This window comes from Suncus etruscus, chromosome 1, assembly GCF_024139225.1.
Source record: "Suncus etruscus isolate mSunEtr1 chromosome 1, mSunEtr1.pri.cur, whole genome shotgun sequence".
NCBI classification, from domain to species: Eukaryota; Metazoa; Chordata; class Mammalia; order Eulipotyphla; family Soricidae; genus Suncus; species Suncus etruscus.
Window position 1 is genome coordinate 201,761,542 of NC_064848.1, and position 72,089 is coordinate 201,833,630.

General features: G+C 42.1%; 1 long non-coding RNA gene across 1 annotated transcript; it reads right to left on the reverse strand.

Moving 5' to 3' along the window:
* Positions 1-35,945: 35,945 nt before the first annotated feature.
* Positions 35,946-38,672, reverse strand: LOC126003681 (uncharacterized). The gene is made up of 3 exons (XR_007493825.1): positions 38,636-38,672; positions 36,598-36,778; positions 35,946-35,998 (listed from the first exon to the last, which is right to left on the reverse strand). It is a non-coding gene; the product is annotated as an uncharacterized LOC126003681 (long non-coding RNA).
* Positions 38,673-72,089: the final 33,417 nt, after the last annotated feature.

A 72,089-nucleotide genomic window follows, 5' to 3' on the forward strand; every position in this document is an offset into this window, starting at 1 on the left:
GATAAAGACCAGCTCAGCAAAGAAAGAAATGCAAGAGCCACTCCCCCCAGCTAAGCTGAAGCCCCCCAAGGGGTGAGGGGTGTGTCATTGGCTTCAAGCAGGCCTGTCTCCTAGGAGACTTTCCAGAACTCTGGGAAGCCTGGAGCTGCCAATCATGGTTTATCAGCATATGAGAGTTTGCTGCTGCCCAGCTCAGACCTTGGTGGTTCTCTAAGATCCCAGTGACTATGTGAGACTCCAACAGACACCCTGCTCACTCTATTCAGCAACTTGGGGCGGGAGGGGCATTGCTGTTTTCTTCACAACAAACTCATTTTGTACCTACCAACTGGATGAGCCCTAGAGAACAGGAAGATCTAGGAATAAGCAGCCTCTCCCATCTCAGAAAGCAAATAGATATACTAGTGATGGGAAGCAAAAATCACAGATAGAAATCAGATGTGGTTGTCCTCGGCTAGAGGTCAACAAGTGTTTCTGGTCTCCAATGGACAAAGACCCTTTTAGGAAGATGAAGAAAATTTGAGAGAAGGATTGTGGGTGGTAATGGTGGAAATGCCAAGTGAATGTATTGAAAGCATGGAAAAATGGCGAAATGTGTCTGGTGAAGATAATGCAGTGGGCTGAACACATGCTTTGCTGGGATTCAATCTCTGGCACTGCATAAGGTCACCAAAACACCACCGGGAAATGACTTTGAGTTGGGGAATAACCTCTGAGAAACTGCCAGTTGTGACCCCAAGAACAAATTTAGGGGCCAGAGCCAACAGCTAATGGGAAACTTGACTAGCATGTGGTTGACCTCAAGTTAGATTCCCCAGCGTGCCATACGGTACCCCAAGCACCACCAGAAGTAATTCCTGAGTGCAAAGCCTGGAGTAAGCCCTTAGTACAAAGTTAAGGATGGTCCCAAAGGGAAAAAGAAAAACAACAAAAGCAAATGTTTAATTGGTAAGGTCTTGGCTATGTGTTTGCTTTGTTCAGTGTTACCACCCTTTTAAAGGATGATATAAGTAATAAAGTGACTGGGGATAATTCTAGTGGTGATTCAAAATTTGTATTCAAAGTAGTATTTCAGGGCAAGAATACTAGAGAATGCACTGTGCATGGAGGATACCTAGATTTAATCCCTGGCACCACCTCTCCCCCGCACTAGCCGGGAGCACTTTCCAAGTACAGAGGCAAGAGTAATCCCTGAGCCCCATCTCTGGGTGAGGCACAAAACAATAGCAACAACAATAAAAAATTGTAAGGTCTGCAATGTGTTTCCAGGTAAAAAAAGTAAGCTAGTGACTATAAATAAAATGTGTTTTCCAAGGCTATTGAGCTGAGAGTTGGGCTTCTATATTTTCAAATATTCTTGGACAGGGTTGTTATAAGCTTGTTGAGAAGCTCAATTTGTGTTGACAGGAATTTCCTCAGTTCCTCAGGCAATTGCCAACCCCACCTTACACAGTAACTGGAAAGGGCCAGAGTGATACACAGTGGGTAAGGCTTTTGCCTTGCACACAGTTCATTCAGGTTCAATTCCCGGCATCTCATGTGGTCCCCTGAACCTGCCAGGAGTAATTTCTGACTGCAGAGCCAGAAGTAACCCCTGAGGTGCTGCCAGGTGTGACCCCAAAACATAACCAGGTGTTCCTGTTATTGATGGCCTGCATATTTGGCAATGTCCTTTTTGAGGGTTCCACTGTTTTATTTTCAGCAGGACCTTGATTCACAACTACCAGAAGAAGACAGGATTGCCTCTTGGTTGGCTTGTATGTGGTAGCTCTGTTTTTGGTAAGCCTGAAATGTCTACACTTGGCTTGGCCTCTCATAGCAGCATTGAGAAGGAAAGGAAACAAGAATAGAGCTCTAGAAGTTTCCCGGTCATAGATGAGTTTCAGGCCTTCCAATGACCTGTGGCAGCACCCCACTGATTCCTGGGTCTCCACGTTGAGAAATATCCTTAAAGTTAATGTATGTGTGTGTGTATCACCTCCAGAGACAAGGCTCACAAATAAACACAAGAAATTAAATGCTGTCTTTCATTTTATAATGAAAAAAAAACACATTTAATTTGTTATAAAGATAGCATAGTTATTACTGGATTCATGTTAATGCTTGACGTGTACAAAGTTAATTCAGTACCAAGATATCAAGGACTCTCTACCACCATCCTTCTGTTATTTCTTGTAAGTTACTTCCCTCTTCCTTCCAACTCCCTTCTTCCTCACTTGGTGCCCTCAGTCTTGCTGTCAACATCTAAAGTTTTTGTTGTGACCTGTCTGATCCTTTGCTTTCTCCCTCTATAAACATGCAGGATATCACTTGGTATTTGCCTCTCCCTCTGACTTATTTCACTGAATATGATTCCCCCCCATGCCTTTTGTTTCCAATTAGCTGCAACAACAAGAAAGATATCATGCTTTTGAATTGCTGAGTAGTATTCCACTACCATGTCTGGGAGTGAGAAGTAACAATTTTTGCATCCACTCTTCCATTATTGAACCCTAGATTGCCTCCAGATGAGGCATTCTTGTTTGTTCCCAATGTAACAGTCCCAAGGGAATGCATGTTAGCAGTAAAATATACATGTAAAACAGAAATCAATATGCTATAAAACATAATAGGAAAGTTGAGCACCAGTTATCATCAATGGCCAATGTCTGTGATGGTGAAATCTTTTTTTGCTTGGTTTGGTTTGGTTTAAGCCACACCCCACAGTGTTCAGGGCCTACTCCCAGTTAAGATCTCGGAGGTCACTTCCAGTTGTATTTATGCAATCATGCAGCACTAGGGATCAAATCAGGACCTCCTATATATGAAACATGTGCTTTTATGGCCTGCTAAACTATCTCTCCAGCCCTTGTGACATTAAAAGTCTTGCCTCAATGGTTGTGTCCAGTCATTTAATAATACAAAATTCTGAACTCCTCTTCTGTCCTCTCCGTACCCTGCTGATGTTTCCCTAAACATGTCTTCTGATAGAATGACTTCAGACAAATATTCCCAAATCACAGACTCACTAAGCCAGAAAGAGCCCAAAAGCAGACCTCTGTAGGGCTATTCTTAATCACTTCCAGACAAAGGAGATAGAGTTTCAAAAGATCTTCAGGAAATGCAAATCCCTCCCTAGATGGGTGACCTGTTTGGAAGCTTTGCTCAAAGGATCAGAAAAAAACCTTCATTATTACTCCCAAGTTCAACCTGCTGCAATGGAACCTTCTAGTGGAAAGACAGAAAGGGGAGGAGGAAGTAGCATTGTCCAACTTGACCTGAACTTCGCCAACACACAAAATGAACTTTGGAAAGAGATGGAGGTGTAGTAGGTGATTTCCAAAATAATATCCAGCATCTACCAAAGGCCAGAGCACAAGAAGTCATAATAATGACTCATCCTAATGCACTGAATGTCTGTATTAGGATCTTTGTAATAACCGATGATTCACAGAGACATACTGAGTGGAGATCACAGAGCTCGCTCTTAGGAATATATGTAGATGATGCTTTTCTGGCATCTCTCTCATCTGATTGTCCTTGTTGCATGCTTGCATAAATGGGTAACATTTCCTAGATATAACCACATCCACTGGACTTGGGCTGGTCTGTATGCATTTGCATCAGCCCATGAATGAGACCATTTCGAGCACATGGACGTGTCTGTGCATGGGTAGAAAGATAAGCTTGGCAATTGTGTGATTTGTTTCTGCTTAGGCAGTAAGTTACTAATCTCCTGATTTGAACCAGATTTGTATGAATTAGGAGTTGAAATTGGAACAGTCACTGCTGTGTGCAGGATGTAAGTGAATAAAATGAATGGGGTATTAACCTTCAACCACTGAATATTAATCAGCTTTTCATAAGAAAGAAAACACAGAGCTTGCCACACTAAATATTTTCAGCGCTTATTGACAGGATATGATTTCTTTTCTCCCTTCGCCCTGGTACTTCCAGTCAAGGACCTGAACACCGGACGATAGTCAACTTGACCCAGACGGACGTCGGATTTGAAAAACTCCAGGTACCCCGAGTGGGTTGGATTTGGTAAGAATGTGGGAGTGAATGAAATGATAGACCTTTATCTCAAGCCAGACAGTCCTCTAGTCACTTCTGCCAACAAGATCCCACAATGCCCAAAGAGACATCACAGAAGGTGCCCTAGGCAAGCAACCGGAATGACCACAAAATGAACATGGAAAGGGGAACATGTCCCATGGCCCCAGAAATAACTGTTAACTGGGGTGGGGTAAAAATGCAGGGGATTTGACTTTGAATATTTAGATAAGCTCTACATCTGTCCCAAGGGAGATTTAAAAAAAAAGAAAGTCAAGTCATGTAAGAATGAAATCTGAATTGAAAAAAATATATAATAGCCCATTTTTGCCTTATGCAATACTAGGATTACTTTTGTTCTAGGATATAAAGCTTGGGTTTAGATTTCTAGATGTAGTTGTATGTAAATTTCTGTAATTATTCCTAGTAAGGACAAAGGTGGTCACATATAGGATAGCTAAACATATGTTATGTTATCCAAAAAGGCCCTAGGGGCTGGAAAAATATTACAGAAGTTAAGGCACTTGACTTGCACTCTGCCAACCCCAGTTCAATGGCCAATACCACCTCTGGACCTCTGAGCCCCACCAGGAGTGATCCCTAAGTGTCCAGTAAGTTAAGAGTATTCAGCTGAGTACTGTCAGCTATGACCCAAGAATCAAGAGGGGGGAGAGAGCCTATTTTTCCCAAAAGATATTTAGAAATAACTTACACTATTATATGTAAACATAGATATCAATGTGTAAAAGTCTTCTCATATATAAGCACATAATAATCCTACCTAGAAAAGAATATATTTTGGGGTCAGAGATATTACAGCAGACAATATACTTGTGCCCTGCACATGGCTAACTCAAATTCTATCCCCAGCCTTGTATATGATCCCCATCCTTGAGCACAGTGCCAGGAGTAAATCCTGAACTCTGCCAGGTGTGGCCCCCAAAATAGATATACACATCAATGTGCATATACATGTATATGTATGAGCATATATGTATGTACATATTTGATCTCTTATTATCTAAAGATGTAAATTGTATGGTATAGATATGGATTTGGGTTAAGTTCATGCTCTGCACATATTTAGCAGTTCATGATGCTCCGAATACCTCTATAACAAAATTAATGAACATCTATATCAAAATATTAGGTACTTTTAACTATTTAAAAACATACTAATTTTGTGTGAATAGACTTCAGGGGCTCTAGACTTAATTTTCAACTGAAGGAAAGGACTAAAGGGATAGTCAAGGGGTTAAAGTGCTTGCCTTGTACCAAACCAAATTTTATTTGATTCAGCACTACATATTGTCCCCTTAGTACTATCCGAAGTACAACTAGGTGTGGCCCCCCAAAACTAACACAAAAAATTAATGAAGAAAAGTCTAAAGAGGAAGGAAGCTTCCAGAGTCAGCTTATGCAAACCTCTTCAAATATTTTCTTAAATACTCAATATGTCTATATTTATTTTCAGAGCAACACTTCAAGGAAGAGCAACGTCCATGTCTATAATTGTATTATTTATAAATTATCCTCCTGCTGATCAAAGTAGTGTTAAAGAAGTGACTTCACCTGTGGATTTTTCCTTTTGAGGGTTTCCCATTAGCAACCTTTTCCCAATATATCTCATATTTCCCATATATCCCTATTGTCCTCAGATACTCACGGCCAGTTGTTTAAAAATCACCCCCCCTCCTTCCCCTTGTTATTATTGTGATAACAATTGGCTACACACACACACACACACACACACACACACACACACATAGTTGTGAATCTCACATATACTGATTATATGGTAAGTCTGAGAGTTCACACAGGTAAGGAGTGAGGGGTCATGGGAGAGCACTACGTGCTCACACACATGTTTGCCAGTGGCTACACTCTTACCTGAATTGTTCCCAGAGCTATTAGCTATGATGCTCACCTGGGCTCACTCTTTAGGTGCTCACATTCCCCCGACTGTACTAGTACTGAGGTCCCACGGAGTATAACTGGAGAAACTGTGCTTGGTCTATGTAGAAAACACCAGGACCCCAACTGGACACACCTATAAGCAAGGCAGAAATTTTTGCTCCTGATCCATCCATGCCCAAGCCCTCTCTTTTCCATCACCATATTTTTTTAATTTAAGGTTACACCTGGCAGTGTTCAGGGAATAGTTCTGGCTCTATCTATACTCAGGACTCACACCTAGAAATGCTTGGAGGAACAAAATGTGGTGCCAGGAATAAAACTGGGATAAGTTGTGTGCAAGGCAAGTGCCTTACCTCCTGTACTATCTCTCAGTCCTGGCCAAATACAAACAAACAAACAAACAAACAAATACCAATTTTCAAGGCCTTGCTGACCCTTATTAGATTTTGTAAGCCCATGGTCTCCCAAATATCTTTAGATACAGTCTGAGAGAACCTGAATTCTACCATCCCAAGTGTCTCCGATACCTAAAAATCCCAAACAACACTGCATCCCCAGGGCCTCCCATTGAACCACAACCCAGATGATTGAGAATTGCCTGGATTCCTGCTATGGAAATCTATAAGATGAAAAAGGAAAGGAGGCATGGGTTCAGGAGTGCTGAGAACCTCCCTGTTTATAGCCAGCAAAGAAACAGGGACCTCCATTCTACAGCTGCAGGGAACTGACTTAAACAACAGTCACATGAGAAGGAATAAGACTCTTCTCCAGAGTCTCCTGGAAGAGACACAGTGTCCTGAAAACACCTGAATAGAGACCAGTTTGAACTCTTGTCTTGATAAATGATGTTGTACAACTGGTGATTCATTTGTATTTTAGGCCATTAAATGCATGAGGATTTGTTATGACGGTAACAGAAAAACTATACAGACAAATACCAAACACTTTATATGTTTGATCCAGAGGATCAAATATTAAGGGAAGTGAGCCATGAAAGAGTCTGAAAAGAGTCAGTCAGTGAAAGAGAGGAAGAAAGAGAGAGAGAGGGAAAGAGAGAAAAGAACTAAAGAGACTGTGTCTCTGAATTTTACTGCTCAGCTATCTATTTTTATAATTACTTTTGAAGACAACCTGACTCCAATGCGGCTTAAGTCATAAAGCACAAGCCTAGCAGAAGTAAGACCCTAGATTTTATATATCATATTGTGGTACCCTTCATACTCCCTACTCCCAAGAACCACTTAATGTAGCCTCCTCACAATATATATATATACATATATATATATATATATAGAGTGACATAATATATATATACTGGTTTTTGGTCCACACCCAGTGACGCTCAAGGGTTACTCCTGGCTAAACGCTCAGAAATCTCCTGATTTGGGAGGCCATCTGGGACACTGGGGGATTGAACCAAGGTCTGTCCTAGATTTGGCTGCGTGCAAGGCAAATGCCCTACCATAGCACCACTGCTCCAGCCTCCTCAGCAATATATTTTTAAAAAAAGAAGAAACCATAATTCCTCATCTCAATTTACATGTAAAGTGCTAAACCTCTGTTATTGAATGCTGACTCAAAGAGCACTAGGCAAGAGTGACACAGGGACTAGAAATCATTGGCACTTCCCATTGACTTTTCTCCATGCTTGGTGATAGCATCTGAGCCAGTTCCATTCCCAGGAAAGATCTCTGACCCACAAGGGAATTAAGTGGTTTTGCTAAGATCCTAACAGCTGGTTGGTATTAAATTCGAAACTCGAGTTCGAGTCCTCGGATGTCTTATCCTGAGGTTTTCATCTCATTTCCTTAGCTCCCTGCTTGGAATGAAAACTGGCTTCAGTGAAAAGAGAACACACTTATTAAGCAGGCCACAAGAAAGCATGTTGTGTTAATGCATGTAAAAGAAGAGAAGGCTTTTACCTGGATCATTAGTAGCCTCAGTTATGTCATTGAAAAGTCATGCTGATGGTCTGACTCATTGATAATTCAGACCAAGGGAGGGGGTAAGGGGAAGGAGCTGAAATATCCAACACTTAGGGCAAAGTTTCAGTTGAGCTTACTTGCCCCGTTGAAATTAATGCTTCAAAATATTCCAGGTTACTTCTCTAAGCTCTTGTGGCCCCTTCTTAACATTCTGTGTCCCAAATACTAACAAGCCTGGAACTGCCTTAGTAGATAAAAATCAATTTGTAATCCTGGAAGAAAAATTGAGAAGCCCTCACAAGAAAATAGAATGACTCAGCATGTGTGTTAAGATTGGAATCCAGACATTAAAAGTGCAAATACCCAGCTACTTAATGTGACCTTATTCAAAGGATCTCTTCCCCACCCACCCAAATGCCATTGGCCTTGCTAGCTTCTACCAGTTGGTCCAGAAGTTTTCTCATATTGTACTTATCTACTGTCAGTAGCAGAACATCTCATTAACCCCAGGATCCTTAGGCAAAGAACTCTTGTACTTAGCTGAGTTTTGGGATTAGGTCATAGATCTATCCCTAATCCAAGTCACTCTATCATAATACCCAGTACTTGAAGAAGTGAGGATTTGCTCCTCAGTAAAAATATGAACTAAACTGGTTTCTACATCTTTACTGAGAAAATAAATAAGCAGATTGCTCCTCCTTTTCATCTTAGGAGAACCTTAAAGATGTACAACCATCTGGAAAGCATCCTTCAAATACAAGTGGAATAATTACCCACTGTGATCACTTCTGTTAATGTGTTAACCTTGGTCTAAGAGTTGCACCCAGTCTAGAAGAGCTCTTAGATCTCTGGTTGAACTTAAGAAAAAATTTTAAGGTTGGAAAAGATTTCTAGACACACAACATACATACCAGTCCATTGATGTAATAAAAACATCATGGCAGTAGAAATGATCTAAGTCATGTATTGGATTTACTGATTTGTAAGAAACAAATCATCTATCTGGGGCTGGAGCAGTGGCACAAATAGTAAGGTGTCTGCCTTGCATGTGATAGCCTTGGATGGACGGCAGTTTGATCCCCTGGCATTCCACATGGTCCCCTAAGGTAGGAGAGATTTCTGAGCGCATAGCCAGGAGTAACTCCAGGTGTGCCTCCCCCCAAATCATCTATTCTTAGTAAGAAAGTATTAAAGAAAATATGATGGACGATTATTCCTCTTCCCTGAAAACAGGGCTTAAAGGTTTAGGTTTCATCTTTATGTTTCATTACTGGCATATCAATGGGATGTATAATAAAAATGAAGCAGCTAAAATTTTATAAGCTAAGTTGGCATTGTTCCTTCACTTCATACTGTCCTAATTGTGGTAGATATCTTGAGGTCAGTCACCCAGCTCAAAAGGACTTTCTCAAAACTTTCCTCATATATACCCACTTATGGATGACAATGTAAAGAAATTTTGGTTTCTGACCCAAGTTAACCCATGGACTTTTCTCTCTCAGGAATTTGAGATTGATAATAAAGGATTTTATAGGAGATATCTATATTGTCAATTCAGTAGCATATCAATACTTTAGTTTAAATTACTTAAAGTTTACATTCCTAGTCCTGCTAGGATACATAGCAAACACTTATCGCTAGATGGTTAGTGGCAACCATGTTGCACAAAACAGCACTTTATAATTATATATATTTTTAAAAAATATGGAACGCTTTACAAATTTGCATATAATTATATTTTAATCTCAAATTGTTACAAGAAGGCCGCATTTTATAGGACTTCTTGATTGAAAAGATGTTCACTGAAGATTTGATAAAGATACATTTTCCTTGAAGAATGTCATGGGTATCTTTAGAGGGATCACATTAAATCTGTACAATGCTTGGGAAGTATTGCCATTTTAATGATGTTAATTCTGCCAGTCCATGAGCAGGGTGTTTCCATTTCCATGTGTCCTCTCTTATTTCCTGTAGCAGAGTTTTATAGTTTTCTTTCTATAGGTCCTTCACATTTTTAGTCAAGTTGATTCCAAGATATTTGAGTTTGTGTGGCACTATTGTGAATGGGGTTCTTTTCTTAATGTCCATTTCTTCCCTAATATTATTGGTGTATAGAAAGGCTATTGGTTTTTGTGTGATAATTTTGTAACCTGTCACATTGCTATATGAGTTTTTTATTTCTAGAAGTTTTTTGGTAGAGTCTTTAGGGTTTTCTAAGTATAGTATTATACAAATACTACAAATAGCAAGAGCTTGACTTCTTCCTTTCCTATCTGGATTCCCTTGATATCTTTTTCTTGCCTAATCACTATAGCAAGGACTTCCAGTGCTATGTTGAATAGGAGTGGTGAGAGAGTACAGCCTTGTCTTGTGCCAGAATTTAGAGGAAAGGCTTTTAGTTGTTCTCCATTGAGGACAATATTTGCCTCTGGCTTGTGGTAGATGACCTTAACTATATTGAGAAAGGTTCCTTCCATTCCCATCTTGCTGAGAGTTTTGATCAAGAATGGGTATTATCAAATGCTTTCTCTGCATCTATTGATATGATTATGTGATTTTTATTTTTCTGTTGTTGATGTGTATTATGTTGATAGATTCATGGATGTTAAACCAGCCTTGCATTCCTGGGATGAAACCTACTTGATCATAGTGGATGATCTTCTTAATGAGACATTGAATCCTATTTGCCAGGATTTTGTTGAGAATCTTTGCATCTGTGTTCATCAGTGATATTGGTCTGTAATTTTCTTTCTTTTTTTTTTTTTGTAGCATCTCTGTCTGGTTTAGGTATCAAGGTGATGTTGGCTTCATAAAAGCTATTTGGAAGTGTTCTGTTTTTTCGATTTCATGAAAGAGTCTTGCCAGGATTGGTAGTAGTTCCTCTTGAAAGGTTTAAAAGAATTCATTAGTGAATCCATCTGGGCCTGGGCTTTTGTTTTTGGGCAGACAGTTGATTACTGTCTTAATTTTCTCAATGGTGATGGGGAGGATCAGGCACTTTTGAAATTCATTTGGAACAATAAACACCCTAGAATAGCTAAAGCAATCATTGAGAAAAAGAATATGGGAGGAATTACTTTCCCCAACTTTAAACTGTACTACAAAGCAATAGTTATCAAAACAGCATGGTATTGGAATAAAGACAGGACCTCAGATCAGTGGAATACTCAGAGAATGTTCTCTAGACATACAATCACCTAATTTTTGATAAAGGAGCAAGAAATCCTAAATGGAGCAAAGAAAGCCTCTTCAACAAGTGGTGTTGGCACAACTGCTAGCCACTTGCAAAAAATTGAACTTAGAACCCCAGTTAACATCATGTACAAAGGTAAAATCCAAATGGATTAAAGACCTCGATATCAGACCTGAAACTATAAGATATATAGAACAACACATAGGCAAAACACTCCAGGACATTGAGACTACAGGCATCTTCAACGAGGAAACTGCACTCTCCAAGCAAGTGAAAGCAGAGATTAACAGATGGGAATATATTAAGCTGAGAAGCTTCTGCACCTCAAAGGAAATAGTGCCCAGGATACAAGAGAACCCCACTGAGTGGGAGAAACTATTCACCCAATACCCATCAGATAAGGAGCTAATCTCCAAAATATACAAGGCACTGACAGAAATTTACAAGAAAAAAAATCTAATTCCATCAAAAAATGGGGAGAAGTAATGGACAGACACTTTGACAAAGAAGAAATACAAATGGCCAAAAGACACATGAAAAAATGTTCCACATCACTAATCATCAGGGAGATGCAAATCAAAACAACTATGAGGTACCACCTCACACCACAGAGATTGGCACACATCACAAAGAATGAGAACAAGCAGTGTTGGCTGGGATGTGGAGAGAAAGGAACTCTTACCCACTGCTGGTGGGAATGCCATCTAGTTCAACCTTTATGGAAAGCAATATGGAGATTCCTCCAAAAACTGGAAATCGAGCTCCCATATGATCCAGCTATACCACTCCTAGGAATATACCCTAGGAACACAAAAATACAATACAAAAATCCCCTCCTTACACCTATATTCATTGCAGCACTATTTACCATAGCGAGACTCTGGAAACAGCCAAGATACCCTTCAACAGATGAATGGCTAAAGAAACTGTGGTACATATACACGACGGAATATTATGCAGACATCAGGAGAGATGAAGTCATGAAATTTTCCTATACATGGATGTATGTGGAATCTAATATGCTGAGTGAAATAAGTCAGAGAGAGAGAGAGAGAGAGAGAAAGATGCAGAATTGTCTCACTCTGTTTATGGGTTTTAAGAAAAATGAAAGACATTCTTGCAACAATAATTTTCAGACACAAAAGAGAGGAGGGCTGAAAGTTACAGCCCACCTCATGAAGCTCACCACAAACAGGGATGAGTTTAGTTAGAGAAATAACTACATTGTGAACTATCCTAACAATGAGAATGTATGAGGGAAATAGAACGCCTGTCTAGAGTATAAGTGGGGATAGGGTGGGGAGGAGGGAGATTTGGGACATTGGAGATGGGAATGTTGCACTGGTGATGGGTGGTGTTCTTTACATTGCTGAAACCTAAACACAATCATGTATGCAATCAAGTTGTTTAAATAAAATATATATTTAAAAAGATACATTTTCCATCCCTATTTAATGCGTGAGAGACACACAGACTGAGAAAGGGAGAGAATAGAATATAAAGCATTTACAACTCATATAGCCTAATTTATAACTATTCATTGCTCTTGGGTTCTGAGGTTGTATTCTGTAGTCACTATATTCTGATTACAAATTCTCTCTTATTAGCTCCGGTGGGTTTTTTTTTAATGAATATTTCCCCCAAAGCATAAATGTCATGTATAAATAACTCTAGAAACTCAGTTTTTCACCTAAGAGCTTCCAGGCAAAATGATTCACAATAAAGCATGATTCAAAGTCCATTTAAATAGAACAACTTGAGAATCAAGGAAGCCCCAATATCTGACCTTGATGCTGATTCAACACTCCCCCCCCCAAAAAAAAAACTAGAAGGATAAATACTATGTACTTTCCTGAACCTTTGTTCATTAGCAATTGAATTTTTATGTCTCTTTTAGTAAATCAAGATGATGTTACCTACTGAGGAAAAAATAGTGTACTGTGAAATCAGGAACATGGAGAACAGGTGAAGAGATTCCAACTTCAGTACTGTTAAGGGAAAAAAAGATCATGTAGGATCTCTATAGGGAAGAGAGAGAAAGAAGAAAATGCACTTGGACAAAGATAATAAAATTGCTTGAGAACTATTCCCCAATTACTCCACCTTATATTCTCTAATTTCTTTAATATCTGCACAAGATTCTTTTAAAAGAGGAAGTGACATAAAGTTTTTGGATGCTGCTATTTATTGAGCACTGGCCTTCACTATACACAATTTGATTGGGAAGTTGAGAGGAAAAACAAGCTTTCAAGCAAAAGACATTGGTAAGCCTGAAGATCCAACCCTCTCTTACCTGCATATATTCCATATATTGATTTCTCCAGGATACTGCTCCTATAGTTTAATTCTAGAAATATCAAGTTCCCTAAATTAGCATGTTTTCTAAGTCACTTCTAGGGATTAGTAGTCCTAACTTAGGGTTTCTAATTTATCTTTTAGTGGTTTGGGTAACATGATTACAATAGAGTTCACTATTGCTAAAATATCCAAGACCCTCTCCTACAGTTCTTATGTTATTACTAATCTGTCTCTTTATTACCCCTCACCCTAATCTCTTCCTCTACTGCTTGGTAATGTGAATTCCATAATTCAAGAGTATGTCAGTATTTTATACTATCTATTTCTTTGTCTTGTTTTTCTATCATACAATCAACCTGTGTTTGTCCTTCCTTCTCTGACTTACTTCATTTCGCCCAATTCCAGTATCACTGTGCTCAGTGACTATATAAGTATATAAAAAACTATCTGTTCTGAAAGAGACCTATTTCCTTAAACCAGACAGTCTTCCCACAAGTCTAGAAGATCATGGACAATGTCCCCTCCTTGGGAGTCTGAGGTAGTGGGTGGGATTTGGAGGATGGGAAAATCAGGACACACCTCTGGCTGCTCTGCCAGCCACTGCCGGAAAGAGACTGAGCTGGGATGATTAAAATACTGTTTTCTCAGCTGTCACACAAACTACTTAAAATTCTGATTCTGTGTCCCAAGATTTCATGCAAATTGGCCACATCACTAAGGGTCAAAAATGATCCTTTAGATGCAATTAGCCAGATGTGTCAGAACGAAATTTCTCCCACCCGCCCCCCAATTTATCACAATAATTCACACATACATAATCACCTTAGTCCAGTGGGAAGGGGGTTCACTCTTGTTTATTTCTCCCAAATGCCTACACTTGGTGACAGCATGCCTCCAAGGAAAGAGGCAAGGGCTTGAGAAACACAGAAGACAGAGCTGTGAGGCCAACCTGCCTCTTTTCAATGCAGACAGAATTCATTTGTTTTCATTAGCTCCTTATCAAATTACCTGCCTTTGAGTCTCAGCATAGACTGTATTCAAACAGCAAAGCCAGGTAGTAGGAGAGAAGAGACAGAGGTGGTGATGGTGGTAATGGTAGTGGTGGTGTGGTGGGAGATTTTCAGGAAATAGCAATTTCTTTTTCTATCAAGATAAAAAATCTTTTTGGCAAGTCAGTGAAGTGCTTCTCATTTTCAGTAGAGAGCAAAAGAAAAGAGAGAGAAAATGGTAATGAGCCACAAAAGGAAAAGAAGGAAATCCTCTATTATTTTTTTAATGCGACCTCACTTTTGAAAACAGCTCAGTTTACAACCAAATTTTGGAGACACGTCAAATCTATGCCTTGGGGAGCACTATGGAGCTAAAGTCAACCTAAAGATGACCACAGTGGTGTGGCCAGATACTTGGACAACTTGCATTAATGAGCTTGGAACCATATGTAATGCAATTTCTCATGCATCACCTTTCATTTCTCAAAAGGATGGAGCCAATAAGAGCTCATGAAGGGGAACATTAGGCTCCCCCAGAAGCCTAGTGCCAGGCTGCATGGAGCCATAACTTTATGGATTTGGGGCACCCCTGGGGAGCACTGTCTGTTTCCATTAGTATTCTTTTCAAAGGGAGGAGAGAATGTCCCATTGGCTCAATAGGGGTGGGGGAATGAACCCTACAGTCAAATTTAGTTCCAAATCTGTAATTTAGTTCCAAATCGAGGAGTCCCCACACCCCACTCTGCAGGATTCAGATGCGTTAGGAGAAAGGGATCATCAGTGATTAATGGGGGACTCTAAAATCAGGGAACATTCCTACCTCCACCATCACAGAGCACCAATTGCTAATTACTTGGACCTGTAATCACAAAGGTCTGATAAAAGAAGAGGCATGGCTACAGGTTGAGAAATAGCTTTATTGTCACATGCTGGCAGCTTGATAAAGGGCAGACTCAAGTCTTCAATGCAACCATCTTGTCTGCTCCTTCATAGGAGGTTCGTTTGTTTTGTTTTATTTCTAAAATGTTTTTGTTAAGTTTATGTTACTTATGGCTAATGGTTTCTCATTTACATAATTCTAGCACCCTGACCAATGTACCCATCTCCCTCTTGTAAGAATCCCAGCACCTTTCCCATTCCACCCCTTACTACCAACTCAATTGTATGGATCAGTTCATTTATGTTGCCTTTGGCACTCTATTGCTCCCTAGCTGTGCGTGTTTAAGTCTCACCAATGAGAGATCATTCTGGTTTGATTCCTTTCCTTCTAACTGACTTCACTCAGCATGAGATCCTCTAGCTCCATCCATGTCACAGCAAATTGTATGGTTTTGGTTTTTTCTTCAAGCTTCAAAGTATTCCATTGTGTGTATACATGTATATGTATATACAACTTGGTGATTTATTCATCCATAGCTGGGCACTTGGGTTGTTTCTATAACTTGATTATTGTACTAAGTGCAGTGATGTTTTTATGAAGAAAGAGAGTGGAACCCAGAAACAGATTGGTGGCAGCCAACAATTTCCCTTTTGGGTTGGACTCCTGAAGCACCCCTCATCTTCTCAAGCAAATAAAAAAACCTGGGACACTAAGAGCTTTAAATTGAAGAACCAGATCAGGACCACTGGACCTACCCAGAAGAACTTGCCATATTTTAGATCAAATTTCAGCTTTTCATTTCTTATGGATCAGTTCCAGAGTCAACAGCCCATCAAGATCCACAAGGCTTCTGAGCTGCGCCCTGGCATGAGACCAGGCCAGAAGTCATAGATGCCTATGAACCAGTCCAAGTGGAGACAGTGTGGAGACCTCAAAAGAGAGTGTATGGGGCATGGGCTACCTCCAGTTCTACTCCAAGGAGAAAGAAAGTTTTTAGTGGGCACCCAGGTGGCAGTGAAGGGAAAAGAGAAAGAAATGAGGGAATCTCATTTGCATTTATACAAGTCAGTCTTTCCTCCTTCCCTCTGAGAAAGTATCATGATTTTGATGGAGGGGTTAAATGCAGAAAAAATGACAGACCTAATCTTCCTTGCTTCCTGACAATCAACTTTATCTGTTTATTCTATTAACCTACCTAAGAGCTATCATTCTATGCCTGTATCTGCCCATCATATATATATATATATATATATATATATATATATATATATATATATATATATAATATATGTTGCAAGTCAGCCCCTGAAGAGGTTGACTGATGGAGGAATGGAGAATGAGGCCTTTCTCCTCCAGCTCGGACCACGCGTCTGTTACCCTGTTCAGTCGGCAGTTCTGAGGTGAATGTGGCGAGAAAGCCAACAGGCAGTCAGGCTTTTGAAGAAAACAGCTCTTTATTCCGTGAAGAGGCAGAAGCCCCCCCCTCCCCCGCCTTCCACAGACCCTTGTTTTTATGCCCCAGAATCAGGACCCACCCAATGGTGTGATCATGTACCACCTAAAGGTGGGAGCAGAATCAGGTACCACCCTAGGGTAGGAGCAGAATGCCAGGTCATACCCTAGGGTAGGGCACAATCACCGGATCAGGGTAGAGTCAGTAACATAATAATCCCATTAAAAGGCTTACATACACGATATATATATATATATATATATGTATGTATATATAAAATTTCAACCTACCTACTTATCCATATTTTAGTCAGCAACATTGGGGCTTCACATTCTTCTTGGATACACTGAGTTTCTTCTCCATTTCATGCTTGAGGTGGTATTGGCATTCAGATAGAGATAGAGAGAGATAGAGATATTGGCCTACTTGAATTTAGATATAATGAAACACTGGCCTTGACCATTGGAATGTAAGGGTATGAGAAATAGGGCTCTTTCAGAAAGATGATTGACATTAAGAACTAATGCACACAACCCAATCTGTATTCTCAATGTCACTGAGTTACTTGAACCTTCCAGTTAGTGGGTGGTCCACCAGCTTGTTTTCCTAAGTGAAGAGAAAGTAGTATAAGACCCCAGACCTACCTCATATCCTATCCCTACTGACTGCTTCATGGTGAATTTGAAAGACAAGTCAATAATACACTGTCATTATTTCTAGCCATTTAAACTTGTGTTTTTTAACTAAAATACAAAAATAAAATGAGTTAAAAGAAGCTGAAGGGATAATTCTGAAGTTCAGGTGCTTGCTTTGCATGGGACCACTTCTAGTTTGATTCTCATGGTTCTCTGTTATTGCCAGGGTAACCTTGACCACAGACCTGGTAGTAGCCCCTAAGTACTACTGAGTATAGTCTAAACCTCCCCCCCCAAAAAAAGATGGAAAGAAATCCAAACAATTTTTGATCATTTCCCTAATACCTACTTGAGCAATTTGGCATTTCTGCGAAATACCACATTCTTCCAAAATTCTCTCTCTCTCTCTCTCTCTCTCTCATTCTCTCTCTCTCTCTCTCTCTCTCTCTCTCTCTCTCTCTCTCTCTCCCTCCCTCTCTCTCCCTCCCACCCTCCCTCTCTGCTTATGCTACTCTAACAGTGCATTAAGCCTGCAACTTGTCTATTGGAAACCCTAACTCTTCTTCCCATCAGGACTGCCCTCCAGGCAACTCACAGATGACACTGACTATTAGATGTTCCAATCCTTCCACTGTTCACTCGCCAGCAAATAGACTCTAACTCTCTCCATCTCAATTTTCTTAGCTATACAAGCAGCCATCACAATGCCTATCTTTCCAAGTTATTATGCCCAGAAGGAGGAGATGGGGGTTCAAATCAAAAGGATTACCCCCACTTCTCTCCCTTAGTAGAAATATTCCTTAACCCCACTAAAGGTCCATGAAATAGAGATGACAAAATGCCAACATCTAAGCATCAGAACTTAGAAATCAGCCAGCACCCAGCTCTTAAGAGGTGAAATCCAGGATACCATCTTTGTCATCTTTGGAGTCATCAATTGCACGGGACTTGAGATGTATTTGATTTATTTTAGTAACTTCATTGGAGAAACAGCCCTTGATGTTCTGGAGGGGCGGGGGGTCCTTTGGGAGAGCATTGTCAATAGTCCATCAGTCAGCAAGGTGGGGGGTGGGGGGGTGGAGAGGGAATTACAACAAAGAGGCAAGAACTCAAAGTAGACTTTCTTTAGGCCCACATTGGGATCCAGATTTTTTCCATTCTGCAAACACATGGCTTCCATTATTCCACTGATACTGACATATCCGAGGCTTCCAAAGTACTCCAGGGCTCTGACGAGTGAAAGGTTTGCATGCCCAGCAAGGAAAAGGCAGGCTCAGCAGGCTGGGAAAGGCTGCCAGGGGTGGGGCAGCAGAGGTGTTGAGTTTAGGTAGGAGACCCAATCTGGCTCTGGTTTTAATGACCATCCTGTCCACACCTGAAAATAAACTAGCTGCACCTGGGGAGGTTTCTGAGGCTCCAGCGTTGCTGCTGATGTCAGTACAAGTCTATGGGCTCCATTCATCGGAAGCAGTGTGGGTTGTGTGTGTGTGTGTGTGTGTGTGTGTGTGTATATGTGTGTGTGTGAGAGAGAGTGCGTGCATGCGTGCATGCAAGGCAAGGCCAGGGAAGAGGGAAGCAGCTATCCAGGGAATACACATCAATCGCTTCTGGGCTTTCTCCTCCAACTGGAACCCAAACTCTGCATGGCTGGGCCTCTTGTTTTGTCTTCTAAAGGACAATGTTGTTTGTTTGTTTTCTTAGAAACAGGCGTGGTGCCAGAGTGATAATGCAGTGGGGGGCGGGGGGAATGGACTTGCTATGCAAGTGGTCAGTCTTGGTTTGATCCCTGGCACTTCTTGGGAATCCCCCCAAGCCTGCCAGGAGTGATCCTGACTGAAAAGCCAGGAGAGTAAGCCCTGAGCACTGGTAGGTGTGGCCCCAAATCTAAAACAAAATAAAAAAGAAAGGAAAGGAAGGAAGGAAGGAAGGAAGGAAGGAAGGAAGGAAGAAGGAAGAAGGAAGGAAGGAAGGAAGGAAGGAAGGAAGGAAGGAAGGAAGGAAGGAAGAAGGAAGAAGAAGGAAGGGAGGGAAGGAGGAGGAGGGAGGGAGGGAGGGAGGGAGGGAGGGAGGAAGGAAGGAAGGAAGGAAGGAAGGAAGGAAGGAAGGAAGGAAGAAGGAAGGAAGGAAGGAAGGAAGAAGGGAGGGAGGGAGGGAGAGAAAGAAGAGAAAAGAAAGAAAGAAAGAAAGAAAGAAAGAAAGAAAGAAAGAAAGAAAGAAAGAAAAGAAAGAAAGAAAGAAAGAAAGAAAAGAAAGAAAGAAAGAAAGAAAGAAAGAAAGAAAGAAAGAAAGAAAGAAAGAAGAAGAAAGAAAGAAAGAAAGAAAGAAAAAGAAAGAAAGAAAGAAAGAAAGAAAGAAAGAAAGAAAGAAAGAAAGAAAGAAAGAAAGAAAGAAAGAAAGAAAGAAAGAAAGAAAGAAAGAAAGAAAGAAAGAAAGAAAGAAAGAAAGAAAGAAAGAAAAGAAAGAATGAATTGAAGTGTCATTCCTTTGCTGCTAGAGGCTGCATCCGGGTCACAGAATCCCTGTCTCACTTGTTCATATTTCCTGTCAAGCCTTAAAGGGGCCACCTTTTGGCCTGACTAACCTAACTATGTGTCTCATAACATAGGCTAGGGTGCAAGGGAGTGCCAGGCTGAGCTGATCTAGGACAACTCTTTGTTCTAATGTCCAACCCCAATGATGGGATTTTCCATCATTAGGGCCCCATCAAACTTTGCATCCTGGATTATCCAAGGGATAATCCTGGGGGGCTAAGTACGATCCTGTTATATCCTTGTTATCAGTTTTAGTCTGTCTGGCAAGAATAAGCCAATGCAAGAATAAAGAGTGAGAGCATCTTTGTTCAGTACCTAAAAGCTGCCAACATGGGCACACCCAGTCTAGAGCATCTAATTATTTCAGTAAATCCTGGTATCACATAGATACTGGTGGCTCATTTCACAGGCAAGGGAAGTGGAGACTACAGGAAGTCAACCCACTCAGATCTGCCTCCTAGCTCCAACTGATGGCCCCTACAACCTTGGGTGACTTTCTCTATCTCCATCTTCAGGGTATCTCTGCCATTTGCCTGTGACGTAGAAAGCACAATGGCTCCTGTTTCCATAAATCACAGTTAGGTTAAAGGAGTTCAGTAAAAGCACTTATAGAACATTGGCAGCAAAGCAAGTATTTCCAATGCACAGGATCTTGGGATTTCCAGCAAGGCTGGAAAACTGCTACATTGGGATTTGAAAGGCTCTGGGCTGCTCAAAATATCCCTGGGAAGAAATTTGCCCTCATCACACACAGGGCAGACAAGAAACAAAGGCCCCTAATCACACAGCTCTTTGCTAATTTCCCATCTACACCCTCACCATACCTGCCTTGAAATGTCCTCAGGGTAGATGACATGTCGCCCAGGGACTTCATGGTCACTGATGAGGTTTACACTTGCCAAGGTTTCGATGCCAGGCGTTTTATAAAAGCACACCCCAGGTATGAGGGAGGGCAGAGAGCGTGTACTTTTGGCATGCATACAATCCTGGCTGAAAGGATGCTTTTCCAACATACCAGAGTCTGTCACATGTTCTCATTCAACCCTCTTGAACAGGATGTCCAGGTGCCCTGAGAGTGTTCAGACTGAAAACCTGATTCACTGCTAAATCTGTGAGCTCCTGGGGGAAGCTTGATGCCACACCTACAAACAAGGCACTTTCTCTTCCATTTTGCAGCTTAGTTAAACCCCCAGGACAAAATCTCTGCTAAAACCACCACCAGCTAGTCCACTGGGTAGGTTTTGAATCTGTGCATTTAAACACTTCTAGATACCTTAGAATTCAGAAAGCACCTCTAGCTGGAAAGTTGTGTATGAACGAATGAGTGAGCCAGACTGGTGGTTCCTCTCTCTGTGCTGTCCTAGACAGTAGCAGATCACCTTAATCACACACCCTGACTTCAACATCTTGGAATCTAACTTTACCAGTATCATTTACACTAGATGTTGTTTCTCAGTGGTTATGCTATTGTTTCTCTGTTCACCATTTCTAAGTGACTGGGGGCATTATTTCAAATGTTAAATAATGAATTTAGTGTTAGTTATTTTGATATTTGTTTGGTTTGTTTCCTTGCAGGTCAGAGATCAAACCTTTGTACACACCATTGTATCTCTGTATCATTTTTCCTGTCCTGAGATTCTTAGTTTTAGTTTTTTTTCTGAGGTTTTGGGGTGATTTGGAGGTTTGGGGACACACTCAGCAGTGGTCAAAATCTCCTACTATCTCTGTGCTCAGGAGTCACTTCTGGAGATGGTGGGGGTCAAAATGAAGTTGGCCACCAGTAAGGCAAACACATTAGCCCTGTTGCTACCAATCTGGCCTCTGATTTTCATTTTTTATCAGGGCTAGTCAATCTTTGAGAGAAAAGGGCAGTGACCTTACCATTAGTTGCTCAAAGAGAAGCAAGACTCGGTTCCCTAGGAGATAGATGAGTTCCAAGAGATTGTTTTATTATTTCTCCCTCAAATAATATCTTTAGCCAGCAATGATATTGTGGGAATTATTTCAAAGACCACAAGAGATTCAGGTCTTTTTTTTTTTTTGCCTCTTTTTCTCTATGTACCTTCCAAATGTATTTTAATTGTTCCACATTACCTACTATTCTGCTTCCATAAAACAGGCTCTAAAGAATCATCTCAAGTTATTAGAAAGCCCAGGAAGAGAGATTCCATTGGGAAAAGGATTTTCCAATTTCCCAAATAATTGTCCATGACTGGACTGACTTAAGCAAGACCTTAAGTACATCTCTAAAGAAACCTGGGGTCATAGCTATGAGGGAGAGTCTGTACAAAATCCCAGGCTACCTGGGGATACTCTAAAATTCCAAAACAAAATTGATTTTCTTGATTGGATAGAGGAATGGAGCCAGTTTGGGAGTTTGAGCTGATGCTGTTTTCCATGAGTCATTTGTCTGTGGACATATCTCACAGATTAAAACACAGGCACACAAATCCCAAGGTATAAAATGATTAAGGTTTTAAATCTGGCCATCTGAAAATCGCAGAGGCGTTGGATGAGAGCCATACTATTTTAAGAAATGCATCTTACTTTTCTCAAATCCTAGGGGTTGCTGAGCTTATAAAGAATTCTTGATTCAAAGGCACAGGGAGTGCTTTGGAAAGGCTCTTTCTCTTTGATATCAGGTGTATTTAACTTCATGACTTTCCACACTGGCTTAGGAAGACATCTATGCTTAATTCTACCAACTCATTGAATCTCTGATTTCATTTGTTAAAACATTTTTTATTTATTTTTTTTCACACAAACTGCAATCTGTGCTTTCTAGCTCTTCAAACAGTCTCACTTCCCAATCTTCCTATCAGAATGCCTCAGGGACATGGTCAAACTTTGCTCATCAGAACCAATTTAAAAACTGCTTATTCATTGGGAGAAAAAGAAGTTATGACTCTCAAAGACCCCATTACCAAATTCTAATTCAACAGCAACTCATCACCACCATAAGCAACAAGGAGAGAAGTTATTGTTAAAAGCTGAGACGCAAGTTTTCAAAGAAAAAATTAATAGGAACATCTCCCCAAACCACTTATTTTCATAAACAGGCAAGGTGCCAATGTGGTAAAAAGGTTAGCATTTTATCCAAGTGAGTTTGAAGTCAGTCAGAACCTTTATCCAGATTCACTCTTGGTTTCATTCTTCTTCAGTGAGGCAAAGTCTTGATGATGATCTGAGAAAATTTAGTGAACAGACATTGGACCATAGAAATGGGACATTGTCATTTCACATATCCACCAACCCAATCTATAGATGGGAATCTGAGAACCTTCTTCAGTTACTATGAGTGGTTCTTGTTCTTGTATGTTTTGATCATTAATTTGACCAACATACACTCCATACCACTGTATCCCAGCATTACATCAAAGAAATTCCCAACATCCAATAAATAAACAAATCAATGATTGACTGAGTCATAAACTTCTCCTTCCCAAAAACATTTGTCAAAAACTATTGATCAGTTTCTAGGTAAATATTTATTTCTGTCCCATTTCAAATATTTAACACAGAAGGACAAAGACCTGAAAGAGCTATCAATTTTCTACCAGCTCCCTGTTGTGCGTGCATAGACACATGCATGCGTACACACACATGCACACACACACACATACACACATAGAGAGCAATAATCTTTATAAACAAATACTGGGGTGAAAAACAAAAATGCACTCAACCACATATCATGTAAGAATTTGGCTCACAGTCCCTCTGCATGAGGGATAAAAATCTTAAAAAATAATCCAAGAAGTTCTGATTAAAGGCAGTCCTTTGATTATTCATTTATAGTTCTTTCTGACTCCTCATCAGTTACATAACTTTGGTTTTCTAAGACAAATTATTTGTAAATACTAGTAATGAGTTGGCAATGGGTGTTTGGCTTGGCCATTTTACCTGAGCAAGGAAAAATACAAATGTCAGGGATCCCTGCAAAATTGTCTGATACCCCCTTGGAAATCTTTTTATTCTCCCCTGAGGTTATCCGATTATAGAGTGATGCTGGAAATAGTCTTCATTTGTAGACTAATTAGTCGATGCTCAGCAGTTCTTTAAGCATAAAAGGCAACATGGAAATCTAAGTACAACAATTCATCATCAAGCTAATGATCATTTAATTTGTGTTTTCTGCCAGTTTAATGGTCCAGAATAAAAGGGAAATTGGGGGCAGAAGATTCTCGCATCGCTAAGAGAGGGGTTTAAGGACTGAAAACCTCATGAGCATGGAAAGCAATGTTCAAATTTCGGGATAAAGTTCTTCAAGTTGGAAGGAAATTAGAAATGATTTCTCCTCTCTGGGTGCCTGAAAACTATGAGGGAAGGAAGTATGCCTATTTTCAGATACAGAAATCATAACTTGAATATTTTGGGGCAAAACCAAAGACCTGCCTAAGGCAAATCTTTTTGTTTAATTTTGAATGATATTAACTCTTGGGGGTTTTCATGTGACAGGGAGTTTTATCTTCTGCTCTCTTAGAGAAATGGATTGCTAATCTCAAAACAGGAAATCATATCTCTGTTGAAAGTCATCGATAAGTCAGTGCTTTGCAAAATTCAACCTTGGGTTCTTTTCTACTCACTTCTCTGTATTTTATTGTTTTTATCTTTATGATTCCAATTTCCTCTGCCATTAGAATGAATCTGTGCACAAATAAAACTAAAAATAGTTCATTTTAGTTCTAGAACTAAAATGAGCGGTAAACATCTGGATATGTTATTAATATTAGGGCCAATGAAACCATACAGGGGTTTAGGCACTTATCTTGCATATATGCCTGACCCTACTCCAATCCCCAGTACAGTCTCTAGTCCCCCAAGCACTGTCACAGTGATCCCTGAATAAAAAGAGCTAGGAGGAGCCCTAAGCACTGTCAGGTATAGCCCCCAAATAAACCAACAAACAAAACACTCAAAAATATGTTGCTATTTCAACCACAGAGCCAAAATACTATAAACATGGGACCCAAACTACAATAAGCAACCTTACAATTGTGCCCATTAAGGAGGCTAACTCGGGGTTTTGTGGTGAGAGGAAACCTGGGCACATCAATAGAAGAAAGTTGACATGAGTAATGAAAATTGTTTAATGTTAATGTTTTCATTATTTAAAAATGTTAATGTTTTCATTATTTAAGAACCCAAAAGTAGAGAGAACCTGAGAAAGAGACAGAGACAGAGACAGAGATAGAGATAAAGATAGAAACAGAGAAGACAGTTCCCTGTTAGATGCTCTCAATGTGGAAGTTCCATTTCTGATGCTGGGTCACTAATCCAAGCATCCTCAGCATGTCAGACACTGAAGCAGCAGTAGGCACTAATGTTTCTAGTTAGAATCCAGTGATTTACTTCCACAAGGGTTAAAAAACTTAGTGAAGAATTGGAGCCACTATGGCAGTAACGATGTCATGAATCCTGGGCCAGATCAATAACACAATGAGAAGGGCATTTGCCTTACAGGAAGCCAACCCAGGTTTGGTCCCTGGCATCCATAAGGTCCCCTGAGCCTGCCAGGAGTAATTTTTGAGTGCAGAGCCCCTGAGTATCATCAGGTTTGGCCCAAAAATCAAAAGAGAGAGATCATAAGTCCCACAGAAAACAATTAGCATGTTGTCTATGCTACATTAGTCCATTTTTCTCTTTACAGGAACTTTGAATCAAATAGGGGGGTCAAATATCTTGGAGAAAATAGACGCATTTTTCTTCTCCATGGGCAAAAATTTCTTTTGCCAGTTTATCATTCAAGTAGCATCAAAAAATATAGGAGCTCATCAACCCAACGTCTCCTGACAGTGAGAGACAAATCTCACCCAGGGCTGGGGTGGCATTAAATTAAAAAGACACACACACACACACACACACACACACACAAAACATGAGAAAGCAATTATTAATAGACACCAGTCTTTTTAGCTTTCTGCTCAAAGAAGAAATAGAATGCAAAAAAAAGTTAATAGACAATTAACAATAAATAGTATCATTGGAGAGGGATGTAATAATCATGCTACTTAAAATTTCACCTAAAAAAAAAAGGAGGAGTCATTTCAGTAATAAATGAGTAATCTTAAGGTACCCAGAGTCCTCCTGTATTTTTTTAAAGGATGTTTTTCATGTTCTTTTTGAAATTCCCAGAAGAAGTTCTAAATTCAGTTTCCACCCCAATTCAGTTTCCCCTCTATTTCAGACACACAGTGTTTGGACATTTCTCACCCAACAGACTTCTCGACCTTCTCCTAAGCATCTCAGACACCAACCTCAACAACCTATGCACCATCTTGCCTAGCTGATCACAGGAGAACAAGACAGTGGGTGCTAACCAGGAGAAAATCTGTTGGGAGAAGTTTCAGCTCTGTCTGACACAGCAAAAGGTATTGTTCAAATGGTACCATTAAACATCAACCAGGAGCCTAAAGTCCTCCCTCTACTTGCCCAGCAAGCAGCCTAGTAGAGAAACTCAAATAGAAGTAGCCCTTAATGGCCTTCCCAAGCTCCTTTCTGAGTCTGTATTACTGCATCTGCTCAAGACTAGAGTTGAAAACAACTCCCAGACAGCACAGTGCCTCACCCAACAGTGCTCAGGGATTCCCACTGCTCTCAGGCTGCTCTGGTAGTGCCAGGTTGCAGGGGAGAGAATCCTGCTATGGCTATTATCAGCTCTGGGGTGGTCTCATTTGCCAAACCTGTGATCCAGCCTCAGGAGCCCTCTCTGGGAACTCCAAAACAAAATCCAAAATCGTTGGAGTTGGTCTTTTTTTTTTTTTTTCATTCTCTTTTTAGAAAAAAAAAAAAAAAGTGCCCAAAGAAAAATACACTGAAAACAAGCCTTGACATGAATTGTTCAATGCTGAATATTTACAGTCTTTGAATCCTGTAGTCACACAAGAAAAAAAAACTGTGTCAGGGTCTCTGGGAGATTGTGTGAGAGTGGGTTTGAATGTGTGCGTGGGAGTAAAAGTGTGTGAATGTACACTAGTAAATGTACAGAATAAGTCACTGAGTTATGGGATGTGTGTCAGTGTGAGTAAAAGTGTAGGTATGGCAGTACCGTATGAGTAGATGTGTGTATATGTGTGTGTGTAGAATAGTTGTGTTTACGTGTGAGTGTAGGAGAGTGCGAAATAAATGGTAAATGTGATGTGTGAGTTCCAGTGCATGTGAGTAAATAGTGTCATATGTGTGTGTTGAGAGTGTGTGTGTGTGTGTGTGTGTGCCAGTGTGTTCGAGTGTGCGAAACTCCATATGTGTGTATTTGTTGTGAGTGTTTGTTTAAGTGTGACTGTGCGCTTCTGCTGTCCCCTTACAGAGTGCTAAGCAATCATCAGCCCTGCACAGGCTCTTCCAGGGGAAGCCAATGGGGTGGGAAAACCCACCCACCCCTCCCCCAAGAACTGGACCAGAGCAGTGCAGGGCCTCTGGGTGCAGCAACCCCCACCCCCAGGCTGGAACCTCTGAAACCCTTTCTTGGGGAGCTCGATGCCCGCCGAGCGGGAAGCCGGGCCAGACCAGTCAATGGCAACTTGGGGTTTTTCCACTTTTCTTGACAGGTTCTGGGGAGACCTTCATAAAATTGCAATGAAAGGACACATTATGAGGACTTTCTTTGAAGGGGAAACATGGGGTCTTGCCTGGAGTCTCCATCCCAGGCTCTCCAGACACACTGGGACGCTGTGTGTGCCAAAGGCAAGAGCCCCTGAGAAGAACGCCCTTCGCCTTCAAATTCCAATAGGTAGATACCGCAGCGCTTGGCCCAGAGGAACTCCAGGGGGGCCGCTGGCTGGTCCTCGACACAAAGGCGTGTCCCCCCACCCCCCACCACCCCCGGACTGAGGTCACTGTGCCTTGGCGCCTCCTTTCCAGGACCGTCCCCCCCTTTCTTCCTGCCCCCCCTGGGGATTCACCTCCTGTTTACACTGGGAAACTCTGAGCGACCCCGTTTCTGAAACATTTAAAAGACGTTTAAAAGCTTATAAAAAAGGGCTCTTAAGGTTTCTTGGACACCAAATGCCTTTTACAGAACAATATTTTGATGAGTTAAGTGTAAATGAATCAGAAACCTGCGGATTAAATTTCCCTTGACATACACATCAGTTTAAAAAATTAATGGAAAAAGTGCGGGGGTGGTGTGTTGGTGGTGGGGCTGGGGAGGGTCACTCAGCGATGCATTTGGGGTTTTCTCAAACCCAAAATGCTTGGACAGCATGACTGGAAACCATCGGAGTCAGCATGGCTCCTGGTCGCGTTTACCTTGACTCCACCGCACCCGACATCCCATTTAGGGGAAGTTTTTCAGGGGTGGGATTGGCTGATGGAGGGTCCGGTCACTTTCACAGTGGAGATGTTCAGGCCACTGGTTCCTGGAGCTGTCATTAAAAATCAGCCTTGTCTTTTGAAGACAAAGGAAAAGAAATAAACCATTGCAATTGATCATAGGGGAGTCTGAGCTATAGCAATAGTGGGGAGAGCATTTGCTGACCTGGGTTCAATTCCTGATATAGTATATGGTCCCCAGAGCCCGCCAGGAGTGATTCCTGAGCACAGGTAATTCCTGAGCAACTCAGGGGATGGCCCCCCAAAAAACAAAAATAAAATAAAACAATTACAACCAGATCATAAACCACTGACAAGGATATTTATCTCTGAGACAGGCCAAGAAGATCAAAATGTGTCCCTCCAAGATTAACTTACCTGAGTACCATCAGGAATGATTCCTGAGGCATGGAGTCAGGAGCAACCTCTAAGCATTACCAATCGTGACCCCAAAACCATGGGGGGAAAATAAAGATAGACTTGAGGGGAAAATAAGATAGACTTGAGGGGCTAGAGAGATAGCACAGTGGTAGGCATGCATGCAGCCAATCTGGGATGAACGGTGGTTCCATTCCGGATATCCCATATGGTCCCCAGAGCCTGCCATGAGTGCAGAGCCAGGAGTAGCCCTGAGCAGCACCAGATGTGACCCCAAAACCAAAAACAAAACAAAACAAAAAAAGATAGACTTAGTTTTGGACCCATAACATGAGTCTCATGGCTGCTGAGGACATAGTGCTCAAAACTAGAGAAGCAAAATAGTTTGGAGGAATGGGGGGTTGCTCGGTGAAGAGAAGAGCTTGGGGGTCTAAGAAAACAACTCCACAGGAACAAAAAACCATCGCACATCTGCACCAGGCTTGATCCTAAATTCATCCATGGTTCTCCTTCTGTTGGTTTTGCTTCGTGAGTGAAATCCAGGAGAACCTCTTGGAAGATGACTCAGGGATGGGGATTTTAGGGCCATTTGCATTGGCCAGACAGGCAATGTGACTATTCTGGAGAAATCACAGCATGACAAAGGGATCTTTCGCTCACTCAATGGTGAAAGAAGCCTCATATCTCTTGCTTGCTAGTCGGAAGCTTGGCAGGGAGAGGCTCAAGCCTGACTAATCCTCAGGTTGTGCTCACTTGGATACTGCATTGTAAGTTGTCCTGCCTTCACCAGAGAGAGGATTTCTGATGTATCTGGATCCAGTCCATTAGTCTACAGAGTAATGGAGTGTCAAGCAAAATGGAGCTATAGGAGAAAGACGAGAAAAAAAAGAGAAGAAACATGTAAGAGGAAGGAAGGAAGGAAGGATAGGAAGGAAGGAAGGAAGGAAGGAAGGAAGGAAGGAAGGAAGGAAGGAAGGAAGGAAGGAAGGAAGGAAGGAAGGAGGAAGGAAGGAAGGAAGGGAAGGAAGGAAGGAAGAAGGAGGGAAGAAAGGGAAGGAGGGGAGAGATTTCTGAATTTCTGATGGATGTGAGCCTTAATCATCTTTGCTTTGTTTTGTATTTGTTTGGGGGTCACACCCAAAGTAAGCCCAGAACTTACTGCTGACTCTGTGCTCAGGGATCACTCCTAGGAGGTGAACAAGACATGGGGTGATGGAAATTGTACTTGGTTGTGTGGGAAGTCAAAAGTCCTACCTCCTGTACTATTGCTACAGCCAATATTATTGTCTCAGATAAACACTCCATCAAAAGTTGGGCAGAGGGAATGAGTGAATATATGAGCAAGAGAGCGAGTACTGAGTGAATGAAGGAGTGAATGACTAAGTGAGTGAATTAATGGGTAAGTGGATGAAAGTGAAAGGGTGGATGAATTAATGAATGAATGGTGATTGAGTGAATTAATGAGTGAGAGAAAGGATAGTGTGTGTGATTGTGCATACATGAGTTAATAAATGAGTGCTGAGTGAGTGTCTGAATGGATAAAAGAATGATGAGTGAGACAGTGAACAAGACGAACCGAATGAAGTAACAGTGAGTAACTGAAAAAGTGAGAAAATGAATAAGCTGATGGATGGTGAGTGGATGAATTAATGAAGTGAATTAAATAAGTGAGTGGATGGTGAGTGAATAAATGAGTGAGTGAATTAGTGAGTGAGTGAATGAGTAATAAACAAAAATTATCTCAGAGAAAAATGCTGACAGAGGAGATAATGGAAAAGCTTGAGAGGCAGTCATGACATAAATTCCTTCTATCCCCATAATAGACCCCTACCCTCTTTCAGTCCTGGAAAGACTTCTGGGTTGAATGGGGAAGATCTGACACACTATCTTGCAAAGAAATATTTCCAGAGAGAGGAAACTAAGATCTCCCTCTTTTCTGACTGCTCCCTGCAGTCTTGCTTCCAAGCTATTCCCAGGAAAACTGAACAAGCTCTGGGGAGCCTTATAGAGCCTACGGATACAGAACAGACCCAGAGCAAGAGTTAAAGAAGAACACCAGGACCTCAGTGAAATCTGGGGGACTAGAACCAGAGACCTCCACATGGAGGACATTCTCCCTCTTTCCAAGGCTGAACTGAACCCCACCACTACCAAGCATTCTGGTGCAGAGTCAACCAGGTTGGCCCAAGTGACAGAGAGACAGAGCTGCCATGTTCTTTTCTGGACTGCACCTGAAGGTTTCCCTTGCAAATTCTTTTTGTTGTTGTTGTTGTTGTTGTTTGGGGGCCACTGTGATGCCGCTCAGGGGTTACTCCTGGCTATGTGCTCAGAAATCGCTCTTGGCTTAGGGGGACCAGATGGGAAGCTGAGATCAAACACAGGTCAGTCCTGGGTCAGCAGCATGCAAGGCAAATGCCCTACTACTGTGCTATCGCTCCACCACCACCCCTTGCAGATTCTTGCCTGCCCTTGGCTAGCTCTCAGTGAGGAAGAGCTAGAATAATCATATTCCTTTCTGATACACAAACCAAAAAAGTTCCTGAACAAACATTTTGATATTCCACCTGCCATTTTTCTCCTGAAACTTTACCTCCTTCATTCTAGTAGTGGAAAAAAAAAGATAATAATACAATTTAAGAATAGTCCCCTCAACCAAAGAGGTGGATCAAGCAGTAGGGTATTTGCCTTGAATGCGCTAACCTAGAACAGAACACAGTTTGATCCCCAGGCATCCCATAGGATCCCCCAAGCCAGAGCAATTTCTGAGCATATAGCCAGGAGTGACCCCTTATCGTCACCGGTGTGGCCCCAAAACCAATATATATACATAAACATATATATATGTATATATATGTATGTATGTTTGTATGTATGTATGTATGTTTGTATGTATTCCCCTGACCCACCTTAAGGGGGGAATTCTAAGCAGGTGTAAAGCCAGTAAAACAAAATTCAAAATAAAATTCAAAGTTACTGTTGCAGGACCCCCAAGATAACCCCAGAGGGAAAAGCGCTGAGGTCCCCTGCCTAATTGTAGTCAAAGGAAGACTTGCTCATCTCCAGAGAATGGGCTAGTGATTCAGCTGGGCTTGGATTTGACATCCTTGGGGACAAGGAGTCCAGGAGCTGTGGGGAGACTTCAGACTGCTACCCTTTGCCTTGGATCTGGAAAATGTGCTCCCCCAGAATGAAAACCAAAAGTTAGTGCTTTCACCTGCTGCCCAGGGCAACTCCTGGGCAACTCCTAGGCAATTCGCAGCTGCTAACACAACATTGTAGCAGTTGGGAGCCGGTCACAGGGCTCAGGGTAGAGTGGGGGCTCTTTCTCTACTGGCCTTTTGCTCCAACTTTCCTTCTGCTGTTCCTTGTAATCAACTGTGAAGAGGAAGGCAAGGGGGTGGGAGACTTCCGGAAGTTTCTTCCTCCCTTCCCTTCCCTTCATGGCCCCATCATGACCCTGGAGACGGCCACGTGCCCCAGTGAGAGGCATTGATTTCTCTCCCCTGGCCTCCTGACATGGGCCTCAGCTCACTTCCTCTTCCTGCCCCCAACCTCTGCCCCTGCAGCCTCCTGGGGCGTCCCAGCCTTGCGCCCCATCACTGAAGAATGAGAGGCGGTTACTGTGAGTTTTGCTATTTTGACGGCTGTCTTCCTCACTCCCCCACACTAAAGCCCAGCTCTGAATTCTCCTCTTCTTCCTCCTTCTTTTCTACCTCCTCTTCCTTCTTTCCCTCTTCTCCTTCTCTTCCCCTTTCTTCTTACTATCCCTTCTTCCTCCTTTTTTCCTTTTTTCTTTTCCTCCTCCTCCTCTTCCTTCGTGGCCTTCTCTTCCTCATCTTCTTCCAACTACTTCTCTTCTTCCCCCTCCTCTTCCCCTCTTCCTCCTCCTCTTCCCTCTCTCCTCTTCCCCCTTTTCCTCTTCTTCTTCCCCCCTATTCCTCTCCTCTTCTTCCTCCTGCTTTGGTAACTTCTTCAAATCCTAGAACATTGACAGGAGGGAGGCAAAACAGTCTAAGTGAATTATTCTTTCTGTGACTACATCACATCCAAGTATACTGGCATCCAAGTACGTCTTAATTCATATCTGAAAATTAAATTAGGGATCTGGGAGATGGCTCTGGGCTGGAACTCAGGCCATGCCTGTGAGAGCAAGTTTATTCCCTGCTACCCATTGGAAGTGACCTCTGAAACCAACACCAAACCAAGAGTAGCCCCTGAGCTCTCCTCCAACAAACCAATCAAAACTCTTAATCTGAAGTGATTTCCTTCTCCCCAAGGGGTCCAAGTAGGCAACCCTTAAACATAAGGCGTCAGTAAGTTTTTAATACAAAGGAGGAAAGGAGAATGCCCACCCCTTTATTACTCCCTATTGGCCACCACCAGGTCATACAACTGGTTCTTTCTGCCTAGCCAAACTGCAGAATAGGAGCAAAATCTGATGGTTAGTCAAGACTCTCAGGGGTGGTGGTGGGAATCTTGCACTGGTGAAGGGGGGTGTTATTTACATGACTGTAATCATACAACTACAATCATATTTGTAATCACAGCGTTTAAATAAAGATAATTTAACAATAAAAAAAAAGAAATAAAAGACTCTCAAGGGACATTACATCCCTCCATTAGCTCATGCTAGCTGAGACCCCAAAAAGAAAACACTTTAACAACTTTAAGTTGGTTTGTTTCATTTTGCTTTGGCTATTGGAAGTTATTGGGAATGAGGGCAGATACACACCTAGAATGTGCAGAGTACATAGTAAGTGTGTTTTTATGGTACTGAGAACAGCGGCACCTTTTGCTGTCAATTTGATTCACAGATAAGGTTCCTGCTCCTGGCCAGTCCTTTCATCAATGTGAGTTGTAAAGGGCTTGAACAAGAAGGTAGAAATGGCCTAACTTCCCCTCCACTTCCTGGATTGAGGAAAATCTCACAGGGTATATGTCACAGAAACTGTCTGGTGAGAAACAGACATCAAAGCCGGATCTAAATGAGACAGGGGAGTGCAGTCCCGCCCTTAGGGAAAGTCAGACCTAAGATCTTTCAAAATCCCAATGAAAAAAGCAAGGAAAGTCATCCTCTGGCTTCCCAAATGCTGCTTTAAATCTGTAAGGGCCAGGGCTGGATAGTGGTGCAAGCAGCAGGGCATTTGCCTTGCATGCGCTAACCTAGGACAGACCTTGGTTCGGTCTCCCAATATTCCATATGGTCCCACAAGCCAGAAGTGATTTCTGAGAGCCCTCGCCAAGAGTGGCCCCTGGAGCATCACCAGGTATGCTCCCCCCCAAAAAAAAATTTGGAAGGCACCTAGTAATAAGACGGAACTACTGAAGCATCTGGAATAAGAAAGGAAAGAAAGAAAGAAAGAAAGAAAGAAAGAAAGAAAGAAAGAAAGAAAAGAAAGAAAAGAAAAGAAGGAAGAAGGAAGGAAGGAAGGAAGGAAGGAAGGAAGGAAGGAAGGAAGGAAGGAAGGAAGGAAGGACAGGAAGGAAGGAAGAAGGAAGGAAGGAAGGAAGGAAGGAAACAGTCTTTCAATGGATCAAGCATGCATGACAGAGGTCTAGAACTGAGTCTTTGGCATATCTTCCCTTTTTTGGCCTTATCCACATGGATCCTCCCCCCTATCAACTATTCAGTGCCCTTCACTGGTCAGTGTTCCAGCCCACTGGGCCTGCTGCTTTATTGGGCTCTTCCCCTTGACCCAGGGATCCCACTTCCCATAATAGACACAACCCATGATTTGGGCCTGTTTCATTCACATTTCATTATGGTCTCTCAGTCCCCACTTTTACCTTCAACTCTGTTCCTCTGGAAGATTGAAAAGGAAGATTTGAAATATGGCCTTCTCATGACCTAGGGTAGTGAGTGACCTTTTTTGCCCTTCACAAATATGCATCCTCTGATCTTCAACCATCTTTCCTTTGATCGTTCCCTTTTAAAACCTAATGCAGTCACAAAAACTGCTCCTCTTAACTTTTTTTTAATCTTTGCATATTATTCAGGGTTCTTGGTTTTTGGATTGACTAAGAAATAGGAGCTACCCACTATGTTTCTGCAGGTCAAATCATATTATCATATCAAGGTTGCCAATTATTCATTACTAAAGGTGAACTAAAGAGACCTTTGCTTCACAGTTGGGAACTTTGGTAAAACCCAGGCCTTCCCACTGGCCAGAAGCAGTAATCCCTCTGGGTTGAATTGGGGGAGAGGGCAGGGAAATTTGGCCTCACATTGGGTCTTACTGGAATTTTACCTTTAAAAAATTTTAAATAAGTTACCAACAGAGCTGTGAACAACTGTTGATCATACAGAGCCACTCATTGTATTAGAAGATTTTTACTGTGTTAATATAATGATTTAATAAAGACACTTGGCACATAAATAGGACTCTCATTGACCAAGTATTTTTAACAATGAGAGGATTAGGATCAGCCTATAGGGGATTGTAGTAAAAGTGTCTTTTCCAGCATTAGTAAAACTGTTCCATCTGTTTAGAGATAAATGTTATATTCTTAACCAAAACTCTCCTGAAAATAGATGTAGTGAAAAATAGTTCTGCCCTGTTATGAGACTTTCCAAACCAGCTTCAAATGATTTAGAAACAAGAAGTAGGAAGAAAAAAGAAAGGGTTGTGTCTCCAGATAATGAGGCTCCACCTTTGTGTTTTATCTGCAAGTAGCAAGGTTTGGAAAGCCTGGATCTCATTTTCATTTGAACTGAACATAAATGTAGTGCCTGGAATTCTCCCAAATGAATAAATTCCTTGCTGATATTTTTAAGTGAAGAAAGATCAACAGGATAAGGGGGCTGAGGATTTTAGACAGGGGGAGTGTGTGAATGTGTTTGTGTGTGTTGTGTGTGTGTGTGTGTGTGTGTGTGTGTGTGTGTGTGTCCATGGGATGGGGAGTGACCAAATATAAATAAAGAAGACTAACTACTAACATGCATATTGGTGTGGATAAAACCAGAAGGGCTTGTGGGTTTTTTACTAGAAAACAGGACAGTAGGTAGAAACGTAGCAAGACTCTTTGTCTTTCTGGCCCTTGTCGCATTTTCTTCCTGAAAATCTCTCTTTTCTAAATAACTAGGGGTCGGTTCCTCAAGTCCCCATTAACTTCTTTCTCTTCATTCTATTTTCATCTTGACCCCTACTATCAAGGCCACGTCTCCTTCCCATTTACTCTGATTTTCTCTTTCAACTTTGCAAGACAGTATTCTGTCTGGATTAGTGGCCACCCAACATCAATGAAGGGCAGGTGATTTTGTGTGTTGAGCAATTTCTCAGCTCCTTTCCCCTCTCTTGTGATCTGAAGTTTTGCAGTGACGGAGAGGACCTACTAGATCTCATAGTTGCTCAGGATCCAGATTTCACATGTGGATTTCATTTCCTTGTTTTCCTTGTTTTTGTTTTGTTTAAAAGCATGAAGAAGGAAGAAAAGGCCACCATGTCTCTTGACCACTGAAGAAAGGTGAAGAAAGAGAAAGAAAATGAATACAGAAAGGACAGATGTGTCTTCTTCCTTCCATCCCGCCTTCCATCCACCAGTAAAATCTAATACAGATGATTAAATTACATGTCTTTTCCTCCATTGAAATCCACTACAGACTATTCAAATATTAGAATTCAGGAATAAGGCAGGACAAGGTCCCTCATTGAAACCTTAGAAGGCAACGCAGGGCTCTGAGCTGGAGGCTGGTCTGGCTGAGCTGCTCTAATTAAAAAATCACCCTGCTGAGCAGAACTTAATTCTAAATAAAATATAAAGAGGAATTCAGTGGAAACCATCACCTCCACACACACTTCACTTCCCGAGGCCCTTTCTCCCTCTATCTACAGGATCCTCCCTTTCCAGGATTGACACAGCCAGTGCTCCTCCATTTGCTCATTCAACGGACATATTCAGCAGAATGCTAGAAATAGGGACATAAAGCGAAACAAAATCTAACACAAGCAGGTCTTGAATCACAGTTTTAGGTATTTTTTTCTCCTAAAACCCTCTAATGACATGACATGACATTGATGGAAATGAAACTCCAGACCCGTGTAGCAATACTCACCAATTTTTGTAGGACAAAGCCAGGTCTTGTGCCTGCCTCTTGCTGTTGGGTCAAGACTTCCTCAGGCTTAGAAGCAGTTTTAGTCCACTGCATCTGCTGACTCCATGCCTCTCAAACAATGAACTGCTAATGTGGAGAGTGCTTGAGTCCTCCCCACATCCATTTGTTGCTAAAGTGGTCACTAGAGAGCAAAGACAAATTAATCCAACCTTATTTGGTACAAGATTCTCCCCCTCATTAGTCCTTTCAAAGAATTGAATCAGCCTCTGGCAGTAAACTCCATCCAGTTCAGGGATAATTGACCTCCTCTTGATGTACTTTCTTAGTAATCTTCCCCATAGATCTTTGCTCTGCTCCTTGATTCAAATGTCTGTTCTTCCTCACTTTATTCCTATTTCAGCCCAATCATCCACAGTACCCTTCTGCAAAACCCTTTATCTTAGTTTCTCTCATATTAATCCTGTTTAAAATGTTCCCCTCAATATCACTCAGGTTTGTGGGGAATCTATTTTGCTTCAAGCTCTCCCCTTCTCCAAAGCCTTCACCAAATAATCCGGGGAATAATTATTAGCAGAGCATGGGCTTCTGTGCTCCCTTGCCTTTAAATCTAATAGTTAAACTGAACCTAATTAATTTATGCAATCATTCTCTTCCTTCCTTTGTTTTACATTTATATATGCAGAAATACTCCATTCTATCCTCTATTAGATGGAAAAAGAACTGTGAATAAGTTGGGAGAAAATGGAGAAGAGAACAGAGAAAAAAAAATAAAAGCATAAGTGGTCGAAACAACCAAAACCAAATGCTGAGAAATGATTCAAGAGAAAGCATCTTGTTTTCCTATCTCTGCTCATAAATATTTTTGACCAATAGCTTAGCACTTATCAAAAAGGGGAATAAAAGAACAACAAAAACTGACTTCTAGAGGACCCAAGACTCTTGGAATTCAATGACCTAATTGACAAAAATAGAGATTGTCTCTCTTGTCAGAGGCCTGGGGCTTAGATCCTCTGTTTCTCAAGGCCACATGCCACACCATTATCAAAGGCAAAAAGTGAAGAACAGAGGGTATGGAAAGCAGTCAGGATACTGTCTTTGGAAAGCAGACTTTTCAATCAATGTCAATTCTCATTCTATATCTTCCAGGCTCTTTATTATAGTAGTTAGGTCATCTTTTCATGACTTTTGTAGACATTATATAATATCTTTATCCTCCTACTGCCGCCATCACCAGCTGTTCATCAGTCGGAATGGGGGTGGTGTTAGCCTAGCTTGATTAACTTTCTTATTGATATTTGAGGGAACCATTTCCAGACATAAAAACCAACCTACTGATTTTGGGGGCCATGATCATGAGACCAAAGAGATTTCAAGAAAGAAAGTTGATCATGTTCAAATACCAAAACAAAGTTGTAACCACTCCTTAAGCCTATATAGTCTCAGGTGTGTAGTGGGGACATAGTTGCAAAACGCCTAAGTACAGACACTTTCATCCACTGAAAAGGTTCTCAATGTTGTTAGCACAACTGGATTATTCTTTGTTGTAGGATAGTCTGTCCTATGTATTTCAACAGCTGTTGTAAAGCATCTGTAGCCCCAACCCTTTAGATGTAACTAGCACCGCCATATATATGCTATCACTTCTCCATGGTTACAGTCAAAAGTAGTAAGTAAGACAGCTTCTAATGTGTCTAGGAAGGCAAAATCCTCCCTAGATTACTCTAGAACCTTACATAGGTTATCTGTGTCATACATCTTAGTGGTTCTTTTGGTCATCAATTAGCATTATTATGTTACTGTCAACATGCATTATATATAACATATATAAACAATATATTATATATAAATAATATATTTATATTATAGTGATACCGTACATCACTATCAACAACAAGTTCTTTTCTCGGCTCAGGCTTCTCTAGTTCATGAAATCTTTGAAACAGTAAAATAACTGTTCTAAATAAAACAGTGCAATCAGGACATGGTCACTCATGTGTTAACAGTCTGATGAGGGACCCACAATCTCCAGTGAAATCACCTTTCATGGAAAAGGAGCAGCCATTTTGTTCTTTTCCAGAAAGTGGAGACATTACAGATTCCAAGACAGTAGATATTGTCCAACTAGCATCAATTTTTCCAATTTTTTGGTCCGGCTGGTTGAATGAACACTTGAAGATGCCCTTGGAGATTTCCAAGGCCATTACCATCTTTACCTGAAAAGGAAGGGTGGAGTGGTCTACAACAGAAATTACTCCCTGGGCTGTTTTTTGTGGTTTCGTGCTTGTTTGGGTTTACAAGTGTGTTTTTTTTTTTTTTTGCCCAAATTGTTCTTGCATATTCTAACAGTGTTTGCTTTAGGTGTTTTGATACCATGCTGTTTTGAAGGTAAAAATGTTTTTCATGGCAAGTGTCGTGTTAAATGCACAAACTAAGAGGTGAATGTGGGTGACTAAATAGAGTGCAGTATTCCTCAAAGTTTTTAACCAAATAAGTGCTAATAACAGAGAAAGGTGAGGGGAGAAATTCTGGGAGTAGCCTGCTAAAAATATGACATTTCTCTCTACCTTCTATCTATATCTTTAGGATTCAGATACTTTTCCCTTCTAGTCTTCATTTGTTTCAAGGTCAAATTTGTAGATACTCTCCATGTTAAACTCTGTCTGCTGGAATTTCCAAATTCCCCTTCTGAAATCACACAAAAGAAACAGTATGATGAGAATCAGAGGTTCCTAATAGCATTTGTTTTCATTTAAGAACTAGGGGCCAGGAGATAGTAGAGTGGTTAAGACACATGCTAGGAATTTGCCTGACTCAAGTTTAATTCCCAACACCTCAAGGCCTGCTGAGCATCATCAGACACAACTATGGAGACCTATGAACACTGTCATAGATTGTCCTGGGAGAACCTGATAAGGCCAGGTGGCTCAGGTCCCTGGCACCTCAAGACCCAAGTATCACTGCTACCTTCTGCACTTACATTGAGCCACGAACATGACTGGTTAAGAATTTCCAATGGAGCTCCTCCCCCAAGACTCTTTGAAAAGATTCCCCAAAATTGGAATTAAAAAAAAAAAAAAAAACTAGAAAATATTCATTCCTTCTCATATGTCCTTTTTTTTGCCACACACCTTTGCTCAACAGTCAGATTAAGAGTGGTGTCTGTTGGGAGTCTGGAGTGGTAGCATAGTGGTAGGACACTTGCCTTGCATGCGGCTGACCCAGGAAAGACGTACGTCCATTCCATATGGTCTCCTGAGCCAGGAGCGATTTTTGAGTGTAGAGCCATGGAGTAACCCCTGAGTGCCACTGGGGCGTGGCCCAAAAAAACAAACAAACAAGAGTATCTTTTGGTTCCTCCTACCTGCTACCTACTCCACCCATCATCATGTAGCTTCCTTTCTAGTCTCTCTTCAAACTTCCAGTTTCTTGGAGATCTGCTTCTGTGACCTTCAAAGTCTTTTCAAAGCATCTTGAATCCAGATCACGAACCAGGGATCTCCAGGGAATTATACTCCACTGAGACTCCTTTCTACAGAGACCGCACCCACCCAAATAATTCAAATGAAGACCTAAACACAGAGAAACACACTTAAAAAATCATTTCCATGTCAAGACATCTTCACTTTTGCTTTGAATGTCTATGGGTTTTCAGTGTACGGCTGGCTATGATGAGTGCCATCTGTTTGAACCTAACAAATGTTTACATTTTACTAATTGCATATTTCCTCATTAATTGCAGGTTTCATCTTTATATGTTACAGTAAATAAAACAGGAGCTATTTTTAATCTCTCTTACTGCTCTAGTTATAAGATCCTGGAAGGTAGGAAATGTGTGTTTTCCACTTAGAACATAACCCGGCAGTTAGGACATTTAAGACTTAGGGGAAAAAAATGTGTTGAATGAGCCTGAAAAAGAAGAGTGGCCATAAGTTTTCTAATCAATTTCTTTGAGGAAGGGTTATACCAGTAATGTTCAAGAACCATTAAACCTATACTCAGGGGTGCAAAACAACTCAAACCCAAAGTTTTACAAGTGCAAGAATTCAATAATTTATAATCTCACACTAGAATATATTCTAAGCATATTCACTACAAGTGCTTTAGCAATATACCATGTAGATTAAGAAAGCTATCAAGGGTTAAGGGAGATATTTCAAAGGGCTGAGCACTTGATTTGCTAGAGAAATTTGAAATTAATCCCTGGTGTTGAATGATCAGTGGGCACCTCTAAAAGTGACCTCTGAGCACTTGATTAAGAGTAGCTCCTGAGCACCACTGAGAGTGAGCCAAAAGATGAAAAAAAAAAGTAAGGTGTACTTTCACTTGGACCTTCCCATGCTATCCCCAAGTCTTCCTTTCCAAGTGCTGAGTCAATCTCTTCTACAGCAAGAATTGGAGTTTAATCTTTTTCCAAAATATGTGGAATTTATTCACTCCTGTCTCCAGGACAAGAGAACTCTCTGCTTCTTCTGACCAAGCTGTGATGTTCTAGATTGTTCTTATTGATAAATTATATAAATTTTATGTTGATCTGGAAAGATAGTTGGCTGTATGCAAGGCAAGAGATAGCACTTGTCTGGAATGTAGCTAAACCAAAGTACTTTCAGGAGTAACTCCTAAGCACGAAAGCTCTGCTCATCACCAACTGTTACCCCCCCCCAAATAAATTTAATATCCAAGATATATAAAGAACTCACAAAAATCAACACTTAAAACCTATATAAACCCTATTTTTTTAATGTGGAGAGGAAACAAATAAACATGTCTCTGAAGAAGACAGAAAAATGAACAGGAGGCACATAAAAAGTGATCATCATGACTTATCAGAAAAATAAGAACATTTTGATATCATCTCACATCAGCAAGAATGACATATACAAAAAATATTGGATACAATCTGTGTTGGTGGGGAGACAGTGAAAAGACATTCTCACTCACTGCTGGTGGGAAGATTGTCTGATTGATCTCCATAGATAAAATTAGTAAGATGAAATTAGTAAGAATAAAGATGTTCTATGACTCAGCAATTCCCAGGGCAAAAAAAAAAAAAACATCCAGAAGAACATATACACACAATTATTTATTGCAGCACTTATCATAATAGCTAGGATATAGTATTAACCTGAGTCAGCTGAGTGGATAATAAAGGTGTCTTATATATAAACAGTGAAATATTATGCAGCTGCAAGAAAGGATAAAATCATGCCATTCACTGCAGATGAGACAGAACTAAAGGATGTTATGTTAATTAAGTCAGTAGAAAGACAAACACCAGATAATCTCACTTATCTGTGGTATATCAAGCAACAGGGTAGAGGAATGCAAAGTGTCAAAGGGTGGTTAGACTACCCTAATTTATAAAAAAAAAATGAGGAATGTAGGAAATCAAGGGAAGAAGTAAGAAAAGGCAGGTGATAGTGAACAAGTTATAGAGACCAGGAACCTTGGACACATTTTCAGAGAGAAGGTGTGATGTGTCTATATAGCCAAACCACTCAACTGACAAACTCCAACAGGCAAACTTAAAAATGAACTTGTCAAGGAGAGAGGCTGAGGGGTAGGAGGGACACTGGTGGAGAGAAGTTGACACTGGTGATTAGGATGGGTGTTGGAATATCATATACTTGAAGTCAACTATGAATGACTTTTGTGAATCACAGTGCCTTCATAAGAAAATTTGAAAAAGTCCTAACATGAATTAATCATGAATGTGGCCACAAGCCAGAGCTTGTGGATTGATTTCCCTTCCAGATGCTATCTGGACTTCCAAACAAAAGGAAGACAGTGCCACTGTCAGTAGAGGTGATAACATCAGCTGAGAGCAAAGCATACTGGTTGATCAAAGAAATGTGAGGGACTTGCATCATGATGGGGGCCTAGTAATTGGCAAAAACTGAAATCAAGGCTTTGCCTAGACTTAGCCAAGATCTGAGACCCAGTGCACTTTTCCAGTGCTCACATGTCCAGAGGAAGTTAGAAGCAACCTGTAGTGTCTGCAGTGCTGCCATCTACCTTAACAGGAACAAATGGTCATGAATGACCTGTGATGGTTCACAATGGAATCAAGCAATTTGCATCTGAGTGTCCCATGGTCTTCAGGTGTAGACCACATGGACAGTCTTCATTCTTCTAACCAGTTGGGGATACAAGACACACCCCAGCCCTAAAATGTATCTTAATAGTGCATATCTCAGGCAGCAGATTATCTCCCCTTCTCTCCCCTTCTTATTCTTCTCTTCTCTTGTCTCCACTTCTTTCCTCTCCTTTCCTCTTCTCTCCTCATCTTTTCTTTCCTCTTCTTTCCTCTCACTTCCTTCCTCTCCCTTCTCTCTTTTCCCATTCCCTTCTCTCCTCTCTCCCCTCTTCTCTCATCTTTCCTCCCTTCCTCTCCCTACACCTCCTCTCTTCTCCCTTTCCGCTCCCCTCCTCTCCTCTCATCAGTTCTCTTCTCTCATGTTTCCATTCCTCTGCTCAATCTCCTCTTCTCTCATTCTCTTTGTCCCCCTTCCAATACTTCTCCAAATAAGACTATTTTATGTTGTAAACATTAAGAGAAAAGAAAAGATTGCAGGTTAGGGAGAAGGTATATGATACTCTGAGGGGTATTCAGAAGACACCTCTCGCCTGCTTCTGAACAAAACTCAGATATACCAATGAGTTATCAGTGACTGGAAATTCTTCTAAAGGACCTCTCAATCTCAGGGGTGAGTGTTTCTCTTAGAAAGAGTGAAGAGTGTTTCTGAAGAAAAAGTATCCTGTTTTTGAGAGTTCTTGTAAAGGAGACCAGGACCCAAAGCTAGTGTGACACATCCAACAGCACCTCAAGGGTTAGCAAGGGACATGAGGTACCAAAGAAGCTGCCTAAGTCCATTGCCTCTCATGTTGACGCGCTGAGACAAAGCTGGGCCACAAGAAAGTATCCTCACCAATCTCTTAACTTCTCTGAGGACACCTGCCATACACACACACACATACACACACACACACACACACACACACCCTTCTGGGCTGTGAAGGAATAAAGCTAGTCCGAGAGAATCCTGGCAATTCTCAAAGGGGGACTTCTGTGCAAAGTCACATTGGACTCCAGGGAGGCCAAGAGCTCCCTGTGATTCTGTTGGGAGCCTTTGGGGGGGGGGAGGTTGGGGCTCTGCTGTCATGGATTTGCTGCCTGCATGCTCCCCCAACCCAAATGCTGCTTCGCTCCTTGTCCGCAGGGCAGTTGTGACCCCCAAGGCCAGAACTCCAAGGGGGAAGGGGTTCACTCTGCAGAGCTGCCAAGTGGAGAGATTTTTCTCAGGTTTCTCCTGGGTGGGTTTTCAGCCCACACCCTTGCAAGGGAAGGGGTGCCGCCTCCCACAGGCATCTGGACACAAGGCCCCCATAGTCCTGGGGAGCAGCCTGGAGTGCACCCCAGGCATAAAGACACATTCAGTACACGCAGAGCTGCTCCCTGAGAAAGGGCGGAGCTGGGGCTCCCTGGCTGGCTCCCCACAGCGGTGTGCGGGCACATTTTATTCCCCCCCCCCCACTGTCTGGAGCGCGAAGTGGGAGACAGTGTGTCTCCAGGCACTCCGAAGCTGCCTGAGACACAGATAGGGAGACCCCAAGTCCCCTCCTTTTCCATGGAACTTAGCTACCAGGGGCATCAGGAGGAGGGGGAGAGCCTTAATTTTTTCCCTTGCCTGGTTTCCCACATTCTGTGACCACCTCGGAGCATGCCAGGGAAAATATTGAAAGCCTAGGTAAATGCAGGGGAACCCAACATTCACCAATCTGGCCTTAAAATAGACATGGAACGCCCCCCTCCTCTCAGAGGACACAAGCCTGGACTGTTCACCAGGTCTGAGAGCCCCACCCTGCCCGCCCCACTAGCTCACACCCCAGCGCCCTGAAAGCATATCTCAGGGAGAGAAGAGAGAAGGATGCAGGCGCCAGGGCTGCCCACTCACTAGGGACCCCAAGACTTGGGGGAATACTAATGAGAACATGGTGATCTGGTGTAAACCAGTGCGTGTTTCTGGAGGTGTGTATATGTAGTGAAAGGTGTGGTGAAGGGAGATAGTCAAAGAATGGGGAGGATCAAGAGGAAAATCATTTCTAGAGGCTTCCTCAGGGAACCGTCGGGGCTGGGCATTCCAGTAGGAAGAAATCTGTCACAGCACAGTCCCCCTGAGATGGCTGGGCTATGTTCTGGAACTTGCTGCTGTGTGTTGGGAGATGGACTGTCATGTCAACTCACTTGAGGTGTCAAGAGAAAAGGGGTAGAAAAAAATCCACCTAGTGAGAATGAGGAAGTCTGTGTACAAGAGTTTACTCCCTTCACATTGACTTTTCCTTCTTTTCCAAGGCCCTCTCTCTTCAGGGAATGGCCAGTTTTAGCAAGTAAAAAAAAAAAAAATGTGGGCAACCCAACTCAACTTGAGTTTTAGAGCATCAACAAATATATGGGTCCCCTGGTAATATTTGGAGAAGCTTAATTTAAGAACTAGATGTATTTGCTTTTTAGCACAAATACAACAACCAGTTAAATTTGAATTTTTTTCGAAAAACAGAAACAGATCTTTCCATTTTTATTTGTGGGAGGGGTTGGTAGAATTATACCACATACACAACTTTTTGGGACGGAGACGTATGAAAAGAGGACAATCCTGGCAATCGACGAATATATTCTACAGACTGATGTGCCATATCCCTGTTACTAACCTCCTTATTTTGGGTAAGTTGATGAATTCTTCTTTCCTCAATTTTCACATCTGCTCAATAAATGCATAGTGGCAATCTATATTAGAGAATTTCATCAAGAAAGAATGTTGATATAACATCACCACATCTTCAGCTCAAGAAAGTACTCAATACATGGTAAAAGGATACCATGAAAGTAACAAAAAGCCATAAAGCTATGGCTTCTAGAACCCTTGGGTTCTAGAGGTTCTAATTATGGGTCTTAGAACACTTTTGCAATGCTTCAGGGACCTTATGTGGTGCTAGGGATTCTTCTAGGGTCAATTACATGCAAGGCAAATGCCCTAACCCCTGTACTACCTTTCCAGATCCCATATTGCAGATATTTGGGGGGTTTGTTATTATTGTTATTTCATATTGAGGCCATAAATTAGGAGTTTGGGACTATTACTGGCTGGATGTTTGAGAACCACTTCTGGGAATACACTAAGGATCACTCAGACTCCTCTTTTTTAATTTGTGGAAAGCACTTTATTTTAGAGAAGCTTAAATTTGGCATGTCTTAGAGACATTCAAGAGCCTATGTGTCACACCTGATTGACAAACTCCCACATGATTGTGGTTCATTTGTCAGTTAGAGAGCCAAGGAAATTGTACAGGGGGGGTCAGGACTTGCCTTGTATACATGGATGTAGGTTGGATCCCCAACACGAAATGGTCCCAAAAGAACTGTCAGAAACAACCTCTGGTCTTAGCCAGGTGTGTTGCCCTCACTGACAAATAATAACCATAAACATAGTCACTGTAGGAAACCAACATCAGCCAATGAGAGGGAAACACATCCCATAGCTGTCAGCTTTGCTGGGTTTTTGCTGGACTTCCTTCCGGTTCTAGGACCTGGTCCAAGATGCCATCTTACATTAGTCACCATGGTGTTGAGTTTCTTCTAGTGGGTGACAGTTTCTCAGATTTTCCTTGTTTGGGTAGCCTAAAGTATGTAGGAGGCTGCTCCTGAGTTTGTGTTTGATCAATGTATCTCTCTTGTTTAGTCAGGGTTAGAGATTTGGGCAGCTAATCTTAGGGGGGGGACTATCTCATGTCATCATCAACACAAGACCCACTGAGCCGTGCGATGATCACACACCGATCTCAATCCTATTACCTGGACAAGGGGTGTTTGCAGTTTCACTGGAGCCAAGTTACTGCTCTTTCTTCCTATAGTCAATTCTTGGAGGAAAAATATTTAGATTCAGTCCAGACAGGGGCCAGAGAGATAGTATAGTAGATAGGGCATTTGCCTTGAACAAAGTTAACCTAAATTTAATCCCTGGCATTCCATATGGTCCCCAAGCTCACTAGAAGTAATTTCTAAGTGCAGAGCCAGGAGTCATCCTTGAGCCCTTCAGGGTGTGGCCCCCACAAACAACTCATATAGTCCCTTGAACACTACCCAAAGTGATCCTTGAGCACAGAACCAGGAGTAAGCCTTTAAGCACTGCTAGGTGTGGGTCAAAAGACAAACAAAAAAAAAGAAATATATATATATGCAAAAGGAAATATAATAATACATTCATTTTGGGTGCTTACTGAGAAGGATCTGACTGACTGGTAGGAAGGGTATTATTATGTGCACCTTTATATTTTGAAATATGAATCATGCAAATTTACTTTAATAATCAGTCTCTTGACAGAGTAAAGAAATAACTATCCTTCATGGTCATTAAATGTACATTTCCTCAAAATCAAACAGAACATTTTAAGCATATGGTCTATTTAAAAATAAGATGGTTTAGGGCTGGAGCGATAGTACAATGGGAAGGGCATTTGCTTTAGATGTGGCCAACCTGGCTTCTGTCACTGGCATCCCAGATGGTCCCTGGAACCTGCCAAGAGTGAATCCTGAGTTCTAAGTAACCCCTGAGCACCACCAAATGCAAAACAATAATGTTTTGTATAATAATAATAACAAATGAAAATAAAATATTTATTTTGTTTGGGAGGTCTATGCCTGGTGCTGTTCAGGGGCTACTCCTACTCAGTGCTTGGGAATACAGGGTTAGTCAGGGCACCATGGGGTGGCAGGGAGTAAGCCAGGAACACCAGAATGCAAAGCATAAACTCCAGCCTTGAATCTATCTCCCAGGATCTAAAATATAATTTTTAATTGTTTGTAACAGATTAAACCAATAAATATCCAAAGAGTAAATCCATTTACCTGGGTTATTTTTAATCTATTAAAAAAATAGTATAGGGCTGGAGTGATAGTACAACAGGTAGGACATTTGCCTTGTACTCAGCCAACAGTGGCTCAATTCTCTGCAGCCATATAGTCCCTGAGCACCACAAGATTAATTCCTGAACATAAAGCCAGGAGTAACTCCAGAGCACCACCAGAAGTGGCCCAACATATAGGTTCCAAGGACAGTGATAGGAATAAAGAAATGGTGGGTGGAAGATACAGGGTCCCAGAAAATGTCTATGAGAGAACTCACCAGCTAGCACCCCACTTTGAATAAAATCCTTCTACCCTCTCTCCTTTTATCCAGGAGCAGATGTGCAAGAGGATTCTCCTTCCTGTCCCTTCTGATCACCCTTCTATTCTAGCCACAAAAATAAATAAATAAATAAATAAATAAATAAATAAATAAATAAATAAATCATCTTTTTGGCCAAAAATAAAAATCCAGCAAAGGAGTTACCCCAAAATGAGTTCAAAGTTGAGTTCAGAAGAGACATCCAACTCTTGGGATAGCCATAGACTGAGAGAAGACACACAGGATGAAACGGGTCACCAAACCAAGCCACAGAGACACCCATCAAGAGAGACCAGCAAAGAGTTAAGAACTTAGGTGCCATCAAGAGTCAGTTATTCAGGGCTTAACTGATTGTGGAGTCTAACCAGTGCTTTCAGAAACTGGGAAGGAGCTATCACTTTTACTGTATTATTCCGCAAAAAGCATTTTTCTGTCTCTGTCTCTTTGCATCTCTCTGTCTCTGTCTCTGTCTGTCTCTGTCTGTCTCTGTCTCTCTCTGCCTCTCTCTGTCTCTCTCTGTCTCTCTCTGTCTCTCTGTCTCTCTGTCTCTCTCTGTCTCTCTCTGTCTCTCTCTGTCTCTGTCTCTCTCTGTCTCTGTCTCTCTCTGTCTCTGTCTGTCTCTGTCTCTCTCTATCTCTCTCTCTGTCTCTCTCTGTCTCTCTGTCTCTGTCTCTCTGTCTCTCTCTGTCTCTCTCTCTGTCTCTCTCTCTGTCTCTCTCTCTGTCTCTCTCTCTGCCTCTCTCTCTGTCTCTGTGTCTCTCTCTGTCTCTCTCTCTCTGTCTCTCTCTGTCTCTCTCTCTCTCTCTCTCTCTCTCTCTCTCTCTCTCTCTCTCTCTCTCTCTCTCTCTCTCTCTCTCTCTCTCTCTCTCTCCCCCCTTCTCCTCTCCTCTCTCTCAACTTGGAAATGTTCACAGAGCTGGCCTGAGAGGGGGAAGCCATGTTTGGGTTGTGGGGTTGGACCTCTGGATAGCCTTCAAATCCACAGGCTTGCAAGGGCTCTGGGGGTGGGGTGACGGATCACAGAGACTTCCAGGCCTGGCCCCTCTCTCCCCATCATCCTCCATCCCCAACACCCCCCTGGAAACACCCTCAGCTCCCCGCCTCTAACTGCCCCTCGGTACTAGCCTGCCAACTTCCTGCCAAATTATACCAGCATGCTCTGTGTGTCGGGCACACCCACCTCCTGCTTACTGAGGTGGGCAGCTGCTTAACAGGGAGCAGATGGAGAGGGAGGTACGACACCCCCCCCTAAGCTTCCCCATTGGGGAAACCCCAGCCGTTGGAGAATCAAAATGTCCCACTTCCCTGATCCCCAGGCATGTGTTGGCAGGAATGTTGTCCTCATTACCCTCATTGCTTGCTCTTATCTGGGGCAACTGGTGCAGGAAAATTCTCTGAGAGGTGCAGTGAGTTTGGGACTGTTTCGTGGAGCAGCCTGCACCCCATTTTCAAGTCAGTGCCACATTCACTGTGATAGAGAGATCGTGAGATTTCCCTGACCAGTGGGGTCCTAGGACCCTCGAATTTCTTATTCTGAATATTCAAGAATCCATGTTTACCTAAAACTTTCTTTTTTTGTTGTTTTTGGATTTTTGGCAATGCTCAGGAGTTACTCCTGGCTCCAAGCTCAGAAATTACTCCTGGTAGGCTTGGGGGACTCTATGAGATGCTGGGGATCAAACCCAGGTCAGCTGTGTGCAAGGCAAATGCCCTACTCACTGTGCATCGCCCCAACCCTGCTGACACTTAATTTCTGGGTTGTCAAAAGCCCCAAGTCACAGCGCAACATTGAATGAAGCACTAATTTATACAAGAGAATAAGTCTGCTTCTTGGTGGGGTTGTAACTCTTCAAACAGCCAGATTCTTACCTTGGACTTCAAGGTTTTGGTTTTGGTTTTAGTTTCGGAGTCATATCGAGCAGTGCTCAAGGATTAGTTGTAGCTCTGTGCTCAGAGATCACTCCTGGTGGTGCTTTAGGAAGATCAGGATTAGACACTTGCCTTAAGGCCCTGTGCTATGTCTCTGGCCCCTTGATTTTAATATTTAATAGATTTGTCACCCAGTTTGTGTGCATTTTCTGTCTCTGTCTCTGTCTATCTCTCTCACTCTCCTGTCTAAATTTGAAGCTTAATATCCATTTTTAAGGTACAAAAATGTTACTGGTACTGTTTAGACAAGAGAGAAATAGAATAGGCACAAACAAGAAGTCATACATGCACACACTACTTTCCTTTTGTCTTTGAACTGCACCTAGCAGCTCTCAGGGGTTACTCCTGGCTCTACACTCAGGAATCATTCCTGGCAGACTTGGAGGACCATATGGGATGCTGGGAATTGAACCCAAATCAGCTCTGTGCAAGGCAAACTCCCTCCCCCATGTCACTTCAGCTTCACCCTTCCTTTTTATCTTTCAGAAAAAATATTTCATGTACATCAAAGAGCTTTAGAAAAGACCCACATGATTGACAGAAAGTATGAGTTCATCATCCACCAAAGGGTTAATTTTCCAAACCATAGAAAACAGTCACAAGACTCAATAACAACAACAACAACAACTGCATCACAAAACAGAGGCGATGAGCTAATACTTAATCAAAGAAGACATGGAGATGGTCAAAAGGCACATGAAAAAGTGTCCATCTTCCTTAAATATAAGAGAAAGGCTCATCAAAACGACAATGAGGTATCACCTCCCACGAGTAAAATTTGTCTGCCATAAGATGTGTGGAAAACCAGATTTGTAATGAACAAGGGACTTTCTTTCACTGTAGGTTCAGAATATTGTCTGGTTCAGCATCTCTAGAAAATGGTGTAGACACTTCTCCAAAAGAGAAAAAAAAAAGAAGAAATGAAGAATTTTCATTTGATCCAGTGAATCAAATGCTAGGAAAATCTACCTCAACACTAAAACAATTATCCACAAGGACACATTCACCCCTACATTTGTCACAATGTTATTCACTATAGTCAGTATTTTAAAACAACCCCAGTGTCCAACTACATTTAGGCAGATATTAAAATTGTGATAAAGATGCCCAATAGAATTTGACTCAGCAGAAAGAAAAGAGGAAATCATGCAGTTTGCTGCCACCTGCATAGAAATGGTAGGAATAAAGCAACTAAGAAAAATATATATATATACATGGCCCTCAGTGGAAAGAAATTTTAAGATAATGTCAATAGCATGGAAAACTAAAGCTACAAAAAAGTAACTGAGGAGTGGGAAGGGAAACAGTGACCTTGGGGGCCAGTGGTGTAGAATCTCTAATAAAGGGATAAAGGGGTACAGAGCAGGATGTAGTGGGATTGAAAGGACAAAGCCAGAAAAGGGAAACTGGCATAAACCACGCTGCCTCAAGAAAAATAACTGGGCAAAGAAATAAATAAAAACTGGGCAACCCAAAACAAAGGGCACTGGATCCGATACCACAACACACACACACACACACACACACACACACACACAGCTGCTATTTAAATGCTTTTGCCTGAGAAATGTTTTTTCCAATCTGACACTGAGCCACAAAGTTCTGGTCTCAGGTTCAGATGATGGCTCAGGGCAAATGCCCCGAAACAGGGGGTCATCTTTGGGGGACCTTTCCCTCCCAGTTACATTGGTCTGACCTATCTCATGCATAGCACAGAGACACAATTCCCCTATTGTTCTCCAACTTGGAGATTTAGGGACAGGAGAGCATGTGCACACACACACACACACACACACACACACACACACTCCCAAAGATTAGTGCCACGATTAGCCAAGAGTGATGGCCTAGAGCCAAGGGCTATGATCTCCAATCTTCCCAAGCACCTCGAGTCTCATAAAGCCCCAAACACAAGCCTTTGTGTTCCCTATATGTTGTCCCCTTGTTTTCAAAGGCTGCAGAGCCCAGGTTTTATGCCACCTTAACCCACAGGCTAATAAGACAGGAAAGAAACTATGATGAGATTTGAGCGTAGACTCCCCATATCCCTATAAATCTGAAAAACACAGAACATAGATGTCCAGCAACATTGATCACAGCTTCATTCAAGTTGTTGGGAGCAGCAGAATATTTAGAACCTTACTGAAGATGGAGTTTGGGGATTGGGGCAATTGGGAGACATTGGTACTAGAAGACACCAGCATGAGGTGCTTTTCTCTTTTCCTTTTTCTTTTTTCTGTTGTACAGGAGTGATAGCTCAGGGCAGGGTATTTGCCTTGCACACAGTCAACCCAATTTCAATCGCCAGCATCCCATAGGGTCTCCCAAACCTGAGAGAAGTTATTCTGGAATTCAAAACCAGGAAAAAGCCCTGCATATCATAGTGTGGCCCCAAAACAAACAAGAAAAATAAGAGAAAGATAGACAGTCCATTCATTGGGACAACATAGTTCAAAACTCTGAAACTATTCTATGCAGAAAATAATCTGACTGTGCCTATAAAGACTGGATATGTGCCATAGTGGTAGATCCTTTGCCTGTGTGAATTTTCTGCATTTGCACCCCAGTGCCACCAAAAAAATAAAAACCCTATTTTTTTTAATGTGCAAATAAGTACAAAAGTGATAAAGATCGATGGCTCAAGCCCATGTCCTCATACCTTTATTCTTCAAAACTTACAAAATCCCTACCTGGTCAGACACAGATAAGATCCCAAAGTCAGTGGATTTTTCCTAACACAGACCTGCTAGGGACCATGTTACTTCCAGAGAAATTGGTGCCGTTGGGGAAAAGCAGGCACCAAAACCAAAACCAAAACAAAACAAAACAAAACTCAAAGCTGAGCAAATAGAAGAAACTTTCTGTCTGATGGCAAATAGGGGAGCCTGCTTGTGCCATTGTGAGATTCCTAAGGCTTTCTCTCATTGTACTGAGCTCCTGAAGCCCGTATTGCCAGGACCCGGCTCCTACAAAGTCATGCTTTGTCTTTGCAGCAGACAATCCCATTTCTCATGCACCCAACTCAGAAAAGTCTCTAACCCGAGATCTAGCCAGACTCAATTAGCAAGTCCCTCTATAGTCTCTGAGACTATGGTTATTATTTTACTTAAGCACAGATACGGGAACAAATCAATATATACACCATGGTGTGTAAACACTTGCATAAAAGACGGTGCAGACTTTGCCTGTGATCTTTTCTCTCTGTCTCTGTCTATCTCTGTCTCTGCCTGTCTCTCTCTCTCTCTCTCTCTCTCTCTCTCTCTCTCTCACACACACACACACACACACACACACACACACACACACACACACACACACTTCAGGTTTGTAGTCCAGAAAGTTTTATTTTGGGAATTCAAACTCTTGCAAAGTTAATTGCGACGTGCAAAAATGAACTTCAACAGAAAGAAAAGGCAGATTTATTGAAGCAGCCCCAAATTTTGGAGGCTAAATGTGTTAATGATAGAGCCTCTTGTCTTCTAGAATGGGTGTTCGGAGCCAGGTGGTCTTTTCACTCCTGAAAACAGACATAAAAGCAGAGCTCCAAGAACCATTTTGGATGCTTAGAGATTGCTTTCATTTTCTGAAAGCACCTGAAGTTATTCCACTGTTCATTAGCAAGGCAGGCATTTCTGGGGCTGTGTGGAGCAAATCTGCCCAAAGCTAAACCACGTCTGTTATGCTTTCCCTACACAAGGTTCGGATCACAGTCACATATTTTCTTTTTGTTTTGTTTTTAATTGTTTTTGTTTGAGGGGAGATCACATCCGGCTGTGCTCAGGGGTTTACTCTTGGTGCTGTGCTCAGAGATCCTCCTGGCAGGTTCCTCAGAGGACCATATGGGAAGCCAGAGATCAAATTCAAGTTGGTGAGGCCGGAGAGATAGCATAGAGGGAAGGCATTTGCCTTTCATGCAGAAGGACGGTGGTTCGAATACCGGCATCCCATATGGTTCCCTGAGCCTGCCAGGAGAAATTTCTGAGCATAGAGCCAGGAGTAACCCCTGAGTGCTGCCGGGTGTGACCCCCCCAAAAAAAATCCAAGTTGGTTGTTTGTAAGGCAAATGCTCTACCCACTGTGCTCTCACTCCAGTCTCAGACCTAAGTATTTTCTCCCATGCAAAACCAATACAATTTTATTCCACTCCAGGAATAAAATTGTTTCTTATTTCTCCTGAATAGAATTGTTCTCTTGTTTCTCTGCCCACTAAGAGTGGTTGGAATCCAGCATAAAGGAATACACCTAGCAGAGCAAAAGAATAGAGATGAAGAGCCCCAAAACCCTGAGGTCCCCCTTTCATCCATGTTTACTTGCCAACACAGAGTCCCAACCTATAGGAGCCATGCTTAGCATTCCTGTGGATGAACTTTATACTAAGCCCTGGGTACCAGCTCCTGGGAGGAGGCAGGATGCTGACACACTTAGTTCTCACTGCCCATGTGCCCAGGTTTTCTGGTTTGGGAAAAAGGCTGGCCCAGCCCAGAATTTCCTTACCCACTTAAGATGAAAATGGGTAGCACAGAAGCCCTAGAAAAGTGGCAAAAACTGAGAGCGAGCCCCAGCTGGGAGACAAAAAAAAAAAAAAAAAAGCAGGAGAGTTTATCTGTGGGGAGGTAAAGCAGTCATCTCTCTCTAAACCACACTGCTTATGATACCCCCCCCCAAAAAAAAAACTAATAGATCCCCCTCACTCCTATACATCACAGAAAAAGCTGATGGCCTCAAAAGACTTTCCTGGTCCTCATTCCTAGTGAACCCCAGACCAAAGCAGAAAGATGAACCACAACTGAATTGTCTAACCAAGTTGGAGAAACAAGTCAGATTGAAGGTCAGATTCGACTAAGTTTCTTCAGTTTTGAGGTTCTGCTTTGGGTTTGTTTCCCTTTTTTTTTGGGGGGGGTGATAACTTGGGCATCAACTCACCTGGCTCTGGCTTGAGAAGTGGCAAAGAAAAGCAGGTCAGAATCCAAAAATCCAAAGGAGAAATCCGAGGGGCTCTGCCCTGACATCTTTTCCTTTGATCCCCTGGTCCTCATGTGCGGCTGAGCTGACCAGGAGACGGTGGGCCTCATCCACTCAGCAGAGTCACAGGCAGGAACAGGGAGGGGGGCACGGGGATTCACCCAACCCCTTCCCATGGCTCTGTCTCCCACCAGCTTTGGGAGCTGTGGGCACCACAGCCGAGAATGTGCCGACACTCACGCCTGCCATTGAATGAGCACACGGAATACCTCGATCAGATCTTTTATAGTGCTTTGTTTATTACCTGTGTGCCCTTATTTCATAAGAGAACTGAGAAAGAGAGAGAGAGAGAGAGCAGGAATGATGAAGATGACTATTAGTAGCAGTCCAAAGACAGCTTTTTCTTAAGCTTCATTCATAGCAGCAAAAGTGGCCAAACAACCCGGCAATTGTTCTCTCAAATGTCACTTTTCTGTAGAGGCCACTGTGCCCATCAAACTCCACTCTCCCGCTTTTTTTTTGCTCCCCTACCCCCCTAAAAAAAAAATTACTATGTTATCCTCCAAATATCTCCCGAGAAATTGAACCAACAAGGAAAGCTTTTCTTCGTCTCGCGACCTCACCCCCCCTTAGTTTTTCCTTTCTTCTTCACTCAGCTTAAACAATTTGGCTCTGTTCTGGGTGCATTCCTGTGGCCCGCTCTCTGTATGTCCCCTGTGCAGGCCGGTGGACCAGGAGAACACAGGCCCACATTCAGACCGGGGACAACTCTTAGGGGAGGGGATATAGGGAGGGCAGGGAGAAAAGTGAACCAAATGTACCTATAATTGTTGCGCCACCAAACTAATACCTGAGCGGAAAGACAAAGGCTCTTTAGAGAAAGCTGAAGCTGCAAACTAACCCCCCCCCGCCACCCCCCTTCCAGGAGTTCAAAAGATAACCAGGCTGCAAGTGAGGCCCTTACTTAAGTCAAGTTTCCCGAGTTATTTCAGGAACCAGGGGAAATGATGACACCGGATGGCCCTGCAAATCTTCCTCTCCTCTCCTGTGAGAGGATCTTCGGCTTTGCACTCATGTGCTATTGCGGGTACCCCTTCCCCACCCACTTCAATGCCCCATTCCTGGAAACATGATTGATCCTCTCAGGGCCCCACAGTTTAGCACCCCAGCCAAGGGTAAGCCACAGCTTGGAAAGTCCCTGGCTTGAAGAGAACCAAGAAAATGTGGTAGGTCTCTTGCCAGGAACTTGAGTTTGTGGCTAACCGAGGGTTAACTGGGCATGTTGGCTTCTTCATGATAGAGCATGAATTGGTTCCAGTTAGGGGACCAGAGTTTCCCCCCCCCCCCCCCCCCCGGCTTCAGAAATCCAGGTTTTCCTCCTCCTTAGGGCTCTGTAAGTAAAGAAAATCTGAGTCAAGAGAGTCCTCTATTTTGTTAAAACATTCACAGTCCAAACTTTATTGCAGCACAATAGGCAAAGTCTGGAAATAGACCAAGTTGCCAAGAACAGATGACTGGAGAAAGAAACTATGGTGCATCTCCGTGATGGAATAACACTCAGCTAGAAGAAAAGGTTTACCACTAGATGAATGGATCTGGAGAGAATCCTGCTGACTGAAGTAAGCCAGAAGGAGCAAACAACTACAGTACCATCATCTCCTAGGGAAGGTATCAAGAATCATAATCAAGGAGTTACAAATGGGCCAACACAATGGAATCTGTGAACTGGTCTATACAACTGAGCATATCTAAGTGGGGGGAAGTGGATGAAGGAATTTAGGGGGTTATCCTGAGATAATGGTGGAGAAAAACATATTCAAGGAGTAGTGGAATGGTATTGGAATACTGCCTCCCTGAAACCATATTATTGACAATATTATAGACCCCAGTGACTATAATACATTTTTTCAAAGGGGGGAAGGGATTTCTTGAGCTTTCTCAAGTGCTTACTGCTTGAAAGCAATAAAGCTAAGATGGGGCCATTTTGGGGGAAGGATAGAAGAGGCACAGAAAGGTAATGACTCTGAGAACCTTGAGGACCCACCCAGGTGGGCTTTGTACACTGCAGGCACCATCTCCATATTCTGAAAAAGCTGATCTTTGCGTTACTGCTTATGATGTCAGGTTCATAAAGCAGACTTGGGGGGCTGGGAGTGGTATGTAGCATCTCAGCTGCCCACTGGCCTGGCTAGAGTGAAGAAGCCACTCAGCCACCTGCCTCCTGTCTGCCCATGGGACTCCTGGCTATCTCTCTTCCCTCTGTTTCCTATGAGATAGAGGACCAGATAAAGAGAGGAATGAAGTCAGGTCATTGCCTGACTCTGACCCCAGCATAGAAAAACACTCCTCAGGAGAAACTTGAACCTCTTCAGACCCCAACCCAAATTCCAAGCTAGGGCAGGAAAAGAGGGGGTCTAAGAGGTAAATTCTTCTCCAGGGGTGTGGGTTGTGATCTTCTGACACCCCACAATGACATGTTCACTTGGCAGTAGCTGCTTCCCCCCCCCCACCTCACACATTCCCCATCTGTCTCTGGCCCCAGCAAATCATCAAATAGACATTTCTTGTCAAGGGTCCCTAATGAGAATGCTCCTTCTTTCCACCCTGGAAGACATGTCTTTGCATCATCCCCTCTGTGGGTACACCAGCTTAGTGGATAGCCCACCTGGACCAGCACCCCTGGAGAAATGGGCATGTATGTACTGGTCTCTCTAAGGTCAGGTTTGGCCTCTGCTCATCCTGGCTGAGAAAGGGTTTTCTTCCCTGCAGCTCTTTTTGGGGGGGGATAATGGGAGTTGATTTTGTGAATTTGTTTTAGGGCTACACCCAGGGGTGCTCATGGCTTTCTCTGAGCTTTGCAACTCAGAGAACCCTCCAGGAGGTGCTCAGGGGACCATATGGGATGCTGGAAATTGAACCTGGGTTGACTAGGAGCAAGGCAAGTGCCCTCCGAACTGTGCTCTTTCTCCAGCCCCATTTACCTGAAGCTTTTATGTTTCCTTTCAGGAGCAGAAATGAGGTTTCAATGTCCCCCAAAAGGATGTGGGAGGGGCCCTCAGTCTTGTGAAACAACCTGTCATGTTGGCACTTTCTCCAGTCTCCACCGGGAATCCTAGGGGAGCTGCCTCCCCACTTACCCGCCCAATATCCCAGCACCACATGCTTCTGAATATCCATGTTTCCCTGCAATGACCCACATCTGCACTCTCAAATGGCCACAATCCTGAATCTCTTGCTTGCTACTATCTGGGATGCTTAATGGCTATTAAACAAGTCAAGGCTGTGGGCTGGATCTGATCCAACTGCCAATTTAGGCGACAGTGGCTGTCACTGGTGGCCTTGATGGCATCTTGAGCACTGTCTTCTGGAGTCGGGTGCAAAGCAGGAGAGAAATCCCAAGCCTCTTGTTTCCCTTTTTCCTTCCTCTTATATCCCTCTCTATAATCACAGATAGCAAACAGGGTCCCAGGGCCCCTTGGCTCCTTAACAAAGCCAACAGGTGTGAGAGATTAGCTCCCTGGACAGAGGCTCTGTCCAACCAAACAATGTCAAATCCCCCCCCCACAACACCCCCTAATAAAGTCCAGAGCCCATAACCAATTCCCCCTAGTTATTAAGCAGGAAAGAAAACATAGCCCGGCTCCTTCCCAATTAGCTCAGAGGACCCTCCGATGAGCCGAATTTAAACCAGAGGCCCCCAGTGCAATCTGGCTTCCAGCACAGACATACCGGTTTGCTGTAGCCAATGGAAAGTCACCCAGCCCCGCTTCCCAGCCATCTTGGCACGAGGGTGCAGACGGCCCCCCAAGCCCCCACCCCAATATCCAAGGGCTGTCTCTGCCTCTGATTCAAACCATCTTTGTATCACCCTGCCAGCTCCCTTGCTTTGATTTTCCATATGGAGAGGCCCGATGTCCGCTGCCAGGTTACTGTTTACAAGGAGGGGCTCTTCCACAGCGTCGCTGTCAGGAGAAGGGAGGTGGGATCCTTCACTGAACATGAATCACTTTCCTGTCATCCTGGAAATAGGGGTGGGGGTGCAGGGAGATTGACATCCTGAAGCAATAACAACAACAAAATAGAGGCTGAATGGTGGTAGCAAATACAGAGATCTGTCTTTTCTTTCCTTCTCAATCAGCCATCCTCTATCTGGAGCTAAGCACTACTGAGTAAAAAATAGATTTCCAAGTACTTCCACCAAAATCGAGGGCCACTCCCAAAGTTCTCACTGAAGCACTCCAAAGAGACTCCAAGGCCTGGAGTCCTCCATTTCTCTTCCACCAGGTCTGGGAGGTTGGCTGGATATGACCATGGGCCTCTCTCCATCTTGAACATCTTAGCTGAATGGGAACTATTGGGAACATTTTCATCAGAGACGTTTGGAGAAGATTAAGGCTGCCAGGCACTCCCCTAAGGTTTTCTGGCATTGTGTCTGGTTCCTTCTCACGAGAACCTGGCAGACGGCCCCATGTTATAAAGGAGGTAACCAAGTATTTAAAAGGGGGCCAGGTCTACAAAGACTCTTCAATGAAACAACGTGACTGGGCCAGGAATCTGAAAGCAAAAATAAACAAATGGGACGCCATCAAACTAAAACTTTGGGCATAAAAGATAGTATGGTGGGTAGGGTGCTTGCCTCGCACGCAGCAGACCTGGATTAGATCCTTGGCACCCATACCATCTTCCAAGCTCTATAGGGAATGATCCATGAATGGAAAGCCAGAAATAAGCCCTGAGCACAACTGGGTGCGACCCAAAAACCCAAAAATAAATTTAAAACTAAAAGCTTCTATACTGTACAGAAATAAGACCTAAAAGAAAAAGTCACCAGATGGAATAGAAGAAAATATTTGCACACCATACCTCAAAGGACTAATATTCCAGATATATAAAACTTTCTCAAAGCCCAGCAACAACAAAAACAAAACAATCTAACCCAAAAAATAGTGAGGAGAGGTGGTGAACAATTTTTAGAAGATAACCAGATGGTCAACAGGTAGGTGAAAAATGTTTTCATCATCACTGTTTATTAGGAAAATATAGATCAGAATGACAATGAGCTACCATCTCTCAATAGAGAGAAGTGTCAATGTCAAAAATACTTAGAAACCGTAAGTGTTGGTGTTTTGGTGAAAGCATTTGGTGAAAAAAAGACCTCTCATTTTCTGCAGGGGACAACTGCCTGGTTAAGTATCTTTGGAGAAATGGTTGAGAAATGTTCCCAACTATTATGACTAGAGCTTCTATATGACCCGGAGATTACATTCTATATGATCCAGAGATTCCATTCCATACCAAGAACACAAAACCAATACTCCAAAAGGATGTATGAACACCTATATTAATCACAGCACTATTTACCATAACCAAAACATGGAAATAACCCAAGTTCCCAGAAACAGTGACAAAGAAGTTGTGATCTATCTATACAATATACTCAGTTATAAGAACAGATGAAATACTGCAGTTTTCTGCAACCTGGATTAAATCTGAAGGGTATCATGCTAAGTGAAGTGAGTCTGAAAAAAAAATTCATACCAGATACTCTCTCTTATATGTGGAATGTACAGAAATAAATATTGAGACATGATCAAAAGGAACTGATGAGGCTGAGATTTAGGGAAAGGAGACAAAGGTCTTAGCAAATGATGAATGGATTGATGTAATGGAGCTGCAACTATAAGACAATGACTTCAATACGTTTTTAGTGGCCATCTCACAGAAAAACACTATTTCCTCTGCCATTCTCATTGGCCTTGCTCCAAAAAGTTCCATCATCTGAGTCACAGAATGAGTTAGAATATAATGACAATGAAGCCACAACCTTCACTTCTATGATGGACACATATTGTTTAATGAGAAATATATACTAATTGTACTTCTTCATTAATCGGGGGATAATATAGCTTCAAAACATAGCAAATAGTGTTCAAGGGAGAAGAGAGCGGATATGAAGGCACTTTTGTCTCAGCTGTTTCCATAGTAATAGTCCAAGAATATCATCTTTATTATAATACACGTCAGATATATTTGTGCTTATAAACTATTTCAAGCCAAGAGGTTAAGTATATTTAGGAAATGTTTGTTATTGCACCTTAGCCCTCTAGCACTGATTGATACATCACCACATCTCTCTGCATAGAAATCTACCCATTTCCATCTTCTGACACTGGAACTGATGCCTCTATTCTGTTTCTAATGAGTCTATGACTCTTCATGGATAGGTCAAAATTAGAACATAAAACAAAATCTGAAACACCTGAGCAGATACATAATGTCTTCAAAGCTTCTTCCACAGGAAAGTGTATGACTGGATTCCAAAAGCAAAATATGATCAACTTTGAAACAGAGGATGCAAGGACTGGACAGCACTTAAGCCCTATCTCTGACTCATCTTACCACTTCTCCAGTGCTCCTAGCATAGCTTCCTGGGGTTATCTTTTTAAGTGCCTGTAGTATGATTCTGTGAATAAATAAAGGAGTCCAAGGGACTAGCTGTATAGGACATTTCTGCTGGAGAGTTCTTCCAGGAAGAAAATCCTAGTGGCTCTTAATCCATCCTGGTTGGTGAAGGCAACAGAGGCATCAGAGGAATTTTCTAACTCGTGGAAAGAAAAGTAGATATCACAGATAGTGAGAACACAACAAACTGCCCCGCAATCCCCTGCTCTGACCAGATCTCAAGATATCAAGTCTAACTCTTGTAACATCTGGGAGTTTAGAAAACTAAGGAATCCTCTTTAACTGTGCCAAAAATCTCCCCACATCCCAACTGAGGTGAACTCTCTAGTAAGAAAGTAGGATTATTTTCCCTGGAGCCCTGAGCCATTTGATATTTTATAATCCACCCTCTGCCATGTATAGAACCAACCCTCTGCCTTGCAGTAAAGCTGCAGGAAATGCAAAGTATACCAGTTGAAAGAAGACACGACTTTGTGGTCTTTTGTTGGATTTTATTTTTGCTTCATTTATGAAGTTACTCATCTTCAAATCTCCTCTGAAGATTCAACATGAACTTCAAGTCTTGGCCCTCTCGAAAGCCAATTCCCAAACTCAATGCCAGATTCTTTACACCCACCTGCACTCAAAGTGCTGAGTCCTTGCTCCAACCTTAGTCCTTTGGGGGGCCTTTGTCAGCAAATAGATTGTTGACTAACAATTGTTTCCCAAGCTCTGTGCTTGCTGCTAACTGATCTAACCTCATTAAGCCGATGTGATTGATTTATTCATATAATAAAACCAGACTATTACTCACTGGGGCAACCTGACATCTGATCCAGTCGCTCTGTAGGAGGTAGTCAGCCAGCACCACCCACCGTCCAGTTCTCTGAGAGAGTGAAATGACTCGCTTATCTGGAGTGAACACCCACAAATACATCCTCAGTACAGTCCCAGCAGTGCCAAGCTTCAGAGTCCAGTGTTTCAAATTCATTGATCTGTTGTCACCTGAAAGAAAGCAAATACATAAAATTCATGATCTTTTCACACCCAGGTCCAGTTGGGTGTGAGCCATGCCACTATAAATCGCAGGTGGCATCATATAAATGAGCAAGGTGAGGACTGTAGTGAGGTCCCTCCCCCCCAACTATAAACTTACCATATGAAGGTGAATCATTTACTCAGGAAACAAAGGGGGCTCCATTTCTCAATTGCGAGCTTTGATTGCTGTTTCTCCTGAATCTCTTCATTTTACCCGACATTTCTATTATTGGTCAAAGAGGGTACAACACATTCATAAATGGTTCAACCTTCAGATATGCTTGTACTTGAATCCTGCTCTCCTTACTCATAATTGCATGGTTGTTACATGCTGTGCCTCAGTTTTCTCTCTGTGAAATTAGAATGGAGTACCTGCTGGTCTCACAGTGTATTAGGAAAAAACAACTACTTTACATTAAACATTATCATGGTTATTTTTTTCATTATCATGATTACTATACATCTTGGGTTATACTCCCTTAAAGGAATCTGTTCCTGATAAATAGATATTCCTGGTAATGCATTTGGAAGTAGTTTCCCGGGAGGTATAAGAACCCCTAACTGGAGTGCAGAGGGTGATGTGTTTGTTGGTTGGTTGGTTGGTTGGTTGGTTGGTTGGTTGGTTGGCTGGCTGTTGGTTGGTTGGTTAGCTCTCATAGTGGTGGCATTTATATCTTGACTATTTCTCCCAGACACTGGCTGGACTTCACAAATGACTTCATAGAAAAGACTGTTTACTGGACTAATGATTCCTGATGTAAGGCCCCTGATTTCCCTATCTTTCCAGTTCCTTATTAAATCCAGTCTGAGAAAAAACCCTATCTAGCCAGAGTCATTCCTGCTTGGCCTTAGGACCTCACAAGATTTCCAATCCATGACCAAAGTATGCCTGAGCTCCTCACAATATCTACAGTGGAGAATGTGGTACAACAATGAGACCACGGTCAAACTATATAACCTAGGCATATCTGGTAGATCTTCTGACATAAAATACTCTGAACATGTTGTTAAGAGAAGGTAAATTCAAAAAACTAGGAAGCAGGCTACCTTACCTTGTATTGTTTTAGCCTATGCATGATAACTAGCATTGGACTTGTGGGTAAAAATTAATGCAGAGTTTATAGGTGTATTTATGAAAATCTTCCAAGGGGTTACAGAGCCTTGTGCCCAATTCTTTGGCAAACTGTCTGAGGTGAAAGAAAAGGAAATCCAAAGACACTTAACTTGGTAGCTGACCTTTGAAAGTGCAAATGAGGATTGCCAATCAATCCTATGGCCAATCAGAGAGATGGATGATGTGCTGGGCTACATGAAGGCTTGCCAGATCATAGGTTCCATCTCCCACCAGGCTCATGTAAATGCTCTTGAGGCCTACTCAGTCCAAATGTACATAGAGGACCAGTTTATCTGCATAGTAATTATAGAGCCCCATCCAACCATTCATTTTTCAAGACTACCACCTGGGCCTTGCCCAAAATGTGGCAGAGGAAATCACTGAGGAAGGCATTATCGCTCTGTAGGGGCATGGAGGGATGTAGATAGAGGAACACCCCCCCCCCAGACCTCACAAACCTGGACTAGATGTTACAACTGCAGGTATTTTGGTCATTATATAAGGCCATTTATGAGATTTCTCCACTTCATTTTCTTTTTTTATCATTTTCTCTAAATTTTTATAAATCTGCCACAAGAAGAACCCTATACAGCTGTTGAAAATCACTTCCAGAAAAACCTACAAGCTCAAAAGGCAATTAACTTACCTATTTGGGTAAAAACTGACAAAGACCAGGTAGCAGGAAACTTAACCATCAGAGGGAAAGGCTATGCATATATTTCTACAGAGGAAAGTCCCAAAAAGAAATTATGGGTTCCACTACATCTAATTAGAAATTGTCATTCCTGAATACAGAAATCAAAATGTAGTCTTTTTTTTTTTTTTAACAAATAAGACCTCAACTTGCTATTGTTCCCTAACCTCTATTAGATATCACATCATCCAAATAACAAGTCGTCAGAGATTTTCTTTTTTTTTTTTTTTTTTTTTTGGTTTTTGGTTTTTGGGCCACACCCGGCGGTGCTCAGGGGTTACTCCTGGCTGTCTGCTCAGAAATAGCTCCTGGCAGGCACAGGGGACCATATGGGACACCGGGATTCGAACCAACCACCTTTGGTCCTGGATCGGCTGCTTGCAAGGCAAACACCGCTGTGCTATCTCTCCGGGCCCATCGTCAGAGATTTTCACTTCAAAATTTAGCTCCATTAATTTTGTAACATTTTCAATAACCCCCTGTACTTTGTTCTATATGGTTAATTGATGTTTCATATTTTATCCTTTGGGGGCTATTTTTATGCCCAAAAGTGAAATCAAGTGTCATGATTGTTGTTATTGTTGTTGTTACCAATACCATAACATGTGTGAAAGTATGTGTAACTATCATTTCTTGCCTTCCAGTCAAAATATCACTTTTTCATGTTCATTTTTGCTTTAGGGCCATACTCAGTAATGCTCAGGGCTTACTCCTGACTCTGCTCAGGATAGTCTTGATAGGGCTCAGGAACCATACACAGTGCTAGGAATTGAGTTTAGGCCAATGGCAAGGCAAACATTTTATCCAATGTACTATCTCCCTGGCCATAACAGTCACTTATTGATAGGAAAAGTTTTCTTTTCCTCTAGGTATTTAGACTGTACATTTTCATGGCAAATCACAGCACAGATCTTTGGTTCCACCCACTAGGCCCAATAGTGGGCATGCATCAGAGAAGATTAGAAAATCATGTTTGCATACCTTGAACATGACAGATATCTAAAATTTTCCTGATTTTGAGAGTGAATGAATGATCATATGGTTTATATTTATTTTTCCTTTAAATGATCATATGCTTTCTATTTAATAAATCACACTGTTGGATGGAGTAAGATTTAAGAGGAAGATCCAGGATCCAACCTCAGATATAGGGGTATGGGGAAAATCTGTGGTTTAAAGGGAAAGAATGGCCTATCCACTCCCCCATCCAGGGAGACAGATGCAGGACTTTACAAGTAATTTTTTTGACTCTGGAGAACACAGGGAAGAAAGATGGGTGGTTCCCATCCCTCTTAAGCTGTGCCTTAAGAGAATTGGTGAGGATGCTGAAGTATCTAGAAAGCATGTGGTATGTGGAATATAGTGCCAGAGAAGACTTCCTTCTATCCTCCCAAATCCCACATTTGCTCATATCCATGACCCTGCCTCTAAGTTTTTCTTTTTTTTTCTTTTTTTTTTTTTTTTTTTTTTGGTTTTTGGGCCACACCCTGTGACGCTCAGGGGTTACTCCTGGCTATGCGCTCAGAAGTTGCTCCTGGCTTCTAAGGGGACCATATGGGACGCCGGGGGATCGAACCGCGGTCCGTCCTAGGCTAGCGCAGGCAAGGCAGGCACCTTACCTCCAGCGCCACCGCCCGGCCCCATTTTTTTTTTTTTTTTTTTTTTAGTTTTTCTTAGATTCTTTGTTGCCTTAGCCCCAAATTCCTGGTTCTCCTGAATCAATCCAGAATTATCACTCATTGTTGCACAGAAAATACTATGAACAGCTGTCCACTCAATAGCATCTCTTAAAACTTCACCAAGACCCAATGCCTTCAAAACTCACATCAATAAATCTCACACCAGCCCAATCAGAATCACCCATTGCATACCAAGTCTGTTTTGAAGTTGTAACAGATGATGAGGTTTTCTTTACAGTCCAGTGTGTTTTGTTACTTTCGCAGCCTCATAGAATCACATCTAACCTCTCTTAGTTCAATCTTGGCATCATATCACCTAAATGTTGTCTTCTCTCTCCCTGTGAAAAGCTGAACTTTCTTTTACCTATGTCACCCCAAGCCTCTATGCATGGACTCTATAACCATCCCCACTGATCCCTCTGTTTTGATCTCAAAGACAAACCCTCAGATTCACTTAATTTCACATTCCATGGCCTGGGAGGCATGGCTGAGCACAGTAAAGGATATGCTCACCATTAACAAGACCAAGGAGATTGAAGTTGCAATTCATTTTTCTTTTAATAAGAGATGATGTTTGAACAACACAGCTGACACCATAATGGAATGTGTCAAAAGGACCCACATTCAATATCTTGTCCTCTAATCTTTTAGATGCAAGTATACTGTGACAATTGCAACTTCCATTCCAGACACTTCTAGATAAAAAGAAAAAAATGCCTAAAAGTCATCCCAAGGTGATGGATGTTCCAAGAAATGGACTGTTATCTCACCTAGGAAATAAACATTATGTATTTTAGCTTGGGAACAGAAAAGAATAATTCTCTGGGCAGTAAATAAAACCCAAGACTTCTCCAACAAGATCTAAAGCAATGAACTGGCTTTCAGCACATAAAAGATGTCTTTATATCTTAGATCCTCATGATGGCAAGAGCCAGTCTGCAGGGGGGGCCAAGCCGGGGCTTCCAGATGTGTCAGAGACGTGATAAGTCATGTTTAAACTTTACCCACAGTGAAATCAAGTGTCAACACAAAACGCTGCCCAAACTCTCTGATCAGTGCAGGCAAACAACCAATCGAAAAAAATCAATCAAATGTGAAAGGTTGGCCCAAGGGGGTGGGAATGCTTAACTGGGAGATTCCCATCAGAGAGTAGCCTCATCAACTGATCTCCCAATGACTACTGCTTTTCCTCTGGGCCCTGAAGGTGCTCAACATAGCATAATGAAAACTACGTGGTGAGCAAACTAAGCTGTGAGCAGGCTAAGACATCAGGAGAAAAGTGCTAGAAATGAAAGGCACCTGACTAAGTGAAATCCTTTAACCCAGAGCCAGTGCTTTGGGAGAAGTGACAGCAAAAAGTCCAGGAAAAAATGGGAATATTTGACTCTGATCTGGAATCCTGAAAGTACTCAGGGAGATATGAATGCACATTTTTAAGGCAATAGAGCTATGTTTCATAAAGCCCAATCAGTGGGAACTGACCACATTTCCATGGACTAAATAATCAACCGGAGCAAGCTACATGGGGCTCATATACAGAACGGATTCCCCACTCCCTGTTAATCAAATGGAAATCAGGGTTGGAAGAGCAAAGTTCATTCTTATGAACTGAATCAGTATGGTGAAGTAAAATGTATCTGATGTACAGGAAGGAGTGTGGGTATCAGCACTCTCAATAAAGCTGAATCAAAGCCCTAAAAAGAGGTGGGGTGGTCCTCCTCCTCAAGCACACCCTGATTTCCTGTTCAGGAAGCAGCTGATTTGTTCTTATCAAGTAGATGTGAGGTGAGCAATGATTTGACAAGCCAGCTGGTCCCCACTTTCCCATTTGGGTATCACTGGCTCAAGAATATATCTTACCCTTGTAACATTTGCCAGGGTTAAACCAGGATCAGAGAATGATCAAGAGCTGGATTCAAGGAGCAACACTCCATGTGGATGGAAAACTGCACCAAACTTTGCAAAATAACCTGAAGACACTCTACTGAGTTCTTGACAATTATGTATATGCTTTAACAAAATAGGAACAGTTCCTGGAGAACAGTCTGATGAGGAGAAAATACAATACCAATAGTAAAGAAAGAATCATGAAAGAAAGAGTTGGAAAGATTAAGAAAGTTTATAAATGTTATAAGAGGATTGTTGTATAGATCATTCCATTTTATTTCATCTTGTCAAAATTTATAGGCCAGCAGCAAGATTTTCATTGGAGGGTGTTTATAATAGTGAAATATTGGAACCAATCTCTGGAATCATTATTGGGTGCAAATTAGGCTGTGCTTAAATTCTCCTTTTACCAACAGCTCCTTAAGACCTCTTTATATATATATATATATATATATATATATATATATATATATAAAAGACCTCTTTATATATATATATATAAGACCTCTTTATATATATAAGACCTCTTTATATATATATATAAAGAGGTCATATATATATATATATATATATTTGGTTTTTGGGTCACACCTGGCAGCACTCAGAGTTACTCCTGCTCTACGCTCAAAAATTGCTCCTAGCAGGCTCGGGGGACCATATAAAATGCTGGGATTCAAACCACTGTCCTTATGCATGCAAGGCAAATGCCCTACCTCCACGCTATCTCTCTGGCCCATATATAGAATATTATACCAGTAGCAGGTCACACTCAGAGCATAAAACTAATGGATGTGTACTGTGAGCAAATGCAACAAATTACCAACTTATTTTATGGTTTCTGTGTTTTTATCTGTATATGTGCTTAATACATTACCAGTGGCTATCTCACAAAATTGACCATGTGTTAAATGGTGCCATGATGAATGCTATTTCTTTCCTTCTTTGCAATTTCACAAATGTTATGAGCATGAACTAGGAGCCAGACCATCATAATATTTCCTGGAAAGAGCCTCTGTGCCACAGAGTCCCCTATTTGAACACACATTTACTTTTATGGTATAAGCAACGTTTGTTAAAGGAAAGAGATGCTCCTTATTTGTAGAATAGTGACAAATCACAGTCAAGCAGAAACCATCCCGAATGTATCAGTCCTCTGCTGCTCTCTGCCCTCATCACAAACCAGGAGGGTGAAACCCCCCCACATCAACAAGCAAGCATTGGAGGTATCTAAAATATAACACCACCACTCAGGCTGATTGTGAGAATACTTTGGGACAGGTTTAGGGAAGGATTCAATGATTAAAAACTAAATGTTAAGCCCATATGTTTAAAAATTGAAGGTCAGAAGAGTTTGTCTCAGTGGTGAAACACATGCTTAGCTTGTGAGAGAGCCTGAATTTCATCCTGGTATTAAATGTAGCTCCAAACACAAATCCAAGCACAGCTGGACTAACCATTGGGCCATGAGGCCCAATCTCTATCAGAAGTCTCTTTGGGTTCTTGAACAATGCCAGGTGTAAACCCTGTAAAAAAAAATTTAATTGGCACTGTAATTGCAGTATACTTGATACCTATTGCACTCATAATTCTAAGATAAGAATGTCATAAATAATTTTCTAAAAGCATATGGCAAGAACACTGATAGAGACCAACATTTAAAGAGTAGCTTTCTTCTTCTGAGTCATAAAACTCAAAGGTTCCAGAAGATGAAAACAGCCCGAACAGAGTTTAGTAGCTCAATCCTGAGAACCCCAATTGAGGCCTTAGGGGACTGGAAGGGGTAGGTGTTGAGAAGGAGAAAACTCTTGTACCATATTCAGCTTACCTTTCTCTAAGCAAGAACATGCCATCTTTGTTTCCTTTAACCAATGTCTAGTGCCCTTATCTATCTCCATCAGGCAAAAAAGGTACCATTCCCAAGTGGATAAGCATAGTAAGGCAGATGGCCTCCCAAATTCAGAGGGCCTATTTCTCTGGACTGCAGCTCACAGAGAGAACTTTAGGGTATTTCCAGATAGTGCAGATGGGATACTTGGGCGTTACATGCAGGCAGTAGGCAAACTTGGCTCTGGGCCCTTGAAAACTTTATCCTGTTCAATATTCACCTGTGTTTCCCAGACACATTATCTACTACCTTTCTCAAATAATCCCCAGCACTTAAAGTCAGTTATTCAGAATCAAGATCACCTATACCAGAGAGATGGTTCAACAGGTAAAATTCTAACTTTGCAAGCATCTGACCCAGGCTCGATCCCCAGAACCTTTTGTGTTCTCTGAGCTCTGCCAATAGTGATTTCTGGGTACAGAGTCAGGAATCAGCCCTGAACACTTCAGGGTGTGTCCCCAAAATAAAACAAAAACGTCACTTATAGGCCCATGAGAGAGTTTAGCAGGTAAGATGGCAGACACTAGGTCAATCCCAATATCACAAATGACCCCTAATCTTTACTTTTAGTCCTCCAAATTCTGCCCAATTGATTCTTATATACAGCTATATGGGGGTGGGGGAGAAGCCAGAGTTAAGGACATCTGTCATCATAACAGTAACAAAGAAAACAGGACCAAAGCAACTGGAAAATAGACTTAATGCTTGTCTCAACAAAACTCAACCACAACAAACAATGAAGGAGGTCAGAGTTAAAGAATTCTCAAACTCCAAGAACTTGGCACACCTAGGCCTCCATCACTGGAAAATAGAGCTGGCATGACTTTTACCTTAATAGCTCCATTTTACTTTATTTCTATGTGGAGGGCTAGGAAATCAAACCCAAGGTATCACAGTCCAGGCACAATCTTGATTGTGAGTCACATCCTTGGCCTAATAATGCCATCTTCAAAGAAGGAGCCAGAGAGGGAGGTCAAAGATTGGGGGTATAAGCCTTGCATGTATAGGATACCTGTTCAGTCCTTGGCATCTCAGGGTTCTTGCCCTGAGAGTCACTAAGTATAGCTCTGAATGCCCCAATTAGTACCAATTATGCAGAAATTTGAGCAATAAAAAAAGACACAGTTTATGCAGGAAGATGCTTTTCTTTAACAGAAGACTATTGGACATGATCTACTGGGTTCTCTGCAGATCTGAACAGCTCTGGCAATCAAGGCATCATCACATTTGTCTGACCATGTTGGGTGTTTTTTTCTTCCTGGAAGTCATCTCAGCCTCCTGGGGGCACAATCACCAAAAAAATCTCTTACAACTGCCCATGCTATGTTTCCCTTGACATCCCTGGCCAGCTAGGCATATGAGGATGTAAAGGATCACTCTGAGAGGGTATTGTGGGATTCCCTCCCCCAACTTTTTGTTTATCTCACCTGAATGATCAGAACTGCCCACTTCTAAAATGGACAGGTAGAAGAGTCTGCCTGGGGGGGGGGGGAGAGAAAAGGAATAAGAAAGAGAGTTAGAGAGAGAAGGGGGAGGCAACAAGGAAGCTTGGAGAGCAGCTGAAAGAGAGCGGAGGCAGGAGGGATCATAGAGCAGCAGGAAAGAGGCTGCTTAGTTTAGAAGCCATGTGACACATGGCAGTTAGGGCCTTGTAATAAAGCTGGATTTCTCCTGAAACTTCTCTTGACTGCTTTGTGAATTTCTCCACCATCACCCTGCAACCTTCAGACCTACCAGGACATAGGGGCTACAGGAGCTGGGCCGAGCTGAGAAAGGCCTCACCATCCCCCTACCAACACTAGGACTCATTAATTTATATTTAAATAACAGGGTACCACCTGGCACTCATTTGGGTATTTCTAACAGATGGTTCATACTGCATCCTGCATCCAAGGGTTAGAGCCTGAAAGGTCAAAAACCAGAAGGACCCTAAACAAGCACCTTGTTTACTTTTATCTCACAGTGGGTAGGATAGGGCTACCAGGCTACTTAACAGTCCTGTGTGTGAGACTGGAACCCACTGGAGATAACAATGAGCAATTTGCAGCCAGAAAGGCATGAATGAGCAGCACAACCCCTAAAGGACAGGCCACAATAAAAAAGGACACCCAACCTATGACAGTCGACCCCACAGGGTGGGTCTAGCTCTCCAAGGTAGAAAAGTAACAGCGCACTGAAAAAAATATATACTCTTTGGTATATATTTAACTAGAAAAAAATATTCCATGGCTCACTTTCTGAAACTCCAAAGATTTAAAATGACAAAGCTTCAGTAATGGCTCCCAAAGCACTTGGCAGACTGGTGGAATGGGAGTAGTTGGGGGGGAGGTGATTTCGAAACCAATTGGCTCTCTCCTTGGCACCCACTGGTTCCCTCCTTACACCGTCCCCTGCTGTCACTTATCAGGACTGGCCAGGCTCTGCAGAATTCCACTCATTCCTCTTCAAGGTTCTGACCTCCTCCAGCCACCCCAGCCAGGTACTTTCTGGGAGAGAGCAAGCACCCCAGTGCATGGGGGTGGAGGGGCGGAAGTAATCGATGCTTCGGGACATTCCCACACTTAGTGGAATCAATTCTGTCGGTGTTTGGACACCGGAGTCAAGGTTGGTCAGATGCAAGGCAAAGGTTGGTGGGGGAGGAGAG